The sequence below is a fragment of the Zingiber officinale genome, chromosome 1A (assembly GCF_018446385.1).
Source record: "Zingiber officinale cultivar Zhangliang chromosome 1A, Zo_v1.1, whole genome shotgun sequence".
Lineage (NCBI taxonomy): Eukaryota > Viridiplantae > Streptophyta > Magnoliopsida > Zingiberales > Zingiberaceae > Zingiber > Zingiber officinale.
The window spans coordinates 189,412,533-189,484,621 of NC_055987.1; the positions used below are offsets into that span (position 1 = coordinate 189,412,533).

Sequence of the window (72,089 nt, forward strand, 5' to 3'; positions counted from 1 at the left end):
GATTCTATGCATCATCAATCTAACGGCATTATACCAGTCAACTGGTAAAAGTACCAGTCGATTGGTAGCTAGCGGCTAGGTGAACAGAATGTCTCTGTTTGCTCCTAGTCGACTGATCAATCGACTGAACCAGTTGACTGTCAGAACTATCAGTCGACTGGTCCAATTACACACTCCCACTCATCCTCTCCGGAGTTGCCCTTGAAGCCTTCTTCCTCAGCCTTCGTCCCTCAGATGCACTCAAGCCCGCAGCTCTTCTTCGTGTCATCCTTCACTTTGCCTTGAAGTTCGCTTCTCTCGGCTTCACTCCTTGCTCCTTGTCTGCGATCCCTCGGATGCACCATCCTTCACCAATCTTCAAGGGCCTAAGCCATAAGATGAGACTTTCCAAGCTTGTGTGTTTCACCAAGTCTTGCATGACTTAAGTACATATTAAAACCAATAGGAAACCTAACTTAAACTCTTTAATACACACATCAAAACAATAATCGTACCCTATCAATACTAGGTCGATTGCACTAACAGTTATAAACTGACCAAATTTTTTGCCTTATCATTTATTAAAAGTCTTTCTTTTTCTTCTGTTCCATTTGATCTTATCCATTCTGATGTGTGGGGACTCTCTCTTATTCCTACAAAGGGGGGGGTCAAGGTATTATATTTCATTTATTGATGATTGCACTCGTTACTCTTGGGTCTATCTTATGAAATGCAGGTCAGATTATCTTATCATTTTCTATAACTTTAAAGCTCTTATGAAAATTCCACATTCTAGTATCATAAAGTATTTTCATTGAGGTTTAGAGGATGAATACACTTTGAATTATTTTTCACATTTACTTCCTTCTGATGTTACTATTTATCAAACCTTGTGTACAGATACTCCTAAACAGAATTGTGTGGCTGAACAAAAACATAAGCACCTTGTTAAAACAACTCGTTCATTTTTATTATATATCAGTGTTCCTAATGCATTTTGGAGGAAAGTAATCCTAATCGCTTCTCACATGATTAATAGAATTCCAACCTCACACAATTTAGACTTATCACATTTTAAAAAATTATATGGGCATTCTGCTGTATATATTCCTCTTTGTGTGTATTTAGTTGTACTTGCTTCATCTTTCGTCCACATGTCGAGCGTAATAAGTTAGTCCCTCGGTCTGCTCTTTATGTCTTTTTAGATTATGGTATTGGTTAAAAAGGATATCGTTACTTTGATCTTGTTAGTCAAAACTTGTATGTCTCTCATTATGTTGTATTTCTTGAACATATTACATTCTTTTCTATTCCAACTAGTTCGCATAATATGGCAAAGTCAAATATGTTTTGCATTGATCCTTTCAATACCAACACTGAGAAACTTCACCCACAACTCCTACTAAAAGTAGCTCAATTAAATCTAGTACATTAGTTCCTTAGATATCCACTCCACATGCTCTGCCTTCAACCACTGTCTAATCATCTCCTGAGGTTGCGGATGATTCTTCTCTCCACTGTCGTTAATCCACTTGTGTTCGTAAGTCTACTAAACTACCATATTTTGCTTACTCTTGTTATTCTCGTTCTTTTATTTCATTTGTTGCATATATTCATTGTCTTTCTAAACATGTATCTTATAGAGAAGTTGTTCGTAACCCACTTTAGTATAATGCTATGACTGAGGAACTAACTGCTCTATATCAGACTCATACATGGGATTTGGTATCGTTGCCATTGATGTCGTGTGGAAAGCGACTATCACTCACTCACATCAAATTAATTCATTTTTACTCAACCGAACCCCCTTAACCTACACTAAGTAGTATAGTAGAGGACCGAGTCATCTCTCCAAGGAACTAATGATAGGATGTTTGATTTTAGACGGACCGAAAAATGAGGGTTTTGTTTTGGTGTTTTGTTCTCTAAACCTAATGCAATAAAAGAAACTTTAACTAACCTACAAAAATGAACTCACAGCGCAGTGTCACTCTACGCTATAAGGATCCCTTCTATAAAAGAAACATGTGTAAAGAAATTAACCAACTATCCTAACTAACCATTGAAAATTTTCCTATATCCCATTGTCACGCCACGATACAAGAATATCTATCAATGGGCATAACATGAAAACATAACAAATAGAAGTGCAAGACATAAACTAAATTATGCAAGTGAACTAAACAAACCTAAACATCAATTAACAAAACTTAATTATGCATAAAAGTTAAACTTGTACTACATTGTCACCATATGACACAAGATCAACATTCATACATAAATGAAACTAACCAAGTGCAATAACAAACAAACTATCATGCATAACAAAACTAATCAAAGTGCAATAACAACAATCAAACATGAACAAGAAAATAACAAAATCAACAAATAAGTATATCAACTAAGCTAACCAAACCCTCTTCCGTGATCATACAACAATCGACTACCTCCGCCGTCACACGGAGACCCGGCTCCGGAACCCCCAAAGCCGATGGACAGCAGCGAAGATGCTGGTAGTGCTTGCTTCGACAACAAGAATGACACGAATCTTCCACTGAAGAACGCCTCCAATGGAAGTTGACGGGAAGAGATGGTGATGTTGTCCAATCTTCGTCGATCTATAATTCTGCCCACGCGAACCACGACAAACTGGATTGGCCAGATCGGATGAAGCCAAAGATGTACATAGCACTGTGGAACTCTCTCCGGTGGGTGGAAGTGGCTGTCGAACCTCCTTAAGGACCTCCTCATCCTTGCAACCCGCTCACGTAAGGAATCCTCTGGAGCTCAATGCTGGAATTGGATGGGTGGACTACCGTCGAAGAAAAGGGAAATGAACCTCGCTGCCACCTTCTTCTTCCTCTGCCCGTCCGAACCCCAAAAGGAGAGAGAAGTCGAAGAAGCACCTGGAGGTGAAGAACTCACCGGGGAACCAACTCCGATGAGATGAAGATCGAAGCTCGCCCTGTCGCCGCTCGCTGTGGAACCCTAGCCCTTGCAACCTGCGTCAGTGAGAGTAACACGGTAGCCACGGAAGGGGGAAACGCCAGAGAACCCCTCCAATGAATTAAGCACGATCTGAGATGTCTTTTCCATCACTCGCAGCCGCCAGCACTCGTCTCCGTCCGCCGCCGCTGGAGAAATCGTGGAAGAGAGGGGTGTCGAGAGGAAGAACGTGTACAATGTAAGGAGAAAAGAAAACCGAGCCAACTTCCACTGTGCCATCGCGTGAAGGATAAAGAGAATGTAGGGATTCGATCCTAGCCGTCCATTCTTATGAGGAGATGGATGTGGGATTCAGATTGGCTTGATCTCATTCTTAACAAAGCAAAGGCCCCGATTATTTCAGATCTGGATCAACAACTCATATTAATTCTGCTTGATCTTGTAGGATCGAAAAGAATTTAGATATCTCCACAATAACATGATATTGTCCACTTGGGCCTAAGCCCTCATGGTTTTGCTCTTGGGCTCTACCCAAAAGGCCTCATGCCAATGGAGATATTTTTCTCTTATAAATCCATGACCTTTTCCATGTGTTTCCAATGTGGGACTATGTTTGCAACCTTGCAACCCCAACAATCCCCCTCTCAAACAAAGGACTACAGGCTTCTCACGTTCGATCCTCGACCCACCAGGACTTCCTGCCCCTCAGTCCACCCGACCTACTAGGACTTCCTTGCCTAGCCGCAACTAGGACTTCCTGCCTGGTGTCTGGTCTTCTTGATCCGAACATAGGAGCCTCCATTTTCTTTGTTCGAGGTTAATATTGTACTCACATGGCTCAATCAGACCATAGCTCTTGTGCACAGTCAGCGGTTAAACTTTCTGGCAGTCCGGGCTCTGATACCAATTGTAGGTTCGAAAAGAATTTAGATATCTCCACAATAGCATGATATTGTCTACTTTGGGTCTAAGCCCTCATGGTTTTGCTTTTGGGCTCTACCCAAAAGGCCTCATGCCAATGGAGATATCTTTCTCTTATAAATCCATGATCTTTTCCATGTGTTTCCAATGTGGGACTATGTTTGCAACCTTGCAACCCCAACAGATCTCTCCCAATTTAACATCCAAATCAAGTCAAATTCGATCTGACTCGACCCTAATCGATAGCTCTTTGAATTTCTTATAAAACCAAATTCAAAATATGTGATTAAATTTCATAATTGTAGGAAATGTATATTTAAGTCCAAAATAAATTTCTACTCACAACACATAGTATAAACACCAAATTAAATATGTGAGAAGGTAAAAATACCAATAATAAGAGCCAAAATAATGTACAAAAATGCTAGTTATCAACTCCCCTACACTTATTCTTGCTCATCTCGAGCATGTAAATAAAATAATAAAATAACTAAGATGCAATCCCTTAGCAATTCTCAATCATATATAGAAAATAGTGAAAAAAAAAGTTACTTAGAATTGTCCAATTCAAATGATCCAAGCAATCATGAATTCAATTCATACATTAATTAACAAATATAATAACTTCAATCCATAATAGATAAACTGAAAAGAATAATAAAATGACCTCACAAGGAAAGTAGTGATGACTCTCCTCTCATATAAATGCAATAGTGGAGCTCACTCAAGCTACTCATGATTTATGCACTACCATATGCTTACTTTGCTTCTAATCTCCACCACTATAAACACAAGAGTGCACAATAAAATAATGAAGACATTATTTGAAATGTAAGGGAAATATGAATCAAAGCAAATAATAGGATAAGAAAAGATATGAAGAAGATAAAGCAAGTTATTGGTGGAAGACATGGACATAATGGAACGTTATATAGATGAGTACAAGAAAATAATGCCCAAAAAGTAGTACATCCAAACTCCCAAGCTAGCTTTTCACAACTAAAAAAATGTGACCAACCTCTACTATAGTTTTTCAATAAACATCCACTCATAATATACAATAAAATCTAAATATTGCTAAAGTAAAAATTGTCACTCACAAAAAATTATATCACAAAGGCGTATAAAATGACACAATGTCAAAACGCCAAGCTAACTTTTCACAAATCCAATAAACATGTAGACAACCTCTACTATAGCCTTTCAATAAAAAAATCATTCATGATATATAATAGAATCAAAATATTGCTACAATAAAGATTGTCTCTTCTAAAAATTCTATCACAAAGGAATATAAAATAGCACAACATGTCAAAGTATTTTTCTTTTTTCTAATTTTTTCTTTTTCTTTTTTTTCACATTTCTGTTTCCACCTTTTTTTCTTTTGTTTTTTTTTTTTTCCTTTTTTCCATTTCCTGATTTGCCTTTTTTTTATTCTTTTTTTTTTCAACATGTCGTGCATATTTCCTATGCATCATCATCAATAGCTCAAATAAAAAGATACATAGCATGGTTTACCTATGGTGATCAAGCATGATTCACCTATGCTTTCCCTAAATTCTACTAAGTTATTTCTCTCCCCACACACACACACTTAAATTTTTGTCTGTCTCAAGTAAAATACTCATCATGTAGATCCAAGATATTCACATCCAAAAGAAGAATAGAGGGAAATAAATGGAAGAATGAAAAGAATGAAATGACCAATGATAAGAGAATTATTCAAGCAACATGTGATAACAAAATGAATGAATAAAAAAAAGTGAGATAGCCTTCATAAAAATCATGTAATCCTATGATAATGTAGTCTCGAAAGAATTAAGCAAGTTCTAGAGTAACATTAACCACAAATGCATCACATATAAATGGGAATAATAGGCTTAGAAAATCCTCACTAGGTATACAAAGAATTATCATCTCAATTTACCAACATGAAATTTATCATCAAGTTGTAACCACATGCAATCCAAAAATCCAATCATGATAATAAATCATCAAATTTAACTAACTTTCACAATTCCTAAGATGATAAAAAGAACGCATAGAAAATTTATTATGAATACCAACAAGACAAACTAAAAATGAACTAATAAGCAAAAGCAAATAAAGTAAAGCAATATATACAAGCTGAAAGAAAAAGAAGAAATGAGATGGAAGAGACTCCCCTGAAATTCTAGTGGTCAGAGTCGATTCAATTCTAGAAGTCATTCTGGAAGTGGGATGAATGTAGGTGAAGTGAGGATCACTCTCTCCACTTTCAACTCCCCAAAAATTTTCTTCGATGGCTGAAGACAATTCAATTAGAGTGTGTCCACTCCAGAAGCTTCATTATTGCATACAGAGTTAGAGCTTTCTTCAAGTGATAGAATGCATCCTTATGTGATTGATTGCCAATGAAATATCTGTAGAAATCCTGTGCACTAAAAAGGAAAAGATCCAATTCCTGCATGCATGTAATTTGAGATGGGCTATAAACAATATCAAAATCAACAGAGCATGAATCAAAAGATATGTCACATTCTATACAGTCAAAAGGAATTACCTCCATAGAATTTTCCAAGAATTCAGAAGAAACATTGACCTTATCATCCTGAAAGGTACCCGGAGGTTCTGAAACAGTGAATGCGATATTATCTTGGTCAAGTGAAGGATCTGGCTCTGGATCAGGTACAATCAACGGAAGTGATTCTTGAGTCTCCCCTACACTTCTATCGTCAATATGTACAATAAAAGACTCAATTGGCTCAAATGGTAAAATAGTCATTGGAAATGATTCTTGGATCTCCCTTACATTTCCATCATTATCTCTTATACCTGCAACATCAAGACTATCTGAAACAATAGTATCATCAATAAGAATAATAACAGAATCAACTACAACATCACAATACAAAAAACTAGAAGAGACATGTAGAGTAGCAAAATAAAAGTCAGGAATATCACAAACTCTACAATCCATCTCCTCAGGAATTGATGTAGTAGGTTGATCTAAATGTAACTGTAACTATGTCGATGAATGTGTTCTTGGCTAGAACTGTGTTTCTTGATGTTGCAAATATTGTTGTGACTGCTCCCTACAATGTTGCTCAAGCTAATGGTGCTAAAAGTAAGGCTGGTAATGTTGGGACCACTCAGAATTCCCTTGTTGTGTGTTCTCATACCCGAATCCTGTAATGAAATTATACCTGTGCTGTTGATGGATCTGATAAGACTAAGGATTAGGCTGATAATACTAGATCCTGGTAGGGAGTATACTGGCAAAGGAATGAACATCTTTAGCAATCATTGGTCTAGTCCCATACTGCTGATAATTTGGAGCCATAATCTCAATAAATTCTCTGGCCTAAGTAGATGTCTTGTCAACTAGAGCTCCTCCACTAGCTGCATCAACCATACTCCTATCCATGGGATACAATCCCTCATAGAAGTACATAATTAGTAGTTGATCGCTTATCTAGTGCTAAGGGTAACTAGCAACAAGTCTTTTAAATCTATCCCAATAATCTTAAAACGGTTCTCTTGTGAATTGTTGGATTCCACAAATACTCCTCCGAATAGCTGCAATCCTAGAAGCAGGAAAGAACCTCGCTAGAAATACTTCCTTCATCTCAATCCAGCTAATGATCGAGTTGGGTGAGAGACAATACAACCAATCTTTTGCTGAATCTACTACTGAAAATGGAAATACTCTAAGTCTAACATCATCTCCTAATACGCCATGTGGATTCCATGAAGAGCATACCATATCCAATTCTTGTAAATGTTTGTTGGGATCTTCACCAGATAATCCATGAAACTCTGGTAATAAATGAACAATTTTCCATAACTCGAAGTCTGCCTCTAAATCATAATATCTGATGCAAAATGAATCAACTGATAAATCTGGTGCCCAAAGCTCTCTGAGAGTCTTTTCAGTGTTCTTCTCCATGTTGCTCATCAAGTCTGAGATCCTGATCACATTGAAACTCTGGAACTATTGATAACACACAAGAGATTTCATGGTCTTACCTGAAACATTCATGCAAATACCATCAAAAGATACAAAAAAATATACAAGATATCACACATGCATACAAGAGATAAAATAATTAAACTCAAACAATATTTTTGATTTTTTGCAACCACAAAGGAAATAGAAATAAGAGTGAATAAAATCGAAAAGAATGAAATGCAAAATATTGAAAAACTAAAATGGTGGTCTAAATGATGTAACTGGACTAAAATAGGTCTTTATTGACGATGTAGCTATTAGTATTCTCCCCTCACCCTTTCCCTTCAACCTGTAAGTTCTAGGGCAAAAGAGAGATACTAATAGTGACATCGAATGAAAAATAAAATAACAAAGCAAAAAAACAAGAACAAGATAAAGATAAAACTATATGTAGTCTAAAAACAAACGCACACCACTAGTAGGTCCCCGGTAACGACGCCAAAATTTGATGTCGTGTGGAAAGCGAATGTCACTCACTCACGTCAAATTAATTCATTTTTACTCAACTGAACCTCCTGAACCTACACTAAGTAGTATAGTAGAGGACTAAGTCATCTCTCCAGGGAACTAATGATAGGACGTTTGTTTTTAGACGGATCAAAAAATGGGGGTTTTGTTTTGGTCTTTTGTTCTCTAAACCTAATGCAATAAAAGAAACTCTAACTAACCAACAAAAATGAACTCACAACGCAGTGTCACTCTACGCTATAAGGATCCCTTCTACAAAAGAAACATGTGTAAAGAAATTAACCAACTATCCTAACTAACTATTAAAGATTTTCCTACATCGCATTGTCATGCTACGATACAAGAATATCTATTAATGGGCATAACATGAAAACATAACAAATAGAATTGCAAGACATAAACTAAATTATGCAAGTTGACTAAACAAACCTAAACATCAATTAACAAAACCTAATTATGCATAAAAGTTAAACTTGTACCACATTGTCATCCTATGACACAAGATCAACATTCATACATAAATGAAACTAACCAAGTGCAATAACAAACAAACTATCATGCATAATAAAACTAATCAAAGTGCAATAACAACAATCAAACATGAACAAGAAAATAACACAATCAACAAACAAGTAAATCAACTAAGATAACCAAACCCTCTTCCACGATCATACACCAATTGACTACCTCCGCAGTTACACGGAGACCCAACTCCGGAACCCCCAAAGTCGGTGGGCAGTGCATAGATGCTCACAGTGCTTGCTTCGACAACAAGGATGACACGAATCTTCCACCGAAGAATGCCTCCAATGGAAGTTGACGGGAAGAGATGGTGATGATGTCCAATCTTCGTCAATCTGTAATTCTGCCCACGCGAACCACGACGAGCTGGATTGGTCAGATCGAATGAAGCCAAAGATGTACACAGCACTATGGAACTCTCTCCGGCGGGTGGAAGTGGTTGTCGAACCTCCTTAAGGACCTCATCATCCTTGCAACCCGCTCACATAAGGAATCCTCTGGTGCTCAATGCCGGAATTGGATGGGTGGACTACCGTCAAAGAAAAGGGAAATGAACCTCGTTGCTGCCTTCTTCTTCCTCTGCCCATTCGAACCCCAGAAGGAGAGAGAAGTCGGAGAAGCGCCTGGAGGTGAAGAACTCACCGGGGAACCAACTCTGATGAAATGAAGATCGAAGCTCGCCCTACCGTCTCTCGTTGTGAAACCCTAGCCCTTGCAAACCGCGCCGATGAGAGCAACATGGTAGCCACGGAAGGGGGGAAAATGTCGAAGAACCCCTCTAATGAATTAAGCACGATCTGAGATGTCTTTGTCGTCGCTCGCAGCCACCGACACTCATCTCTGTCTGTCGCCACTGGAGAAATTGCGGAAGAGAGGGGCGTCAGGAGGAAGAGCGCGTATAATGCAAGGAGAAAAGAAACCCCGAGTTAACTTCCACTGTGCCATCGCGTGAAGGATAAAGAGAATGTAGGGATTCAATCCTAGCCGTCCATTCTTGTGAGGAGATGGATGTGGGGTTCAGATTGGCTTGATCTCATTCTTAACAAAGCAAAGGCCCCAATTATTTCAGATATGGATCAACAACTCATATTAATTCTGCTTGATCTCCCCCAATTTGGCCTCCAAATCAAGTCAAATTCGATCTGACTCGACCCTAATCGATGGCTCTTTGAATTTCCTATAAAACCAAATTCAAAATATGTGATTAAATTCCATAATGGTAGGAAATTTATATTTAAGTCCAAGATAAGTTTCTACTCACAATACATAGTATTAACACCAAATTGAGTATGTGAGAAGGTAAAAATACCAATAATAAGAGTCAAAATAATATACAAAAATGCTAGTTATTAGCCATTAAGAAAACACACTATTAATTCTTGTTGGGTATATAAGATCAAAACTAAATCTGATGGATCTATCGAACGATACAAAGTTTGTCTTGTTGCTAAAGGTTATTCTCTGAAGTATGACATGAATTATGATAAAATATTTACTCCTGCTGTAAAAATGATGACTATTCGTACTATGATTGTTGTTGCTTCTGTTTATCGATAAAGAATATCTCATATGATGTCAAGAATGTATTTTTAAATGATGATCTTCATGAAGAAATTTATATGACACCTCCTCCTAGTATTTCACACCAACTTAGTGAAGTTTGTAGGCTTCATAAAGCGTTTTATGGTCTTAAACAATCTTATCATGCTTGGTTTGAGAAGTTCTCTACAATGATTATTTCTCTTGGTTTTCATCCTAGTAATCATGATTCAGCATTGTTTGTCAAATGTACGAGTACAGGTCGTATTCTATTATCATTATATATTGATGACATGATTATTACTGGTAATGATTTTGATGGAATTACTTCTTTGAAGTCTAAGTTGACTCGTTATTTTGCTACGAAAGACTTAGATATACTACGCTACTTTTTGAGCATTGAGGTCGTCTATTCCCCAAAAGATTATCTTTTATCCTAGTCAAAGTAGATATCTAATCTGTTTGAGCGTACACATCTTATTAATAATAGAGTCGTTAATACTCATATTGAGACTAATGCTCGATATTCTCCATCTAATAGCTTACCTTTGTTGGGTCATAGTTTGTACTAAACTATTATTGGAAGTTTGCTTTATCTCACTGTGACTCGTCCAAATATTGTGTATATTATTCATGTGGTTAGTCAATTTGTCGTTGCATCAACTACAATTCATTGGGATGTTATTCTTCGTATTCTCATGTATCTTCAGGGCATTGAATTTCAAGACCTTTTATTTTCTTCTACTTCATCTCTGGAGTTGCGTGTATACTCTATTGTTGATTGAGCTCGTAATCCTACAGATTACAAATCTACCACTAACTTTTATATTTTTCTTAGTGATTCCCTCATTTTTTTTAGAAGAATAAGAAATAAGATGTTATTTTTAGATCTTCCACAGAAGCTGAGTACCATGCTATAACCTCAACTACTTATAAAATAGTTTGGTTGCCTTGGTTGCTTGCGGACTTGAGTATCTCTTTTCATCAACCTACTCCGTTATATTGTGATAATCAGAGTGTAATTCAAATTGCACGCAATTCAATTTTTTATGAGTGAATAAAACATGTTGAAATTAATTGTCACATTACTCGTTGATCCGGTGGTAAGAGCCCGGGACCCCCTAACGAGGGGTCAACACCACGTGGAGGTCAAAAGGCTAGGTGGTCCGTCGAAGAAGGGTGAGCCGACCGGACTCATGAGAAAAGGGCAAGCCGATCGGTCTGCCAGTAAACATCTGATAGTAAAAGGCGCCCTGACAGGGATCGGGGTTCCGACGCTCAATGAAACAGTAAATAATGACCGAGCGGAAGGCCTAAGAGAAGGCAGGACGTAATGGGCGCGCCGCCCGGCCGACGTAGGGAATTAGGGCCGTCCGGACGGCGCTCTTCGTCTAGCCGGCCGGATGGACGTCCTGGCCGGCGATGGGTAAATAGGGACAGGAACATCTGCTGACAGCCGTCAAGTCGTATGGCTAAGCCATACTCCTAGTCTGACAACGGGGTGTCCTGTTGTCCCATCGGAGGCGCGATGGGACTGTTGCAGTATGGCGTCAAGTAAGCTTTCTGACAAACACATACCGAGGTATGGGCTGCGGACACGTACGCGCCTCGGTGGACGTGTAGAGGCCCTTTCACCGCTCTATATAAAGAGCCGCAGACTTCGCCGGAGGTACGTGTTCTACAAGCTTTGGAGCCACTCTTTTCCACCACTTGCTTACCTGACTTGAGCGTCGGAGGGTCGCCGCTGGGAACCCCTTCCCGGCCTGACTTCTGTGCAGGTTCGCCGGAGCTTCGTGAGACTAGCCGGAGATCTACATCGGCGACCCAGAGAGCGCCACGTGCCCAGCGTCCGTTGATTCAGCATTCGGACAGGATCAAATTGGCGCCGTCTGTGGGAATGCTCCTGCATCCGAACGGAAACAATGGACGAGGCTGGACGACAACACACGGTGACGCTTTCCAAGGGGGAACTCGACGCTCTGATCGAGTGGAGGGCCGCCACGCTTGTGGAGCAAAAATAGAAAGCAACAGCCGAGCGACCGGAGAAGCAAGCAACGTCAGCGTCTGGTGGTCGAGCGGAAACACCATCGGCTACCGTTCTATTCCGTTGGGCCCTATTCCGGACGCCTCCTGATGCTGTAGCAGTGAATCGCAATCGAGGATCTTCGTCAGATGAAATATCAATACGAGACAACAGAAAAGGCAAGGCCCTCCGAGCGCCGCTTCTCCCGAGCAGAAGCACCGACTGCCACAGTCCCATTTCCCTCAAAAGCAGATACTTCATCTCCCGAATTCAACTTACAGCAAGCCCCTCCTTCCGGAACCTCAAGAGCGGGAGTTTGATGTCAGGCGATGGATCGACCACATAGGAGGAAGCTGGGTGGATGAGCTGCCGATCGGATAAAGATGGATTGGGACTTGGATCAACCATGAAGCGCAAATTATCTCCAGCCTTTCCGAGGCAGGGTGAAAGGTGCGCCAATGTAATGTATGCTGTGTATTTTTCGTTTGGCTGTATATTCGAAATGCAGGAAGCAAAATGTTAAAAAACGCAATTGACATTATCGGCCGAGCGGCCTAGCTCCATAATATATAAGATCCGAGCCACCGACTCAATGGTGAAGACCCCGTGCCGATCGGCTTGGCGTATAATTGTACGAGCCAAATACTCGAAGGCTCGATAAGACCCCGTACCGTTCGAGCGTGGTGTATATTATTCGAAGCACGATCGAGGTCAAAGATCCAGCGCCGTTCGGTCGGGAGTATGTTATCCGAGCCAAGCGCTCGATGATGAAGGCCCCGAGTCGTTCGGCCGGAGGTATAGTATCCGAGCCAAGCGCTCGACGACGAAGGCCCCAAGCCGTTCGGCCGGAGGTATAATATCCGAGCCAAGCGCTCGACGACGAAGGCCCCAAGCCGTTCGGCCGGAGGTATAATATTCTAGCCAAGCGCTCAACGAAGAAGACCCCGAGCCGTTCGGCCGGGAGTACGTTATCCGAGTTGGGTGAAAGGTGAGCTAAATGTAAATTTATATACATTTCGGTCGCCCGTGTCCTTGTAATGCAGGAAGCGAAATTAATTCAAAGGATGGCCAAGGGTTCCACCGATCGGCAGTATCAAAGTTAGCCGTAAAGGCCGTCGAGCTTCGACGTTAAATATCGACAGACGAGCCGGCGTCTATAAACGTCCGAGCGGAAGACCGTCGATCTCCGACGTTAAATATCGAGAGACGAGCCGGCGTCTATAAACGTCCGAGCGGAAGACCGTCGAGCTCCGACGTTAAATATCGAGAGACGAGCCGGCGTCTATAAACCCTCGAGCGGATAGCCATTCACATGATACAATCAACGATAGCCTGGTCGTTAAGACCAACATACGGCTGAACGGCTCGCTTATCAAAAATATACGGAAAACCCCTTTGGGGGTAAGGCACAAAGCAAAAATTGGTCAATGAGAACTAAAGATAATTACCATACCAACAAAGGGCGTTCTCATGCCGAGCGGCTGCTCAGTCGCATGATGAAAGACGTTATTAAAGACAATCGACTTTAGTCTGACAGAGCGTGGTGCCGAGCAGAGGAGTTTTAAAGAACACTTTAGTTATGACGAGAGAAAAATTTCTTGCCAAAACAAAAGTTGAAGGAAAGGAAAAGATTATCTATTAAGCACAGGGCTAACCAAAAAAGTTACAGCAAAAATAAGTGTGGCCGAACGGCGGGGATACAAAAAAGTTCATAAGAAACACTCCTCATGCGTCGAAATCAAAAAGAGCATCAGGGATGGCGCCCATCACGGTCGCGAGGTCCTCGGGAGGGATGGTCAGCTCGGCGGGCAGGTGGCCTTTGGCCTTTAAGTGATCCACAGCCGCTTTGATCGCCTCTTCAAAGGTGAGGGAGATCTTGTCAGTAAATTTCTCCCCAAAGACATCCGAGCGGACGAATGCCTTCCTCACCTCGTCGGAGCGAGCCGACTCCCCCTCTTGATACTCTTTGAGCTCGGCGTGGGCAGCGTCGCTGGCAGCTTGGAGATCCTTCAAATCTCCATCAAATCTTTGAAGATCGGCCGAGCGGCTCTCCTTCTCGGTGGCTAGAAGAGCATCCAGATCCTTGATGCGTTGCTCCAGCCCTCTGATATCCACCTTCATTCGGTCCATGTCATCGATGGCCTGGCGCTTCCGGGTGGTCGGCGTCTTGATCTCCTTATCTCGTTGTTTGACCATCGCTTCAAGCCGAACGACCTTACTCGCCAGATCGGAAGCCCTTTTCCGTTCGGCTTCCAGTAATTTTTTGGCCTGCTCCAAAGCGGCCGTCAATTGTCGGTTGTCCCCGGCGGCTTTAAGTTTTTTCAATTCATCCTCCAGCTCGGCCAACCGATTGCTAACGACAATTTGCTCCACCCAGTTCTACGAGCAAAAGTGAACAGGTTAAAAACTTAATTCAAATACACGAACAAAGAAAAAGAGCATACCCCGGTGGCCTGTTAAAGGTTGTTGTCGCCGAGCTGCCCGAGAGTCATCGCTTTTATTCGGCGCCGAGCGTCCTCCCAAGCTTTTGCAAGAGGGCCCGTCAAGGTGATCTGCTGCTCGGGGACCACTGGCCGATCAGCAACAGCCATGTATTCCTCTGAGGGGAGGCGCAGGACGGTTTTAATTATGTTCTGGCCACTCGGCTCGCCCTGAGAAGCATCGGCCTTACCGGATGGCCCACCGGTGGACGAGGAAGGAAGCTCGCCCAAACGCCTGATACGGCGCAGAGTTCTTGAAGGGATGGACTGCGGCACCTCAGAGCTTGCCCTCGGAGAGCCATGTGGGGTCGGGGTACTCTCTAGGGAAACCGTCCCGGACAACACCGGAGCATCCGCGCCCCGCTCGGACTGTGGCTCATCAAGTGGAGTTGAGGCAGATGCAGATTCCGGTCGTCGGCGCTTCCGAGTGAGTAGCGGAACATCATTGGCCGAACGACCCTCCACCTCGACTTGGGTAGAAGGTTCTGTGCCGCCCGCTGCCTCGTCGTGAGAGGTAGTAGCTGCTAAGGCTTCAGGGGCATCCTGACTCCCCTCGCCTAATTCGCCGGTCGGATCGGCTGGATCAAGGCCCCGCTCGGCGACTTCCTTGTTCTTCACCGCCTCAATCTGAGCGGCTTTCAATTTGAGCTTCTCGGTCGCCTTAGCACGCCACATAACTTCAGCTGCAGAAACAAAGATTAAATCAATTAGAACAAAAGAAAAAGGAGGGATGAGAATCGCTTACTCATGCTGCAAGGCAGATCGGCTGGGGTGGAAGACAGGCCGAATATATACATTACTCCTGGGAGGAGCAGCTTGTCAATGTGATAGCGCTGACCCACCAACCGCTCGGCCGCATGAAGGTAGGCCGCATCACCTCTAAATTTGCCGAGCTCCGGTTGCGCCGGCATCGCCGTAAAGTTGGCGGCTCGGGAAAACGCACATAGAAAAAGTGCTCCTTCCAATGTTTGTTGGAGCTCGGCATATTATCAAAAAGGACGAAACCTATCCTAGATTGGAAAATAAAGGTACCCCACTCGGCTTGCTTGGGATAAAAAAAGTAGTGAAAAATCTTAGGGTCGAGGGGTATGTTGTTCAGTTTAAAAAGGACTATCACTCCGCTCAACAGCCTAATGGAGTTAGGGACTACCTGGCCGAGCGGAATGCGAAAATAATTGCAAATTTGTAAGAAGAACTTGTGGGGTGGAAAACGTAGCCCGGCCAAAAATTGGTCTCGGAAGAATAGAACGGTGTCGGGCGGCGGTTCATGAGGCCGATCGGCCGGTGTGGCTAACACTATTTGGTGGTCGGTCGGCAGATCATAGGTTAGAGTGAGGCGCAAGGCGTCCTCCTCGTCGAACCGGCTTTCCATGGTCGAATACCAAAGACCCGGAGCACCGCCGGTCGGCTGTGAGGTGTTGGTCATGGTATAAGCCTAGGGATGGACGCGCGATGGAAGGAGGGAGAAATAAAAACAGGGAAAGAATGTGGGATGATAAAAGAAATAGCTAATAGAGAGAAAAAAGGAGAGGCAGCAAGGAAAGGGAATCCTTACGGGCAAAGAAGACGATCGAAGGGGGCTGTAGAGTCGTCGGAGAGCTGAAACGCAAGGTCATCGGAAAAAAGGAACAGAGGGATGGCTGGGGACGATAAGGTCGAAATGCGGCGAAGAGCTGGGGTCAGGGGCTTTATAAGGGCGGCCGCGATCGATTTACACCGTCCGATCCAGGTCGTCGATAACGAGGTCATCATCCAGCCATTCATTTCAAACGACGGTTGTCCCATCGGAGGTGACGCCACCGCCATACGCTGACAAACGCACGATCGCCACGTGTCAGCAGGATACTGGCCGCATTTAATGAGCTCTCCTTACCGTGCGCAGCGCACGTGATGGGTAGTAGGGGAGAGCATCGGACATGGATTCCAAGAGAACGCAAGGCACGGGCAAGATACCGCCGAACGGATGAGTATCCCTATGCCTGGCCGAGCGGCCTAATGCAGTGATCATTGCTCAGTCAGATCGGCAGTCCAGTCAGTCGGACTTTGCCTCCTTCGACTAGACTCGAGGGGAAGGCAAGTGATCCGGTGGTAAGAGCCCGGGACCCCCTAACAAGGGGTCAACGCCACGTGGAGGTCAAAAGGCCAGGTGGTCCGTCGAAGAAGGGTGAGCCGACCGGACTCATGAGAAAAGGGCAAGACGATCGGTCTGCCAGTAAACATCTGATAGTAAAAGGCGCCCTGACAGGGATCGGGGTTCCGACGCTCAATGAAACAGTAAATAATGACCGAGCGGAAGGCCTAAGAGAAGGCAGGACATAATGGGCGCGCCGCCCGGCCGACGCAGGGAATTAGGGCCGTCCGGACGGCGCTCTTCGTCTAGCCGGCCGGATGGACGTCCTGGCCGGCGATGGGTAAATAGGGACAGGAACATCTGCTAACAGCCGTCAAGTTGTATGGCTAAGCCATACTCCTAGTCTGACAACGGGGTATCCTGTTGTCCCATCGGAGGCGCGATGGGACTGTTGCAGTATGGCGTCAGGTAAGCTTTCTGACAAACACATACCAAGGTATGGGCTGCGGACACGTACGCGCCTCGGTGGACGTGTAGAGGCCCTTTCACCGCTCTATATAAAGAGCCGCAGACTTCGCCGGAGGTACGCGTTCTACAAGCTTTGGAGCCACTCTTTTCCACCACTTGCTTACCTGACTTGAGCGTCGGAGGGTCGCCGCCGGGAACCCCTTCCCGGCCCGACTTCTGTGCAAGTTCGCCGGAGCTTCGTGAGACTAGCCGGAGATCTACATCGGCGATCCGGAGAGCGCCACGTGCCCAGCGTCCGTTGATTCAGCATTCGGACAGGATCACTCGTCATTATTTTCAGATTGGCACTATCACATTATCTTTCATTTCTTCAAATCTACAGATTGTTGATATATTTACAAAGGCACATTTCGCTTCACGCTTTCATTTCTTATCTAACAAACTATCAATGTTTCTAACTATAGCATCATAAGTTTAAGGGGATGTCAAATTATATATATTTATTTATTTATAATTTTTAGGGCAATTCAGTTTTTCTTCTTTTTCATTTAGGGTTTAAGATTTTTTAACTTACCAATGTAAGACTTTATACTCTGTATTTCTAATATTCTTTTAGATTCAATAATATTAAAAACATCAATTTTAAATTTTAAATTATTTTAATTTTATTTATTATTGATTTTTTAAATTGTATATCCTATTTTTTAAAAAAAAAAAGTTAATGGATTCTTATTTTCCGCATTAATCTCTCAAAAACATGCATCCTTATAAGTGGCGGATATCGTATCGTATTATTTTCTTCTCTCATCGATATTCTTGTATTTTTTTTTCTCCTTTACTCAGTGATCTCATACCCTTCTCCTCCCTCTTAGATGATACTCTGGATGTCCTTTTCTCTTTCACCTTTACTCGCTCATTTATCCTCGGTATCATGTACGAACATAAAATAAGGGTTTTCCATTCATTCCATTCATTCTATGCACAGTATGTTAGTTGTTTTAAACATCAAAATAATTCGGGATATAGAAAACATATGAAAAAAAAAAAATAGAAGAATTTATTCTATCTTCAAAACGGTGCACTTTATATATTTATTATTATTACTAGTGTGATCGTGTACACGCGTTGCGTGTGTAATATAATAATATATAAATTATTTGGGTCTTTGAAAATCCAAATTGTTTGAATTTTCTAGTGTCAACCTTACGAATCAAGAATTAATTATTTTGGTAAGATTCATCTGACCCATGCAATAGTGATGCTAGAGAATCTACAACAAATTACTATATCAGGCTTCCTTATGAAAAAATTTATTTTAATTTAATATTATACTTGTCTTAGTAAAAAAAAACTAAGAAAAATATATTTTTTAACATCGTTGGCCTAAAATATTTATATAAGCTTCTTTGATCATAGTGTTGTCAATTCTAAGATATGGGACTAAAGAGAACTATATTTTTTTATATAAAATAATCAGAGAAAATTAATGATGAGAAAAATTCATAATAATACGCTATAGTTGAGTCTCGAACTCTAGATCACTGACGCTTGTGGAATTACTAATAAACCTTGGAATTATTTTTAGTGTGAATAAAAAAAAAAGACATTAACGTAAATACATTTTAGGCTTCACCAAAATTAGTTAGTAAAGGGGGGAGATTTTTAATAAAATAGTAAAATTATTAAAAATCAAAACTAGACAAATCAATTGAAAATTTAAATAAACCCCTAATAAATTTGTTAGAATATAATACTTTAATAATAATAATAATAAATCTAGAATTAATATCAGTATACTGGAGATACTTACCTTATAAAAAAATAATTAATTTTTCTAATACATGAATAACTTATAGAGTATTGCTTACAAAATTAGTTAATATAATTTCATTATAAACATAAATTTTAAAATTAAAATCAATAGTTTTATTTAAGTTCAATAATATTTGAAAAATTAAATAATTCAATAATTTAATCAATTTAAAAAATTATTATCAAAGCATCAATATAAAATTTTAATTAATATTTTTACATCTCAAAAAAATAAAAAAAATATTTCCAAAAATTAATATTAATTTTTAAAAAATATTAAATATCTATTTTTTCCCCCTAGGGCCTCGAACGAGTTGAGACGATATTGCGAAAAATCTATATGCTTGGTGGTAATCGTGATCTTATCATTGCATTTTGAAAATAGTCGTCCAACATAATCTCCCGAACACAATGAAGGAGGCAAATCTATTTCAAGACAACACTAGTAGATATTCGACAGTCGCCACTTAACACGACCCACTCAACACTCAACCAGGTCGAGTACTTAGCAACCCTACCCGCTCAACACTTGGCTAGTTCGTGCACTCGGTAGCTTGGCTCACTCAACACTAGGTCGATTCAAGCACTCGACAGTTTGATACTCTACATTTGCAACTCATGTAGTTTCTCTTATATTTAAATTCATTCTGAAAAATATTTAGAATAGGGCAGAGCAGTCAACCTTGGGCTAGGATGGGCTCCAGCCTCACTTAACTTTTACATGCTTTTTCATTATTTTTTAAGTCCCCACAAACTCATTGACTATTCCCATTAGCTCCCTCCCCCTTCCAATTTCCAACCGATTGCCACAAAACAAACTATTGGAAAAAGGCTTGAATCAAAATATTTAGCAAGAAATGGTGAAAAATAAATCCTAATTCGCGTAGGTCATATGCGAGTCATTCTCCTTCGATGTCTATCATTTCGTCAATGATTTTCTAGAGTTTAGGTAATGGCTGTGTGTATTCGAATCCTAGAAAAATTTTTGACCAAACTCGGTTATGACCATCTCCTCCCTTCGAGTTTTCGTCAACAATTTTAGTAAAATCACCGCTTGGCCCAAATCGATTCTGCTTCATTTTTGAGGAATTCTCAACTCAGTCTAGATCCTTGGTTTGAGATTTTTCAGGTTGATTGTTTTATTGTTCTAGTTTGTGAAATTATGCGACTTTGAGGTAAATTTAATAATTCTAAAATTATATTGAATATTTAGTTGCGATTATTTGAGAATAGTAATGAATTTTAAAGTTTAAACTTTTAGTCAAAAATTTTATTGTTGTGAAGTTTTAGAAAATAATGTATTGGTTGGGAAATTTAAGAATTATATATATATATATATATATATATATATATATATATATATATATATAGTTGATAGGTTGATTCCTCTTGTTTTAATTCTTTTCATTTTTATAAAAAAAATTAGTATTTTTAACTATAAAACTTATTAAAATAGTTATTCATAATAAAATGAAGAAGAATGTTTAACCAATTCCATGGTTATCTACGCGAGTTCATTAAAAAAATTATTAAAAATTCTAAGAAAATCAAAGAGAACAACTTTAAAGTATTTTTATTCTATGTTTTTAAATATATTCAATATTATTTATTTTTAAAAAATTGCTATTCACATATTTTTATATATATATTTTAAAAAAAAAAGATTAATTAATTAATTAATAGTATCAATTATAATTCACGATTCGCTCCGATAATTTTGATTCCCGGCTCCGCCGCTGGTTTAGAACACTAGATATCAAAAAATATAATATAAAAGATTTAGGGGGCGTTTGGTTTACGTTTTCCACGCTGTTTTCTATTTTTATTTTCTGAGAAAATGAGAAACGCGTTTGATTTGCGTTTTCCACGTTCATTTTTAAGCAAATTAGAGAGCGTTTTCTAAAAAAACGAAAAACACAGAAAAGTCATTTTCTAAAAAATGAAAAATACACGTTTTTCAGAAAATACAAATAAAAATGGGACAAAACAAACACACCTTTAGTTAACACATAATTTATTTTAGCCGACTCGCTGGAAAAAAAATAGAAGTGACTCTTCATCCGAAATCATCAATTTGATTCTTTTAATTTTCATTATTCACTGATCAATAATTGAGATAAAATGAGACCAAGATCTGACAATACCATCTGCTTAGGCACTTGTCATTTGAACTCCTCCATTTTAAAATAATTATTTAAATTTTACTTGGTTTATTTTTTGATGAGCTTGAGCTTAACTTGAGTTTGATTCATTTAGATGTTATTAAGCTTTCAATTCAAAAAAAATATTGAACTAAGTAACACCGAACCTGAGACGACCGGTCCAGTCCCATGGAAACTTCACACCGATCGTCAGGATAAATCGGGAAACGCTCATGACGGGCAGTTTAGAAGCCCAATATTCCGTGATTGTGCATTCCATTTGAAGGAAAAATATCTACGAATTCATCATAGGTAGGATCGAACAACCCCAAATACCTAGATCTAGGTCTCATTTTATCTCAATTTTGATAAGTGAATAATACCATCGAGCTTCTAACAATACCATCTGCGGGTACCTAGATCCGATAATACCATCGAGCTTTCAATTCGAATTTAGTTTGAACTTAGTTCATTTAGATGTTATCTAACTCTTAATTCAAACTTGTTTGAAACTTTTACTTACTTGATAATTTAAACTTTTTTATTTATTTTAAAAGTTTTTTATTTATCATATTAATAAAAGTTTTGTTAATAAATATGGTTCATGAATATTACTTACGGACGTTTTTTATAAACGTTAACAAGATGAACACATATGTGTTCAAGATTATTTATTTAGTTTAACAAATTGTTCAAGCTTATTTATTTAATCGATCTTGTGTATTGAACGAACATAAATAAACTCTATCGAATATAAAATTTGTTCATAAACATTTAATACATTTATAACCCTACCCAAGATTAGTCGATGTATACTGATATTTGGGGCTAAGTCAGGATAGATGTCAGGATCGAAAGTTGAAACAAAGAAATTGTGTCGAACCCTGAGACTAAGTTAAGGTAGATGTCGGGATTAGAAGTTGAGACTGAGAGATAGTATCAAAATTTATGATTGAATTAGAGTAGATGTCGAGATCGAAAGCTGAAACTGAAAAATAGTGTCGAAACATGGGGCTAAGCCGACACTGAGAGATAGTGTCGAAACATAAGTCTACGTCAAGATACGTGTCGGCATTTGAATCGCTCTGATCGGAGACTTAGTCTCATCGAGGCTACATCTAGTTATTTTTAGGTCATATCCGTCATTTTTACTGACAACTCCACGTGGCCATTGACCTACAGGACAAGTGGGACCTATAAAAAACCAATGCATTACAAGCCTCATAGTGGGACCTATAAAAAACCAATGCATTACAAGCCTCATTTTTAAATCTAGTCGAGGATTAGCATCAGACTATACTTTTCAGAACGTCAAACTGACATATCCGTATTTTAATATAACAATGAAGTTGAGTGTTGTCACTCAATTACAATCAAGGATGACGGAACAAATTCGAATGCGATCCATATCCGTATTTTGGTTGAATAGGAAGAAAGAACGGGGAGGGGATAGATGATCACTTTTCATCGTAAACTTGTTCTTTGAACTCCCCTGTTTTGTTTCCTCATTCCTATGCATCCACCTGAGTAAACAAGCCATTGAATCCATCGAGTACACAATTCACCTTATATCTTACAACATATGAGAATAAGACTAAAGAATTAGCGTCCGAGCATTAGAAAGATAATGTATCCTTAATGCCCAGAAGATCCATCCCATATGATTAAAAAGCCTGATACAGGTAGTAGGGGCAATTGAATAAATCAATGGAATAGGGGATAAATAGATACCTATTCTCATCTTTCTGGAATGAGTTTTATTGACAAATTCGACTCTAGATTCGTGGGAACAGATCGAACATCTTTGCAGACGATGACAAGGAGGCTCAAGACGACCACTGGTCAGGGACTGTAAGGAAGTAATTTGACATGGCTTTCCTGAATCTTTTCTTGTACTGCAATGGTGATATTACAGTCGGAGTCGCATTTTTTGGGCCACCGAGGATGCCTGAGGCTTTTACCCAGGTTTCGAGCTGCTTGTCCCATGTGTATTGTCGCATGTAGTCTATTATTCCTATAACAAGCTCGTTCTTTGTCTCATCGATGCCAGCAAGCAATGAGTAGTCCATGACATAGATAGACTGCAAAGCATGGGGAGAAAGAATTTAGAAAATTTGACTGATGAAAAATAAAATAAAATACTCACAGGAAAATTTAAGTTCGATGAGAAAAAAATGATACCACTACGATCAAGAATTCAAAAACATTGCGTAAGGTAAAGAACACAAAGACAACCTATTATGATTTGAAGTTTTTATATAATGTGAACCGCTACCCAAGATAAAAAGATATGCAATTCATTCTAATTTAAGTTCAATAAAAAGAAGTAAATAGTTAAATAATTGAGCAATTAAAATATACAAAAAATATTGTAATCGATATAAAAGGGAATGGCTGCTTACTGCCAGAAAAGAAGTATCATTCCAAACAGCACGTTCCAATCTTCTCTTGGCCTTGCTTCCTATAAATATTGGTTTCATCTCTAACAGATTTAAATCTAGTAGAACTGTATTGTTTCCCGTGGTATCAGGGTTATAACGAGAGCGGACTGAACCTTTGAGATCATAAATTCTTGAAATACTCCTATTAAAGAACAGATTCTCCATTACCATGACATCAATTTTCATTTCCCTTCCACCTTTGGAGTGCTTAACAGACACCTGATACATGTAATGAGAAGATCATACAACGATGTTACCTGAAGTATAATGGTAGAAGACTAGTAGTTACTAACCTGATAAATACCAAGGACTTTGGCAAGGCTGGTTGGGCTACCAGAAGTAATAGCTTCTGTTGAATATTTGAAATATTCTGAAGCAAAATCTTCAAAAGAATCCAACTCTGTTTTCGTGATTTGCTTTATGATAAATCTCTCATCCAATGACTTGGCAAAATAAACATTGCTTTTACCACCTTGTGCACTCCATCTCTTGCAGCGGCTTAAGGAGCGTATGTAATCCAATTCACTTGGACAGCATAACTTCCTTAGTGCATGAAATTGCTTTGTGAAGTAACAAGTAACAGAAAAGTTTGCTTTATCTGAAGGAATGGAATACTCATCATCAAAAGAAACTCTGAAATGAGTTTCCTTCGAGTCTAATACCCGAGAAACTTTAGGCTCCTCAGATCCAAGAACAGCCTGATGAGGTAGTAAACCTGTTCCATCAGCATGGTTGCTGTGATGGTTACCAAAACTACTAGTTTTGCTCATACTAAAGTTCTCAATTTCATCTAAACAGGATGTTATATAGTCACCATATTGTTGGGAAGTCATAGCATAGGATATGATGCTGGAGGGTTCATCATCATAGACTGCAATAACAATATTGTCAAGAGCACTTTGAGGTAATAGTAACCGTGCCCCTGCAGTCATCTTATCCATTATCGGTGAAATATGCATAGGCGTGCGATTGAGAAAATTATCCAATCTGGGAACTGGAGAACTCTGTGAGTACGCTCTTCTCATGCTTATAAGTGGATTGTTTGCCATGCTTGAAAGACCCCTAGAGGAATCAAAGGATCTCACTGAACTTAAATGCAACGAAGCAGGAAGGAAACCACCAATTACTCTTCTACGGAATTTTAAAGCAGAATCAAACGAATGAACCCTTAATGGGGAATTAACCCTCCTGTAGGATGGAGTGTCCTTTAGAAATCCACTTTTATCAACCTCTGAACAATCTTTTGGTCCATCCATCAGAGGCTGACCAGAACCACTCCATGCTAAATCAATTTTATCTGAAAGGCTAGATGTGGGCAAAGTTGAGTTCTCCAAAACAGTACTTCCATTGTCACCAAACACAGGTGTGTCGTCTTCAAATTGACTAGAGACAAAGTTAAAACCCGCTGAGCCTAAGTACCCCTCTATGGACAAGTCCATTTCAACCATGTTGTTTGTGTTACAGTCAAAAATCTCCAAGCTAAGATCCTCATTCTTCTTCTTCTGAAAACTTGATTTTTCAATTGTACCTGAAAAAGGTGACTTTGCAGCAGTTTCTCCAGGCAAGCTACTAAATGATTCATCCGTCAAAGATATTTCTTCCCTCAAATCGCTCATATTGCTTCTAGAGGGGAAGTTAACAAGAGGCAAGCCAGTCACGGTACAATTTTTCTCCTTGGACAACGAGTCCAGTGAATAAAGTCGACGATCCCACACGTATGAATCAAGTAGAAGTGCACGTCTCAACCGGTTAAGCTCTAAGATGTCAAGCATTTCCTGAGGGGGTTGAGTATTTCCAAATGCAACTTGTTGAAGCAAGACCTATGGACACAAAAGAGAGGTTATTTTCTTATCATACAGTTTTGCCCTTGAGAAATAAATTGTTAAGATCAGCAAAGGAATATTCTGAAGCTGCAGTTGCACTTACATCATAGTCATGCCGTTCTTCAATAAGCAAATCCTTCAGCTTGTTAGCATGTCTCTGAATACTTGCTTTCAAGGGTTCATTCTCAAATGTTGTGACCTTCCTCTCAATTGTATGTAGCACATCAGAAATCTTATCATGCAAAATATTTATTTTATTGGATACCTGAAGGTAGAAAATTGCAACTTGTTGTTATAACACCTACTCTTAATGTAAATAAAACTGACAAGCAAAATAAATAATTTACCAGATCTGCCTCCTCTTTCAACCATTTTTGCTCAACATGGCAGTTGAAATCCAGAACTGATAGCGGTAAGCAAACAGATAAGATATCTACAGGGGAATAATGAAAGAAGGCGACCATGTTGCCAAACCTGCCAGAGAAAGGGAAAAGGGCTTGGATTTCACATATCAAGAGTCAAATTAAACTAGAGGTTGAATCAAACATATTCTCTTTTATCAAATACCCGTAGAAGCGAAGGCAATCTCTTTGAAGTGAGTGGCCACAACTTGCAACACGGTTAGCAGTAGCATGACTTGAGAAGCTAAGTTCCAAGAATTTCCCAAAAGAAAGCCCCCATGCAGCATCAGACATGATGACTCTACGTGCAGCTGGTGGCACTCCATCCTCGTCTCTTTTGCACTTAAGGCATCTGTGCCACATCCATATCCTTCCATCATGTTCACCAGGTAATTTTACAGAAGGAAGTCGTCTGACCATGATAGTAAGGCTGCCATGTTGGTGAGTATAACAACGAACATGGGATTCTGTTGGCTCTTTACAAGACGGACAACAATATGTCTGATCAAAAACAGAGAAGCGGTAAACATCAGAAAATACGAAAAAAGGCAAACATATAACAGGGTTCTACATATTCCTTCAGCTAAATTGCTTACCTCATCAAACAAATCATCACGAAGATATCTACCAAGAGGCTTATCAAAACTACCATAAAACTTGATTCGGAAAAGTTGGGATCGCTCACAAACTTGGCTTTTTCTTATACAAGTGCTTGATAAGGAAACCAATATGCTCTGGTGGTTATCAGCAGTGGAAAAGTAATTTCCAGGAACTTCATTCTCAAGAGCAATATCTGACTTATTATGTCCATCTTCTGGCATAAGAAGCCTGTCATTAGAATCCTTACTTCTTTCTTTAACTGATTGTTCAAGCATTGCACCTTGGTGATTGCTAGGATGGATAGATAAAGGTGAAATGCAAGTTGGTTCCTTGAAAGAGAAACCAGTTTCTGGCCCACAAATGAAAACATATGGAGAGGATTTGAAAGCAGTGCCCCTTTGATTAGAAAATTCATTCATATCAGAAATGCTAGTTAACTCAAACAAAGAGTTAGATTTTTGAGGATCTGAAATATTTTCAAGTAATTCTTCGTGTGAATGGATGATATCCAAGGATAGATTCAACCTCTCTATGTCAAGTTTGATGCCTGACCTATCGTTTTGATGATTATTACCAACAGTTTTGTCAGGAGAAGTCACACTAGAAACTGTAGAGTGAAATTGATCGGCCTCAATAAGCTTCTTAGGCAACTCAATTGAAGGCACTATAGGAAATTTAGGCAGGGAAGCGCCCTCGTCAGCTAGGAATGATGTCTCCAATGATAGATGATAAGCTGCAAAACTTGCATACTGGATAACATGCTTTAGCTTCTTCAATTCTTCAAGACATGCACCCCTCAGAAGAACCTATAAATAAGTATAGAGAGAAAAATGATCACAAAGTAATATTGAATAAGTCAACATACAAGAATGTTTTCACATTATTGATGTAGCATCAAAAATCAAACTTTTTTTAAAAAAAAATCAGATTAAGGCATATAATAAACTCCATTTTTCACGTTATTATTGTACCATAAAAGTAAAACTTATAATATCTCTCCAAGTAAAACAACATTAAGTTCCACTTAAATACTGTATTTCCAGTTTGTAACATTGAGTGCTTTAGATAAACAACAATAAGTTTCATTTCCTTCAGTTCTCAGTACTTTGATGTCAATGCAATTAGCTCATAATCTGAAAATGACTCACAGCAAGATATGCCCTCAACAACGGTTATTATTACTGAATCAATTATATATTCATATCTTAAATATAGTCCTCAACCTAGCAGAAAATTTTATTCCCCTCCTACATCCAAAACTACACGGTGGGCTGGATTGCTACTCAGCTAATGTAGCTTAATTTGCAACACGCATGTTAGACTCTTACAAGAGAACCAATGACAAATGCTGATGAGGCATTGGGGATGTTATATGTGCTCCAAAGTCCAAAGCACAAGAAGTTAAAGAAACATCCTTTGGTAAGTACTTCAAACACGATAAGCAGCAAACCAACTAAAAACAACTAATATCCTAGAAATCAGACAAGTACTATTTTGAATGAGGATTCTATCCCACTTCACGTGCAGCACTAGTGTCAACTACCCAAAATTCAATGGGCTGCAAAATGGCTGCCCATCATTAACACAAGTTGTAGATGGAGTAAGGACTATGGACCATAAAGCAAACACAACATAAAACTTATATACATGTTGGAAGTGCAATCCAAGGTCTAAAATTAGGGTATCGGTGCATTAAGCCGTGAATACACGTTGAATATGTACAATATCATTTTAATTGTATGCAAGCTGTTAATGAATCTAATCTTTTTTCATATACTTGTCTGCGAAGGCATAAAGCTTATATTTAATTGCAATAGTGAAAAACTCTCAAATAAATCATGATTTCCTATAGGTAGATGAAACAAAATGAGTGTGACTTGACAAATTAACAAAATTGCACCATATCATCTTCAATTAATATTGATAATCACATTAAATTTATCATTACCGTGCACCCTAAACGTCGTGGACAGCCTTCAAAAAACATCAAAGTTTTGCATGGCTTCTTTGCCTGTTTGGTAGATGAGAATTCTTCATATACTTTTTCTATCCGAAACATTTCACAGTGCCCTAACGTCGCTGAAGAAAGACCATTGACGGATGGAACAATCTGAGCACCTGTACACTTGGATATCCTCTCTAACAGAGGTTTCTTGACATTTAGCACTAAAGACACCTCTTTTCTTTCCAAAAGATATTCTTGAGCATATGAAGAAGCACTTTTCTCAACAAGAAGTACATTTGGACGAAGTGCCTCTATCTTAGAAAGCATTGTATTCATGTAATTGGTTTCCTGTATATGATGAAACTGGGTTAACAAAAATAATAATAATAATAATAATAATAATAATAATAATAATAAAGAGAAGAAGAATATAGATGAAAGGCCAATCCTACAACCTTCTCAAGAACAGATACGATAGATGCCAATTCATTTGGAGCCTTTTGATACTCCAGTGAGCCTCCTAAAAGAAGCAACCTAGGGTTCTTATGCAGTGCAAGCATACGTTTGTGCTTTACATTCTTTGTACAGACTACTCCCTTGACTAGGATGCTGCAAAATAATGATAAACCATTAATTTCTCAGTTCTAAAAGAGAACTATATTATAAACTACAGTGAAGTAGCAAAATATCATACCTATCACTTGGACGGCCTGATGCTATACACTTGACTTTAACATAGTCACCTGGATCCATGCTACCACCACGGCTGGTGTCCGGTTTAACGAAATTAGCAGCTTGCCATGCTAATGAAGATATTATTTCCAGCCAGTCCAGCCCCTTTTGATCACTTCCCGCACAAACACCTTCTCCCTTCAACAACTGCGATACAAGAGCACTAAAATGAGCATGAACATTCTTTAAAGCCTCCTTGTGAGACTCATTAGACTTCTCTCTATTGTGGAAGGAATCACTACTGAAGCTACTAGTTCTGAAGAACTTGGATGATTCATCAACATCATCATCCTCATCAATATATCCAAAGAAGTTAGTTTCATCATCATCTTGCTCGTCCTCAGGGATAGGAGGGTAAAAGATTTTATCATTCTCAAAATCACAATGTTCTGCAGCTTTTTGACTATCTTGATCATCGTCTATCATGACGTTCTCAGAAATTGAATCATCATTAGCATTCTCCAGTAAATCCTCAGCATCTACTCTGTGTTTGCTGAACTGATGTGGTGAACCTTGACTAAAAAGGACAGTCTGTTCCAGGAGAGAGCTAGCTAGCCCTTGTTCAATGGATCTACACGGACTGTCAAAAGGACTTGAATTTGCTGACTTGAAGCTGCACAACTCATTTCCAGCACTGATACTCATAGAATCTATGTCCGAAAACTCTTGAGAGAATATGCTCATAGGCGTGAAAAACTGCTTCCCCTCATCCTCACCCTGGTGGTCATTATAACTTCTGCAATTATGAGAAAGCAAATCAAAACATCAGTAAAGTAAACGTACTAAAGATGTCAACAGATGGATGAGAAAAGATGGAGGTACTTGTACGTTGAGCAATGAAGCAGGCGCGGAGAAGACAACCGTCGCAGCTCTACCAACTGGCTGAGCCTATCAGTGCTAGATCTGGACAAGGGCGACTTAGGAGATGTAAAAGGACTGGTTTCCGTAATCGGGATGTCATGAGGCTGTGCTGCTTCCCAGGGTCCATTGTCAACTGGAAAGCATAAGTTACAAAGACACATCTGCTGTTCAGCTCGATCTGAAGTCGAGGCAGCACTAAGCATACACTTCCGGCACAGCAACCGGCCACAGCCGCGGCATCGGTAGCTAGACCCGGGCGACAAGTACTCTCTACACTCGCTGCACGCAACGAGAACACCGACCGACGACATCAAGGATTCAGACAACACGTCAGGAACAATGCTCGCCCAAGATCTGACCTTTAGTATCAGATCAAGAATAGGGTAATTAGCAACTCCCATAAACTGAAACTGCTCTCGGTCATAAAAAAACCTAGCAGTTCCCCTTCCCTCCGTAATTCTTTTTTCTTTTTCCCTCTTTTCTCTTGTCAAGATCTTTCGTAAACTTCAAACTGACAAGATAAGCTCCCACCCAAGAAACAAAAAGTAGAAAAACAAAACCCCAAAAACAAAAACAAAAACAAAAAACGAGTCTTCCGACTCCTTTCAATCCCCAAAAACCGATTGCCAAGCACGAAGCACAAAAACCAAAACCCGTAAAACCTACAACCTCCGGAAGAGACCAAAACTTTCTCTAACCGGCGACCGGGAGCTACTATGTACAATCAGGGTGAAGCGGGAAAGAGCAAGCACAAACAGCATCCCTTTTTTTGGCTCTTGCTGCCCCGAAACCAGATCCGGACGCCAAAGAAGGAGCTTCAACCCGTCAACCGATCCCTGATTGCTCTGCAAAGGCCCCACTCGGGTCTCTGACCATCAGAGAAAAAGGCTCGACCTTGGGAGCCGGAGCAAGCCGAGGACGCTAAATGAAAGGCAGGAGGAGGACGCGGCGGAAGTTGAGGGCTCGATATCTCCAGGAGGGGCGGCAGGCATCGAGCGACCAGATCCCGGCGGCGCATCCCATCTTCGGCGACGGCAGAAATCTGTTGTGGTGCCGGAGACGACGAAATAAACAAAAGGGAATGGAAGAAGCGACTTGTGTAATGGCCGATGGATTTATACACCACCGCCACCGAAAGTTTTCCCACGGCATTTAGAAAATAGAAAAAATTCAAAAATAAATATAAATATAAATATAATAATTAAGGTAGAAGTAAAGGCTCTGCACGGAAGGACGACGATAGAATGAATACGAAAACGATTAATATGAGGAGAAAATAAAAGTCCCTTTCGCCTCCCCGAATTTATCTACTTTTCAATATCACCCTTTATTATTATCATATTTCATTAAAAGGATTTCCCTCTATGTAAAATAATATTTCAATATATATTTTTATTCTAAAAATATATTTATTTCGAATAAATCTTTTATAATAGATTTTCGACTGAGAAATCTTTTGGACAAAACCAATGGAAAGATCGCTCATCTCCATATTATATACCACAGTAATTTAGTTTTTTAAAAATAATAATATTGATACTTAAAAAAAGTTTATAAATTTTAATATTTTTATAATTTCCAAGTAGCTCTAGCAAAATGACCATCATCTATCGCGGCACGTGCTTACCTAAAAGGCTAAATTTTTTTCACAATTTGATAGTTGGAAGACAAAAAAAAAACATAATTTACCAAATTCATAGGTCTAAAATGAAAAGAATAATACACTTTAATCTAAGTGTGATTTTTTTTTCCAAATAATAATAATAATAATAAATTTTAAGGGGTCAAAAGAGATAAGCATGGGCAATGGACCGTGCCATCGAATTATAATAATGTTTTGCTAATTAAACACAAATCTCCCATTGATTCTTTAATTGGCCATTGGTCGGGAGGTTAGATCTGGGGTAGGGTCAGCCGCTTCCCTACCCAACGGTCAATTATCGCGGATGGGGAATTACGAAGAGAATCAATGGATATATGTCCTTTCAAACCATCTAATTACAATAATTACAACATTAAAAATATAATTAATTATATTTCTATTTTTCTTCAACAATTTCTCCTCCTCCACAAAAATTCATAAAATAAATACGTAGATTAGATGCACGTGACTGTTCATCGGTGGTTATATTTGACTTGACGAATCGGAAGTCGGAACGGTCCATGATAATTCACAAACTTTCTCGGTTAAAAAAGCGGGAAGTCACATCACAACTTTAGCCAAACGTTCTCCCCTGCGGTGGCTCGCTTTCATAGTCAATCCTCGGGTTATTGTGGTAATGACAACGCATAAAGATGATGATGAGAAGGAAGAGGAGGAAATGAGTAGATCACGGAATCAGTGCTCCCCTGCTATTTTGCGCCTGCAGGGTTGCAAAAGAAGAGTTTAATTTTGGAGAATATTAATTAATAAATATTGTTGCTGGGTGCCTTGGATGGATTTGTGTTGGCTTCTGGACATGCCTTTCCGCCGTGGGTGAGTCAGCTCCACGTGAAGTGGGAGGAGGGGCAGGCGAAATGCATGCACGTATTTGCGTAGACAAGCGGCGAGGACGACGGGTTTATGAGGCCCGTGAGCGACTTTAGGAGGCGAGCGAGAAAGGCAGCGGGCGATGCGTGCGTGGCGCGGAGAAGTCGGTTTGGAAAAAATAGGAATCTGGGACGAGCGGAGGACTCGGTGGGAGGGATGGTGGGTGGCACGTGGGATGGTAGCGTTATTATTTTGATAATTCAAATGTATGTACGGACTTTATCCATAAAAAAACTTTAATTCAGCTCTCTGTTAGAATTGTGTGTTGATGGGGGATGAGGATCGATTTAAACGGACATAATTGAGTGATTTAAATGAACATAATGGCTTGGTTAAGATGAAATCATTATAGTAAAAAAATGAGATACCCCTTTATTTACATGCAAAATGGATGAAATCATAATTAGAATTGTCGAATCGTACAATCCTACTAAAAAAATATTTAAATTTCTAATAATGTAAAGATAAAAATAACTTTAATAAAACTGACTAAAAATATTTAGAATTTTTAATAATCTATAAAAGGGTTGTTACACCCTATGATGAATGTAGATATATGAGCCCAATGCAAACTAAGAATTATTAAAGTTTAACCGAACTTGTTCTGATCTCACAACAAAAATGATTTGGAATGTTCTTGGATCATTTCTGGATTGTAAGATCATGCGATCCTATCTGGATCGTGATTTTACAAATTAGGGGTGAAACGTCTGATTGGACTGAGTAAACTATTTTGATTAGTCAAATCAATCAAACCATTTAAATTAGTTCGCCTAACCGAAGCAGTTAGTCCTAAGGGGAGAAAGGTAATTAAGAGTCGAGCAAAGGGATTTGGATGGGTTAGTCCTTGCAGGTGGGCCAGTCAATCAATATATGACTCAATGTTCTGGGTGGACCAAACATGATACTCACAATCCAATTCAAATTAAATTAATTAGATCAAATTGCGACCGATTTAGCTCCACAAACAAGATTTAGCTTTCGCATTTATATTAATAAAAGGCACTAAACTGGCCTCAACTAACCATTTTTTTATTACACTTAATGTGTTGTTTAAAGTTTCATATTTATCTCATCCCACAGTTGTCCACGCTGGATAGTTTTTTGGTTATTATATTTTGAGAATTTTAATAATCACAAATATATGTCAACCAAACTAATCTATATATAAACTCCAAGCTGTATTAATTCCTATATATGGCATAAAGTGGATGTATATATATATATATAATCACAAATATAAATCTAGATGAATTAACTATTCTTAATTCAAATTTAAATATTTTAAATTAATACGCCAAAAATTGATCATGCCATCATGAGACCAGCCCTAGAAAAAGATCATCAACCCATCAACGAGATAAGCTTCTTTAAGGAATGCAATAACTAAAATTTCATCATCAGTGACAAGAATTTACACTCACAACGCATCATAACATCAGACATCTTGTAAGCATGCATGCTTTCTTCTCTCGAGAGAGTAAAAAATGATAAATTTATACGATAAAGGATGATCTTGGTGGACGGGATCAAACGTCAATGTTTCAAGGGAATAAAATAACATTAAAATAATTAAAAAAAAAAAATCAGAAGGCCAAGCACAGCAAAAGGCGATTTAATAGGGATGGAAATGCTCATTAAAATAAACGAGAGGCAAGAGATGCTTTAGCTACTTCTGCTTAAAAATAACAAAGAGGCAAAGATGGCCGGGACAGATGACAGGAAGAAGGAGAATAAAGAAAAACTTCCTCTTGCCAAGGAACGACAAGACAAGTTACACATTTGGAAAAAATTATATATATAATTAAAAAGAATCGTCAAATGGAGGGACAAAAAACAGCCCTTTTATTCTCAAATTAAATATCAAGCTCGAGACTCGGTGATCGATAGTGAAACAATATCCACATTCAGAACCTTTTCCATAATTCAACTTGCCCAATGTCGTATTGGAAACGTCTGTCCAACAACGACCGTAAGAGTTTTTTATATATATATTTTGATGCGGCTGCCGCCTCATTGGACATTATTGAGGACTTTTTAAGATTGCTGAAGAACTTTTTTAAACTCTATAAAGAATAACACACTTAAAAAGATTTATGGAGAGTTATGTCTAAAATAAATCATCATCTCTCGAACTAGCTCGACAGATCGATAGATCGGTAACTCAGTAAGCCGGACTCAGCTCAATCGGATTAAACTCAGCTAACTTTTATATGTTGGAGCAAAAGATGAAGCTATCATCTTAATTAGCGCCCTCTTCAAGAGAGCTCCATACTCTCTGAAATATAGAGACATTTGTCCTAGTATTCTTTACATGAAAGAGATCAAACATCGAGATTTATTGAAACAATCATCCATAGGATGACATTATATATATAATTCATCCAGTAAAGTGATTTGGTGGTACATAATTGTATCATAATTATTTGCTTCTATGCCTTTCCCTGTGGCGTCGCCATCCATTTCACAGCTATGATGCTCTCGCTTAACATCTTAATTTGTACAGGTCGATGCGATTATGCCACATCCTTACTCATTTCTTTGCCCTTTTATCGCACTCTTACAATTAAGCCGACGAGGATTGAATTGATAGCCTCGATCGCCACCTTCCTACGTCACTGGCCCGTCCCCAATAGAAACTATCTCGATCTCTCAATAACTGAGGCAACGTCCCTTGTACACTAACCTTGTATGTCTTACTGCATGCACTTTAATTAATCTGCACTAGATGTGTGAGAATTAAGACAGAGTAGTTCAGTAGCCCGAGGGGTTTTATTTTATGGTGTACCAAACCATGATAGCTCAGACTACTCCATCATCTAAAGGTTGCTCGTAGAACAGGGTGCGCAGGGCTTGATCATCTTCCACCTAACACTGAAAAGAAAAGCTAGAAGATTAGGCATTCTTTCACCGGTTTCGGTGAGAATCTCTGTAAATTAAAAAAAGATAATTAAACAGGTTAAACACTATGTTGGCTTGGTGCTGAGTATTTAGTTAACTTAATTTGTCTCGGTCTGGTCGTCTAATACTATCATAGAACACCGCCTTGGTAGAACAACTCGATCGTTAGCTATCTATGACCCATCACAAGTTCAGTGCATGGGGAATTATTAGCTACGATCCAAGCGAATGTTTCTAAGGGATTGAGGCGAAATGTTTTCATGTGTAGCTGTGGAGAAATGGATCCAAAGAGAGATATTGGAGGAAGAATATTATACAGTTGCTCCATCACTCATTATTGTTAGCTGTCTCCTAATAAAACATGGCAGGCAATTCATAGCATTCTTGGGCTTCATCCGTACAGAAACAGGAGATTGGATGAGAATTGCGGTTTATATATCTGACTTAGCAATTCGTATTATATCATTTAATCACGTCATAAATAGATGGTGACATAGAACTCCTGCAACGTGCCCTGCTTGTAGAATTGCCATGGATTCTCACAGATTTTGGGCTTGTATAGGATGGCCCAGCATTTTCTTGGACCAGTTGGGCCGATGGCTGATTAATTGGCATTGTTGTTGTACCACTGTAGAAGGTTATTAGGAGGATTTTTCCTCGAGATCAGATCCTTTTATCCATAAAATTCTAGACTAGAAGAGATCTTCTCTATTCATTGAGTAGATGAACGGGACCTCACCTGTTAAATAGGTGGGATCCAGTTTATCCAACCAATGAATGAACAATGGATCAGGGGTAGTCCAGAGATCCTGGACCAGAGGATCTTGTCTTTTTTTTCTCTCTAAGGATGTTTGTGAGCAGGCCAGATCCTCTGGACCGCTTTTGCGATCCAGAAGATGCTCCCTATGTATGTATTGGTGGAGATGTATGATCCCCACTTGTAAAATAGGTGGAGATCATGTATCTCCATCAATACATGAAAAGGGAACATCCTCTAGACCGCAAAATCTTCTCTCGTTTGTGAACATGATAAATTTATCATCCTCTAATCAATTTGGTACAGTAAAGACCGATCAAATAAGAGCCTTACTGTTTGCATTATATTGTTATAACGCTGCATCTATCTAATTTTTATGCTTAATTTGATATGAAAGCAAATCAAATAACTGCGCCTCCTAATCGACTCTCTGGCTCGACGACTAGTTAACATTTTTTTCCTTCAAAAGAAATTAGTTAAAAAGAGATGGGAAAGGAAGAAAGATCTTTAATTTTTTCCTAAAAGGGGGGGAAAACTGATAGATTCTCCTCAAGATTTGACCGCTGCGCCTTGGTCATCGCATGGGATTTCGCCAAACTGATTAGTGGTAGGTGGCTATGCCTCAGGATCTTCACTACCAACCTACACAAATCCCTCGGTTAAAAGGAGCTGGGATGGATAGCGTCGATGGTGAAGAAGACACCCGTAGTTTCAGGGTTTGTGCCGCCCGCAATGGCGATCAACGTGAGTTAAAATAATAGATAAATTCGCCACTCAGACCTTCCTCTGCCGGATTCTTTTGACCACCTCCATCACTCAACATTGCTCACACTGCGGTATCGATTTTTTCGATCCGTCTCAAGTTCTTCGTCGCCGACGCCGTCGAGAAAAAAGATGGGCAACGGCCTCAGCAGAAAGAAGAAGCTCGTGAAAGTGATGAAGCTCGACGGTACCACCATCAAGCTCAAGTCGCCGGCACGAGCAGGCCGAGTGCTCGAGGATTACCCTGGATACAACCTCCTTGACTCCGACGACGTCACGCGGAGCGGTGTCCGCGCTCGGCCTCTGGATCAGGACGCCGACCTGAAGCCCGGCAAGCTCTACTTCCTCGTCCAGCTTCCCCGGCTGCCGCTGACACAGGCGGCGGACCCGCGGTCGCCGGCCGGCAGGGCCTGGTCGGGCGCGCTGCGCGTGAGCGCCAAGGAGCGGCTGGAGAGCCTCAAGCTCTCCCGCCGGACCATGTCGGACGTGTCGTCGGTGGCCCGGCGGACGCCGTCAGCTGTGGCGGTAGATGAGGCCGCGGACGGCGTGGTCCGGCTCAAGATGCGCCTTCCCAAGTCCAAAGTCGAGAAGCTGATGAAGGAGAGCAGGAACCCCACCGAGGCCGCCGAGAAGATCACCGAGCTATGCATCGTCGGGGACGGCGGGGCGGCGGCGGCGGAGCCGGCGATCTCGGCCGTTACCGATGGCCGGAAGGAGGTATTCATAGCCATTAATTCTGATACAGCACACATCATTCCTAGGATTACAACGCAATCCTTTAAAAATGATAAATTGATTAGAAAACTCTGTTTTAAGTTTTATCTTTCAGAACTCCAATCAATCTTTCACCCCTTTCAGTACTAAGAAGCTATTAGATTCCAAAACTTCTTCCTTTGATCATGTTGATTACTTTCTTGGAATGAAGGAGACTGAATAGTTAGTTATAAACACTAACATGAAGTAGCAAGTTAAGATTGCTGAAACATAAACATCAGTAACAGTCGAAGATAGATAGTTAATTTGCAGTCATTGTTGAAACTGACAATAGTCAATAGATATCGTTTACTTGTGGATTCATCGAATTTAACTTTGGCTCTTTGTCTCTTGCAGAAGCGAACGAGATTTGCTGAAATCCCAGATGAGATTATTGCCTGATCAATCATCAAGCATGCCATAGCTCGTATTTAGTTCAGTATGCTCAAGGGAAAAAATAACTTGTATATTCCCAAGGAAACTACTCACTGGTGCAATTTGAGTAGCTGCTAATGGCTTCCAATTCTCCACCAGAAAGTATCATAGTTTGTAAACATTAGCTTTTTGTCCCTCCACATTAGTTGTGTGGAATTTTGTGGAGTCTAATGAATGGAATCTGCAATTATTGGGTAGATGGTGCTCTGAAAGTAACCAACACTTTCTGAATGAGTTTTATGGAGCAAATTCGAAGTAGTATGCATGGATCTTGACAAACTTAGGGCATTTGTTTCAAAAGAACAAAAAAACGGCAATTGGTCCTTGCACAAAGTTGCAGAATTCCCTAAACGCCCTTTAACTTTTATATTTCTAAAAGGGTGCATTTGTTTCCTATTTTATCCGTCCGATTGATACTGCATTAACATTATTGTAATGTTGGAAATAACAATATCAGACTATGTAGTGTTAGATTTTTAAAAAATCAATATCGCTTGTATGGGGCCGTTGGGATGGTGAATTCCACCTTTTGCTATAATAAATCCTAAAATCAACACTAATAATGTATTATATTTTAAAAATCAATACCACTGTGATGCTGCATTCAAAGATAATCACCACTATGGTACTGAATTTCAAAGAACAATTTCACTGTGGTGTTGTATTTTAAAAATCAAACTATTGTGATGTTGATTTTTAAAAATTAACACCATTTTAGAACATCTCCAATAGTTATAGTTCTAAATGAGTTTTTTATACTTCCAATATGCTACATCAACATTATAAAATTTTATTAAAACTTCTCTAATGGTTAGAGCTCTAACCGAACTTTTTTGGGGTCCAATTTATACATGTAGTTGCATAGATTCATACATATTACATTAATTTTAAGACAAAAGCGTAATTTTCACTACTACTCTTAAACTATAACCTCAAACCTCACCTATATAATAGTTCAATTTTTTTATTTAACTTTTTTAATTCTACAAAGCTTTCACAAACATTGCAAACATTGCACTGGAGATGCCTTTATTGCTGCATAAATTCTAAAATCAATTATTTTTTGAAATTTATTATAACAATTATATTATTTTTTGAATGTAACATCACAGTAATTATCGAAAGGAGATAAAATAGAAAATAATTGCGTCCTTTGGAAAATTTGAAAGTTAAGTGTATCGTTTAGAAATTTTGCAACTTTAATTGCCTTCGGGTGTAAAAAACCGGAAAAAAAAACTAGTTTGATTTACACCAACCAAATAAACATTTGTATTTCTAATATTTAATTTTGTGAAGATGACTCGGTAGTTCAGTTAGTCAGCATGCCACGACTAACTTTACCAACCTAACGCAAGTGTCAGACAAACAAAACCTATATAGAAATGAGGCAAAGAAAAGTCATTAACTAACAAAAAATGATAATTAACATTTTATAAGGAGAAAGATAAAGTTTCATGGAATGTGTATATGAAATTATATAAAATGCATAAAGGAATCAAGGATTACAGTGTTGGGAGGCAAGGACAGAGGATTAGGTATTTGATGTCATATCTTGGCCAAAACATAGCCATCAAAGAGATGGACTCTTCTTCCAAAAGGCAACAAAATTGTACAAATCAAAGACAGGAGAGAATTGCATGACTAATCTGCTCTTATTCATATCATGGAACCCACTGAGGTTCTATCAGATAGTGAAGTGTCCATCATCAGTTTTATTTAAGACGCGATTTTGATTGAGATTAGATCTCCAATCCAATCAATTTGGCACAAGTCTTAGCTTTTCAACGAACAAGATAATTATTATCATAAACTAAAACACACCATCAATGCTAATTGTCACTGATCCTCCCAATAGTTTGAACTAACTACATGCAGTAAGTCAACAAATTTTCAAAGTTCTACCAACAAATCAGGAAAAGACTGAAAACAATAGATGAGAGAAGAAAGACACGACGAGAGGGAACAAGTCGTCAAAGTCTTGGAAGTTAGTTATTTTTTTCCTTTTGTTTTTCTACCTTTGAAAATGATCTTATGACTGTGATGAGAACACATCCACAATTTTCAAAAATGTTAAAAAGAACGTAGGGTAAGAATTAGCAATTGCTACATACTTTTAGTCCATCAAGTTCAATCCACAGTAGTATGGATGGCAGTCTCTATGCCTTGCTCAAGAGATTGCTTCATACAATTAAACTACATGTGAAACTAGTGTTGGCTATGAGTATGATGGAAACCAGACCTATGGATTGAGGTTAATGTAGGCAGAGAATTTTAATCACATAAAGTGAGGCTTAATTAGGTTCAACAGAATTGTCTTGAATGCTACTTTAACTTCCAACCCCTAGTTCAATTGGTGTTGGATTGAGATTTAGCACATAAGAAAATTTGGTGGATATCAGCTTGATCTGTTAAAGTTGGAGAAGGTGCTCAATTCCATTCATAGCTTAACTTTGAGAAGGCCAAGGGCAAAACTTCCATAAAGAATTAAAGCCCAACAAATTGTGAGGTGAAAGAGGAACAGGAGGAGGCCTAACCCAACAAAACTTCCTTGGGATGCAAACGGCTAAATTTCTTTTAGAATTTTCATATTTTGTCGGGGTGTGGAAACTTTTACAAGAGGGGGACAGATAGGGGACCTGGTTTCCATCTAATTTGGATAGAGATGAGCCCATGCACGGAGGTGGCATGAACATGGTTTCGTCCAAAATATCAATGTTAGTTAGTGTGGCACCAACGCAGGTCCCTCTCGTCGACACTGACACTGCCCCCAATAGGGACCAAGATCCACCTGATTCATTCATTCGGTGAGTTGTCGACCTCCCAGTGGCCATCCAAATGCCTGCCATCTTCTATTCTTTAGCAAACGTCGACTGAATTCCCAATAATTCACATCGATCATATAAAACATATATAGTATTATTCTCTGTCGAGATGTTTGTGAAATGGCAAGTGGATATTGCAAGTGTCGCAGCTAATTCAGTATTAAACTGTGTTTGTTGCAATAAAAGATTCTTAGTTTACGGCAAGCAATTATTGATTGATCATGGAGATGACGATGCTCATTTAGTGGGGCGCGAATCAATCATTCACAACTAATGGCCATTGGTTCGTGCTTTGCACATTTTAGACACCAAAAACATGGAAGCAAAAGATCAAATTCAGCACAAACGAACAAAGAGTGTGCCTATGTATGAGCTCTGTGAGTCACCGTGGCTCTCCATCCGCCATGCCTACTGTCTACTCTGCAAAAGTACAAACAGTCACACAACTGGACCACATCAAAATCCAATCAAACTTCGGTAATTTACTGAACCATTCGTACTACATAAATAGATCGCGTAGGCAATTTTGAAAATATCAAAATCGTGTATTCGTTATCTGTTTTACCCCTCTGCTTGTTCGCTTTTGCTCGCATCGATTACAAGGGTAATGATATGTTTTTGTGACCCAAACAAAAGCTTTTATCTATTGTTACTGTAGCAATGAATAAAAACCTTTTAAAAAACCTTTGATTAAAAAGTCTTCTATAATAAAAAAAGATTGTGCTCTCAATATGATACGTCGGAATTCATATTGAGAATAGTAATTTTTAAATACAAATTATATTGTTACATCATAAAATTAATTAATATTTTTTAATAGTCATTGTTTTGAAAACGTTGTCAATCTTACCGGTGCACTTGAGTTACATCACAATGCATGGCTCCCCATCAACCTACCACTATTGGTGACGATGTTGACTTCAGTTTCATGCCGCTCTTCTCCAGCATGTTACACGAAGTTTCGTGGGTGCATTAGGCGCAACACATGATCCACTCGTCGACGACCTCGTCCACCTTAAAAACCTCTCTGCTTTCTCGTCCGCACTTTCTGTAATTACAATCACGATGCACTCCAAAGCTTCTTGATGCGAGGTGGCGACGACTGATTCTTGTCCCTATCCATGTAGGTCTAAATACCAACACCACTTTGGTTACCGTCAGCCCCAACAATCCTTTACTATGACCTCATCTCCTTGGCGTAGTCACTTGTCCGTACAATCTCCTACTGTGAGTTAGCGGAGTCGTGGTTCCAGCTCCAGTTAGGAATTCGTTGAGTTTATCTATAAATAGAAGGCTACCACTTTCTTGTTCTTTTTAACCATTGCTTCGATGGAGCGGATTTTCTTCTCGTCGTTGAGTGTCGATGTTCACCTGAGAATTGACATACAGGTTGGTGTTACAATGTTGTCAGTCTTGTCGATGCACTTGAGCATCATCACGATGGCACCTCATCCTCCTACCATTGTAGTCGACAACGCCGACTTCAACTTCATGCCGACTTACAACACGGAGCTTTGTGAGTGCACCAGGTGCAACACATAATCCACCAAGCCACCTGCGACCTCATCCACCCTGAGAACCTCTTCTTTCTCCTTTGTACCTTGTGTGACTACAGTCACGACAGACTCTAAAGCTTCTTGATGCAAGACAGCGGCGATGATAGATTCTTGTCTCTATCCATGTGGGCCAAATCCCCTATGCAAGTACTATTGTTGTGCGCCCCAACAATCCTCTGCCATAACCTCATCTCAATTGTTGGCTCATAAAATCTTCTGTTGCGAGTTGGTAGAGTCATGGTTCCAACTCTAGTTAAGATTTGTGTTGTTTTTATTTATAAATAGAAGCTTATCACTCTCTTGTTCTTTTTACTTGTTGCTACGATGGAGTGGTTTTTGTTCTTGCCGTCAGGTGTCATTATTCGCCTGAGAACTGGCATATAGGTCACCATTATAGTGCTGCCATTTTTGTTGGTGCACTTGAGCTGTATTACAATATCTCTTCGTCCGCCTGCCACTGTCGACTATGACCCTGACTTTAGCTTCATGCCTCCCTTCCCCAGCATGTTGCATGAAACTTCATGGGTGTGCTAGGCGCAACCCATGATCCACCGCGTTGGCAACCTCATCCACCTTGAGGACCTCCACTTTATCATTCGCACCTTATGCGACTACAATCACGGTGCGCTCTAAAGCTTCATGATGTGCGGTGCGGGCAATGGAGATTCTTGTCCCTATTTATGTGGGTCCAAATCCCTGATGCTAGTATTGATGACGTCAACCCCAACAATCCTATGTCGCGACCTCATCAAGCTGACATAATTGCTGGTCCGTAAACTCTTCTGCAGTTAGTTGACAGAGTCATGATTCCAACACTAATTAGGAATTCATTGATTTTAGTTATAAATAGAAGTCTATCATTCTCTTCTTTTTATTCATTATTTCAATGGAGCGGATTTTGTTCTCACAGTTGGGTGTCATTATTCTCTTGAGAACTTGCATGCAAGTCTCCGTGATAGTACTGTCGGTCTTGTCGTTGCACTTGAGTTGCATCATGATGGCTCCCCGTCTGCCTGCCGTTGCCACTGACGATGACACCGACTTCAGCTTCATGATGCCCTTCTCTAGCATATTGCATAGAGTTTCATGGGTGCACTAGGCACAACACATGATCCACCATGTCATCAATAGCCACGTCTATCGTGAGGACCTCAACTTTCTCATCAACATCTTTTGGGACTATAATCATAATGCGCTCCAAAGTTTCTTGATGTGAGGCTACGACGACAATGGTTCTTGTCCTTATTTGTGTGGATCCAAATCCTCAATGCCAGTACTGTTGCCATTGGCCCCAACAATACTCCGTCTTGATCTCATCACCCTAACACAATTGTTAGTCCATACAATCTTCTATCATGAGTTGGCGAAGTTGTGGTTTTAACTCCAGTTAAAAATTCATTGATTTTATTTATAAATAGAAGGCTATCATTTTCTTGTTCTTTTTACTCGTTACTTTGATGGAGTGGATTCTATTCTCGCTATCAGGTGTCATTCTTTGCCTAAGAACGGCCATGCATGTCACCATGATAGCATTGTCGCTCTTGTCGGTGCACTTGAGCTGTATCACGATGGCTCCCAGTCCACCTGCCGTTGCTAACGTCGACTTCAATTTCATGCCACCCTTCTCCAGCATGCTCCACGAAGCTTCGTGGGTGTGCCAGGAGCAAGACATGATCCACCGCGTTGCCAGCAACTTCATCCATCCCGAGAATCACCGCATTCATGTTTGCACATTCTGCGACTATAGTGATGATGCGTTCAAAAGCTTCATGATGCAAGGCAGTGGCGACGACGGATTCTTGTCCCTATCCGTGTGAGTCCAAATACCCGATGCCAGTACCGCTACAGTTAGCCCCAACAATCCTTCGCGGTGACCTCATTTCCCTGACTCAATCATTGGTCTGTACAATCTTCTATTGCGAGTTAGCAGAGTCATGGTTCTTAGTAGAGACAGAGCCAGGAATTTCATATTGAGGGGGTAAAATGTTTGTGTTTATGTTGAGGGGAGACGCTCGTATCGTTGCCTCTCATTCACCTCTCTTTCACTCTATATTCCTATACTCTATACACTTCTTGTACTTAAAGGGGGGAATGCTACCGCCATCGCCCTCCTCTGGCCTCGTCCATGGTTCTCACTTCAGTTAGGAATCTATTAATTTTATCACTCTCTTGTTCTTTTTACTCATTGCTTCGATGGAGTGGATTCTATTTTCGCCGTCGGGTGTCATTGTTTGCTTGAGAACTGGAATGCAGGTTGTCGTGACACCGCTGGCGGTATTGTCGGTACACTTGAGCTACATCACGATGGCTCCTCAGCTGCATGCCGCTGTCAGCGACGACACCGACTTTAGCTTCATGTCGCCCTTCTCAAACATGCTGCACAAAGCTTTGTGAGTGCGTCAAACACAACATATGATGCACTGTGTCATCAATGACCTCATCCACCTTGAGGACCTCTACTTTCTCGTTGACACCTTCTACGACTACAGTAATGACGTACTCAAAAGCTTATTGATGCAAGGCATTGACAAATTCTAATCCCTATCTGTGTGGGTCCAAATCTCCCACGCCAATACCATTGGCATTGGCCCCAAAAATCCTTCGTCACAACCTCATCTTCCTGACTCAATCGCCGGCCCTACAATCTTCTTCCATGAGTTGGCAGAGTTGGGTTCCAACTCGAGTTAGGAATTCGTTGATTTTATCTATAAATAGAAGGCTATCACTCTTATTCTTTTTACTCGTTGCTTCGATAGAATGAATTTCATTATCGTCATTGGATGTCATTGTTTGTTTGAGAATTGGAATGCAGGTTACCGTGGCAGTGCTACTGGTCTTGTAGGTGCACTTGAGCTGCATCATGATGGCTCCTCGTTTGTATGCAGTTGTCGGCGACAACGATGACTTTAGCTTCATACCGCCCTTCTCCAGCATGCTGCACGAAGTTTTGTGGGTGCGCCACGCACAACACATGATGCACCGTGTCAGTGACGACCTCGTCCACCCTGAGGGCCTCTGATTTCTCGTTCTCACCTTTTGCGACTATAGTGATGATGCACTCCAAAACTGCTTGATGCAAATTCGATGGCAGATTCTTATCCCTATTCGTGTGGGTCCAAATCTCCCATGCTAGTACCATTGTCGTCAGCCCCAACAATCCTCTACCGCTTCCTCATCTCCCTGACACAATCGCCGACCCATACAACTTTCTGCGACAAGTTGGCAGAGTCAGTGTTCCAACACTAATTAGGAATTTGTTGATTTTATCTATAAATAAAAGACTATCATTCTCTTATTTTTTTTACTCGTTGCTTTAATGGGTCTCTAGCATGTTACACGAAGTTTCGTGGGTGTGCTAGGCGCAACACATGATTCACCGTGTCATTGACAACCTCGTCCACCCTAAGAACTTCCACTTTCTCGTCTGCACCTTTTGCGACTATAGTCATGACGTGCTCTAAAGCTTCATGATGCAAGGTGGCCGCGACAATCAATTCTTGTCCCAATCCATATGGGTTTAAATCCTCGATGATAGAATCGTTGTCGTAAGCCCCAACAATTTTTTGTCATGACCTCATCTCCTTGACGCAATTGCTGGTCTGTAAAATCTTTTTCCACGGGTTCGTAGAGTTGGATTTCAACTCGAGTTAGGAATTCGTTGATTTTATCTATATATAGAAGGCTATCGCTCTCTTATTCTTTTTACTTGTTGCTTCGATGGAATGGATTCCATTCTCGTCATTAGGTGTCATTGTTCGCCTGAGAATTGGAATGCAGGTTACCGTGACAGTGCTGCTGGTCTTGTAGGTGCACTTGAGCTGCATCATGATGGCTCCTTGTCTATATGCAGTTGTCGGCGACGACGGTGACTTTAGCTTCATACCGCCCTTCTCCAGAATGCTACACGAAGTTTCATGGATGCGCCAGGCACAACACATGATACATCGTGTCACCGGCGATCTCGTCCATCCTGAGGATCTCTGCTTTTTTGTTCTCACCTTCTGTGACTATAGTGACGATATACTCCAAAACTTCTTGATGCAAGGCGATGGCAAATTCTTATCCTTATCAGTGTGGATCAAAATCTCCCACGCTAATACTATTGCTGTCAGCCCCAACAATCCTCCACCGCGACCTCATCTCCCTGACACAATCGTAGGCCATTACAATCTTCTGCGGTGAGTTGGCAGAGTCGGTGTTCCAACTCTAATTAGGAATTTGTTGATTTTATCTATAAATAAAAGACTATTTTCTTTTTTTTTACTCGTTGCTAGGCACAACACATGATTCACCGCGTCATTGATGATCTCGTCCACCCTGAGAATCTGCGCTTTCTTGTCTGCACCTTCTGCGACTATAATCATGACATGTTCTAAGGCTTCATGATGCGAGGTGGTCGTGACAGCAGATTCTTGTCCTTATCCATGTGGGTTCAAATCCTCGATGATAGAACTGTTGTCGTTAGGCCCAACAATCTTTTGTCACGACCTTATCTCCTTGACACAATTGCTGGTCTGTAAAATCTTTTGCCACGAGTTTGTGGAGTTGGGTTTCAACTCGAGTTAGGAATTTTTTTGATTTTATCTATAAATAAAAGGCTATCACTCTCTTTTTCTTTTTTACTCGGTACTTCGATGGAATGCATTCTATTTTCACCGTCGGGTGATGTTGTTTGCCTGAAAACTAATATGTAGGTCATCATGATAGGGTTGTCAGTCTTGTTGATGCACTCGAGCTGTATCATGATAGACGTCCGTTATACTCAGCTAGTGAAAGCAAACGACTGAAGTGGCAAAATGAGTATAGGATATATAATTTATGTATTTTTAAAGTTATCTAAGTAATTTGGATAATATAAAACTTAAACTACGGCCGTTAGTAATTTGCTCAAACTTTAATCCTCAGTATATTGGACCGGTTTAATTGTCTTCAGATCAATCGAGACAATTCCAGTGCTTCTTGCATACTAACACTGACGGAAGCGGCTAGAGCGAGAAGCTTTCGTGGTCCCCGCTGGAAATCTAGGCTCCGACCAATGGGAGAGCAGAAGCGGATGTCCTCCCTCTTCTCGTCTAATGGCGAACGGGATAAGGCCTGGTCGTGGGACCCTGTTGCGCCAGCAAAAGTGCACTGCTCCGGCCCCAAAAGCGCGCGTCCGGTTGCCCCGCCGAGGCCTACGCCCTTTATAATGATATAATCTTCTAACTTCGCTTGCGTCCTAACAGTGTAAGCGAAGGGTGAAAATTTCAATTTTGGATATTCGTCACTTGAGATCTCACTGCTCGATATTATTGTGCCGTTTGTTGTTGCTTGCTCGGGAAGCTGTAGTTAACTAGAGACATGAGCGACCTCGAGAAGCAGCGGTGCGGCGGCGCCTTGGCCGGGAAGACGGCGCGATCCTGCGACGGCTGCGCTCGCTGCCGGGCGCGGTGGTACTGCGCAGCCGACGACGCGTTCCTTTGCCAGACGTGCGACTCGTCCGTCCACTCCGCCAACCCACTCGCCCGCCGTCACCGCCGCCTCCGGCTCAAGTATTCCTGGTGCTCCTCCGGCGCCGCAGCACTCGACGGGAACGAGGAAGAGGATGAGGAGAATTTTGATGGCCCCTCGTGGCTCCGAGGGTTCAAGCGGAAGGCTCGGACCCCTCGGAAAGGGAAGAAGGGGATGGCACCGCGGCCTCCGGAGCTCGCCGAAACGTCGCCGTCTGTCGAGGAGGAGCAGCTGCTCTACTGCGTGCCGGGGTTCGATCCCGCGACGGCAGAGTTCCGTTCCGCTTCGTCTGGGAACGAGGATACGAAGCCGCCGGTGGAGTCGGACGGCAGCACCCCTTCTTCCACCACCACCGTCGACGCCGCCGACCGCATGGCCGAGTACATGCCGTCGGACGTGGAGATAGCGGAGTTCGCGGCCAACATGGAGAGCCTCCTCGGCGAGGCGAGCGGCGACGACGCCGCGTTCTCGATGGAGAGGCTCGGCCTGCTCGACAACGCGAATTACTTCACGAAGGAACTGAAGGCAGAGCCGGCTGACGAAGCAGAGCAGAACTATCCGGTGAGCGACGAGCTGGACAAGGACATGACGAGGGACTCGCTGGAATTGGACTTCAACTGCCCAGGCTCGTCGTCGACCGCGGAAGAAGAGGACGAGCTGGATGTAGAAAAAACAGAGGACCAACACGACGAACCAAAGACAGCGAGGCTGAGGCTTGACTACGAGGCCGTCATCTCTGCATGGTCCGCCAACGGCTCCTCGCCCTGGACCGACGGCGAGCGGCCGCAGATTAATCTAGCAAACTGTTGGAATGACTGCATGGTAATTAAATTTCTAACCCAACAAATCATTCAAAATCTCGTCTCAGTCGATTGTTTCTGACGTGATGAATTAAACCAACGATGGCAGGGAGGCGGATGGGGGGAAGGAAGAGGAGGAGCGGGAGGCGGCGTGGCGCAGGTGGCCGTGGACGTGGGCAGGCAGGCGAGGGTGAGTCGGTACAGGGAGAAGCGGCGGACGCGGCTGTTCGCGAAGAAGATACGGTACGAGGTGAGGAAGCTTAACGCCGAAAGGAGGCCGAGGATGAAGGGGCGTTTCGTAAAGCGAGCTCCAGGCTCGGCAGCAGCTGCCTTCCTGCCTGCACTGGTCTGACGGCTTCTCTTTCTCCTCCTGCTGCATCTCCTTAATCCTGAATCTGATTTTTTGAGAGAAAATAAATTGAAACTATGCGAATTATTTTCCACATAAATTTTAAACAGTTCATTAAAATGTTCCATGCCGTACTAAACCTTGACATTTATAAATTATTAACAAAAATTATAAAATGCGACACATCGATCGATCACACAAAGTATGGCACTTGAAACAATTGAAATATGACACGAGTGATCTTTGCGGATTCGTTAACTTCTCCATACAAAGCCTTCGTCCTAACCGTCAAGGCGATTTAATGTTTTAATTTAGCCACGTCGAATCAAGCAGTTACTAAGTAGGGATGAAGGACGCACTTTCTCCCATTATTATTCAATTGCCTAATCTCCTCCTCCGGCGTCATGCCAGATCCCTACTACCGTCCGAGCGCCCCTCCGCCACCGCCTCCGCAATGGCCGCCACAGGGTACTTTCCACGTCCAAACTCCTCGGCCGAAGAGTCCCTGGTCCACCGGCCTCTGCGACTGCTACGACGATCCCCAAAACTGTACATTTATACTTAATTCGATCCTCCAGTTCCAATCCTCTAGTTATGATGCCTGTGCGTGTTATATATTTCTATGAATTCTTTTCAGGCATCACGACCTGCTTCTGCCCCTGCGTCACGTTCGGCCAAGTCGCCGAGATCGTCGATAAAGGATCCTGTTGTAAGTTCACCACTCACAAGTGTAGTTGATTAACTTTTGGCGATGGGCACGATGGATTAATATAATTGGAATTTGCACGCACAGCGTGCGGGGCGAATGGGGCGCTGTACGCGCTGATAATGTTCGCGACGGGCGGATGCGCCTGCGTGTACTCGTGCTGCTACCGCAGCAAGTTGCGGGCGCAGTACGGGCTGCGCGAGGAGCCCTGCCCAGACTGCCTCATCCACTGCTGCTGCTGCGAGTGCTGCTCTCTCGCCCAAATGTACCGCGAGCTCAACCGCCGTGGCTTCGACATGAGCATAGGTGCGTACGTACGAACAATTAATCGCTGCTAATGTAGTTGTGATTGTTTTGGAGATGCGATGAGATTAACTAGTTTGGGAATTAATTAATTAATTAATTGGCTGATGAGTTTGATTTGTGAATTTAAGGTTGGCACGCGAACATGGAAAGGCAGGGACAAATGGCAACGATATTGCCGCCGCCGCCTCAAGCCATGGCCCGCTGAAGGCTGATAGACATTAGACGACTTGGTGTATTGCTGCTTCTTCTTCCATGTGCCGATTAATTGGTGTTTACTTTGTTACTTCATTACTGCGACTCGAAGTGTTGATGATAATTATATATTCTGTGTGCAATTTGAATTTTTTTTGTTCGGTTTAATGACAGAAAGTAATTATAAAAAATAATCTTTCAATTGAATAAGAATATATTATATTTGACATTAATCAAGATAGGCATTAATCCATAGTCATAATATTTTTAAATTTAATATATTCATTTCTACCGGGGTCATTATTATTATTAATTAGATAATTTATGTAAATAAGCCATTTTACTTCATTAATAAAACAATTCAAAAATTACTATACTATGCTCCACAACCTAATTGACATGATCATCAAAATCAGAATGGACGCGAAGAGTAAAATTGAGGAGAAAAGAAAAGGAACCTTGACTCTTATATAAACCACAACCTAAAACTCAAATAAGGAAAGAAATTATAATAATTACAATTAGCAGATCTTAATTTCAATTTTTGTAAAGAAGGAAATAAATTTTTACCTAAAAAGAAAAGCAATTAACTTAACGATCTTAACTCAAGTCAAGACACGGATAAAGACAAATCATCTCTAAAAAATACCAAAAATATAAAAATTATCCTAAATACTCAAAAATAAAAATTACCAAAAATATTTAAAAAGCCCTAAAAAGAGTTCAAATAGTGGAATTTGAAGCTAAAAATTTGACGATTATGGTTTCATTGATAACGAACATAGGTTTACGAATTCTGCACGCATGACGATAAACAGAGCCTGATTCCAAGTCCTGAGTCAAAAGTTATGCTTGTTTGAAGTTTGAAAGCCCATATTGGGCTTCAACACAGGTTGGGTTTGCATCACATCATCAAACTGACCTCCTTCCTCATCTTGGTAATCTAATACTCAGTCATCTCATTCTGTAGTATTCTCACTCTCTATCCCTCCTAATACAACGATTCTAAAGTGACTCATCGTGTTACACCGGAGTATGATATTCTCACAGAAGCTTTGCCTTATCATGGACCCGACATGATACAAATAGGCAATGACTTAGGTTTGCAAATTGCTTACTTTAAAAACACATCCTTTTATTCATGTGGTCGTACTTTTCGATTGCACAACACTCTTCATGTTCCTTCTATCACTAAGAATTTACTTTCTATGCATCAATTTACTCTTGATAATAATATGTTTTTTGAATTTCATTCTCATCATTGTCTTGTGAAGGATTCTGTGACAGAAACTATTTTACTCCAAGGGGACACTAAAAATGGTCTTCATCATCTTCAACCCACCTCTCTCAAAGCCTTTGTTAGAGAATGCACAGATAAATTCTCTTGACACGCATATCTTAGTCATTTATCTCTACATCTTTTTCAGGATATTATTAATCATTTTAGTTTACCAATTTCTGTAGCCTCACTATCTCATTTATGTGAAGTTTGTATGAAAGTAAAATCTCATAAACTACATTTTGTGTCTTCTACTTGTACTTCTACTTTTCATTTAGAAATTATTCACTTTGATGTGTGGGATCCTGCTCCTATTATATCTAATCAAGGTTTTCTTTATTATACTATTTTTATTAATAATTTTAGCAAGTTCACTTGAATTTTTTCCATGAAAAGAAAGTCTGGTCTATTTCTATTCGATATTTTTTGTTGTTTTAAAAAGTATGTTGAGTGCTACTTTTATCGTAAAATACTTTCATTTCATTCTAATTAAGGAGTAGAGTATCAAGCATTTCATCGTCATTTTACCTCCTCTGACATTCTTCGAGTCACTTGTCCCCATACTGTTGAACAAAATGTAGGTCCCGGGTGGCCTGCAAGAGAGGATGAATTGCCTAGTTAAGAAATTTAAGACTTTCTTTTACTTTCTCATTTTAGCAAAGACAACGCAGTTAGTTGAATAAAAGTTAATCAAAATAAACATAAAATGAATAATAAGAGACAAGACCGATTGACTTGGTTTGCAATAAGAAGATTGCTAGTAGACTTTGAAAGCTCCACTAAAAATTTCCTTTTAGCGAAGTAGTCTCTTACAACAATTAAGTACAAAAAAAGACTATAAAAGCAGCAAGCAGAATTTTGAAGTTCAAATTTAAGTGTTGTATTGGATCTTAAGCCCCAAGCCTCCTTTTATAGTTTCATTAGTCCAAGTGATTGTTTGCTGACATGGCATATTCCGAGCGCCCGAACCGGCCTGGGGGACCAGATCGCTGCTGATGTGGACTTGAAAGTGATATGCAGTAATAGCTCTACTAAGTGGCACATGTTCGACACCAAGGTTGTCTGAGAGCCCCAAGCCTCCTTTTATAGTTTCATTAGTCCAAGTGATCGTTTGCTGACATGGCATATTCCGGGCGCCTGGAGTCCAGTCCAAGCATCCCTAGTTGGTCACCTCAATTCGCTTAGCGACGGCTAAGTGATAAGCCATTTATCCACTCTCAGGCGCCCGTACTGGTCCGGGGGACCAAATCGCTACTGATGTGGACTCGAAAGTGATCCGCAGTAATAGCTCTACTAAGAGGCGCATGTTCGATGCCAAGGTCGTCCAAGATCCCCAAGCCTCCTTTTATAGTTTCATTAATCCAAGTGACCGTTTGCTGACATGGCATATTCCGGGTGCCTGAAGTCCAGTCCAGGCATCCCCAGTTGGTCACCTCAATCCACATAGCAATAGCTAAGTGATAAGCCATTTATCCACTCTCGGGTGCTCGGACCGATCTGGGGCCCAGATCACTGCTGATGTGGACTCGAAAGTGATCTGTAGCAATAACTCTACTAAGAGGTGTTGAAATCCATGGTAGTTTTAATGTGATCAACCAGGTTAAATTAGTGTTGGTACCCCAAGGTAGTTTTGATGTGATCAAACAAGTTAAGTTAGATTTTGTTGTGTTTAATCCTGTGTCTAAGTGTGCAAGAACTTAGGATCACAGGACGTCGAGCAAAAGAGCCAGCTAGCGAGAATGACGACACGGGAGGGAGACAAAGGGTACGGAGCATCTTAGGAATGAGGTGCTGTGGAGAGTACGCGGACGGACGAGAAGGAGAAGCGCGGCGTTTCCGATGGACGAGAAGCTGGAGCGGAAGTTTGCTCGAGAAGGTCGGAAGTTGGGTTCGGGTGAGCCCTATTCCAGATGGACGAAATCACCCAAGCGAGTGGAGCTGGAGCGGAAGACCCGAACCATTGCGAGTAGAACCAAAGCAAGAGACCAGGACCAAAAGTCAGCAAAAGGCTGACTTCTAGGGCTCGGGACACCCGAACCAGTCTGGGGTGCCCGGACTCCGGGAGCCCGGAACCCGATTCTTAGCCATTTCGATGTGGCGTTTGAACGTTGCATCGGGAATATAATTCTATCTCATTCCAGGCGCTTGGAACCCTTCCAGGCACCCCGAGCAGGGCTATATAAGCAGCCCTGCTCCCAGAAGCTAATAACAATAAGAAAAAGAGAAACAACACTTGTACTCATTCGATTTTTTGTTTAACTTTTGTTTCTATGTGTTCATTGTTGTAAAGAGGCTTCTTCGCCTGAAGGAGAAATTAGTGCGACTTCATTTTCCTTGGATTAATAACCTCCCTGGTTGTAATCAAATAAACCTGTTGTACATCTTTCCTTTTAGTCTCTTTTATTATTCTTATGCAATTGTTATTTTAATTAAGTTATCAGTCGAGAAAGGTTCGTTTGCTTAATTTGTGCAGGGGTAATTCACCCCCTCTAGCTCATCGCCAAGGGACCTAACAAGCGGTATCAGAGCCAGGATACTTCAGGAGGACTATGTTGGTGCGGGAAGCATCCGACGATCGAACCTATGTTTTGATTATGTCAAAGAGTTCAAAGTTAAGGTGTTTTGGTTTCTAATATGTTGAACAAGTTTTGCAAAAAAGTCCTAAGTGTACTTAGGCAAAAGTCCTAGCTGCGGTTAGGCAGGTGGAAAACTCTAGGGGTGGTAACTCTAGGTCATAGGGGGTGGTAACCCTATGCGGAAAGTCTTGGCGGGTCGAGAGCTTCAGGCAAAAGTACTAGGGGGACATAACCCTAGGTGGAAAGTCCTGGTATCGCGAACCAGGTGGAAGACTGGACCAGCCGGGAAGCGGAAGTCTAGTAGAAAGTCCGGAAGCTTCGAACGCTGAACAAAAGTCCAGTCGATCTGGATGATCACACTGGCAACAGGTAAATCTCCTGAGTGGAGTAGGTGAGGGCGCGTTCCCCGTAGAGGGAACAGTAGGCGTCGGGTCGACCTAGGGTTTCCGGTCAGAAATCTGAAGTCAGACCCGGATAGTCCGGAGACTGACATCATATTCTATTATCATATCTATATTGTTGTTTTGTGCTAACTTTGTTTTGCAGGGTATGTGTTTGGGACTAACACTTTTTGCAGGACCAAAGGAGCACAACTTAGGCTCGGATGAACAGTGTCCGAGGTGCCTCGGGTGCAAAGCTGGAGCTGGCTGCGAAGCAAGCTTGGAGGCGCCTTGGAGGAAGCTCAAGGCGCCTTGGACTGGTGGCTGAAGGCGCCTTGGAGAGCAATGAAGGCACCTTGAAGCAGATAAGGTGCGACCTGGCTCGATGTGATCCACGCGGCTGACTCGGCTAGTTTAAGGCGCCTTGGATGGGCTTTAAGGCACCTTGAGCACTGTTTAAAAGGGGGTTTCGAGCAGCACCTTTGATCAACAAATTCCAAGCTTCTCTTCTTCAATGTGCTGCCAACAAAACGATCCCGAAGTGCTGCAACGACATCCCGACGACCCGGAGCTTCAGTTTTGACTTTATTGTTGTCGGTATAAAGTTTAATTCAGTTTATAATTGTACTTAATTTGTTATACTTATCGTGAATATAGTTGTTGCCCAACGTAAACACTCAACGAGCGTGGGCCTTGGAGTAGGAGTCGCTCAAGGCTCCGAACCAAGTAAATCACTTGTGTTCGCGTGTGTTGTTTTAAATTCCGCTGCTTTACTCGTTGAGTTTTACGAATCCGAAACGAACGAAATAGTCGCGAGCGCTATTCATCCCCTCCCTCTAGTGCTTTTTGATCCAACAGACTAACTGTCAAACGAAGCACACGAGATGGTCGAACCAAACATCTACCCATCAAAGTTCGAGGGGGAGTTCGCGAGATGGAAAAAGTGAATAGAGGTATTTTTTTTTCAAAACTGATTTTGAATTGCTTTTAATAATGAGGTTTGATTTGTAGCACTTGAAGGTAAGGAAGAATACCAGTGGACGAAGAAGGAGCAAGGCGACTTCGTGGCAAATGAAAAAACAGAGTTCCATCTATTGAGCGTCCTACCACCACAAGAAGTCAACTGGATCGGCATCTACAACTCAGCAAAGGAGCTTTGGGAGAAGTTTCTTAAGTTACACGAAGGGGCATCCGAAGCCAAGCTCGCGAGATGGGATTTGCTAAGGAACCAGTTGAGTAACATAAACTTGGAAACAGAAGAAACCGTTGCACATCTTCACTCAAGAATGAAGGAACTAATCACTGGACTCTCAGAGAAAAGGTAAACAACCGAGATTCGCTAAGGTACGCGCTTAATACATTTCCTAGAATTACCAAGTGAGCATCATTAGTAGATGCTTCCTATATATCTAAAGATTTAGAATCTGTCACCTTAGAAAAAATATTTTCAACATTTGAAGTTCATGAAACGAGATGTGCAGATTTGAAGAAGGAACCGAAGTGTTGGTGCAGCGGGGTCGGCAAGAGGGGAAGAGTGAATCGCCTGCAAAAAAAATATCCTCCTCAAACTTTCAACTCAAAAAATAGCATTAATAATAAAAGAAATAACAGAAATAAACAGTAAGAGAAAAGACCCAGACTTTTGACTTGGTTACAATCAAGAAGGTTGTTAATCCAAGGCGGTTGAAAAAGCGCACTAAAAAAGTCTCCTTTTCTGAAGGCGGAGAAGCCTTTTACACACTAGAAGCTCAAACAGTTGCTAGGAAGTTGTTACAGAGTTGATTGAATAATTTCTTAGTTCCAGGGGCCTTTATATAGCTCCTGAAAAACTTATCTCGAGCCTTGAGGGCACCTCCAACGAGGTTGAGGGTGCCTCCAACCGAGGTGAGCGGATAAAACTTTATTCGCGCTCAAACGGTTAAGTTGACCAGACTGAAGGCGCCTTCAACAATATTGAAGGCGCCTTCAATGTTGGAGGTGCCTTCATCAGTGTTGAAGGCGCCTTCAACGTTTAGGGTGCCTTCAACACTGTAGAGGGTGCCTCCAATGACTTCTTCAACTTTTCTTCATCTTCACGAAGGCTTCCTAAGTTCTGATCGCTTGGGTGATTACGGCCAACTGAAATAGGGCTCATCCGAACCCAATTTCAGGTTTTCTCCTCGAGCAGGCTTCTGTCTCGGCTTCTCGTCTCTCGAACATCGCTCACGTTCTTCTCATCCACCGGTGTACTCTTCCGAAGCTCTCTCGTCCTTCGGACGCACCAAGCAGTCGGCTCCCTTCCTGTGTCGTCCTTCTCGCTAGCTGCATCTTCCGCTCGACTTCCTGCGCACCTAAGCTCCTGCACACTTAGACACAAGGATCAAATAACAAGCAGGACCTAACCCAACTTGGTTGATCACATCAAAACAATCATGGAGTCCAACAATCTCCCCCTTTTTGATGTGCATCAACCTAAGTTCAAGTTAGGGGAAAAAATAGACAAACAGTAAATTTTAGAAATTACTAAACTAACAGTTTTGAGCATAAAGATTGCAATAATAGAATTTGCAACACTTAGAAAAAGAAATTTTTAATTCTTAACTCTCCCTAATTCAAAATTTTAATTCTTTAACTCTCCCTAATTCAAATTTTTAATTCTTAACTCTCCCTAATTCTTAACTCTTCCTAATTCTTAACTCTCCCTTAACTTGTTCCTATCTCTCCCCTTTGATCACAACAAAAATTGGGTCATAATTTCAAGTAGAAGTTTTCTGAGGAAAAGTTCAAGTTTTAAAAGAAATCATTTTCAAAATAATTTCTAAGTAGAAGAAAATTCTAACTTAGCCAATTTTTAAACAATTTTGATAATTTTTCTAAGAAAAAAAATTATGCACGAAATAATTTTCTAAGTATAAAAATATTTTTGAAGAATTTTAAAAAATGTTTGAATTTTTTTTTTAAAGTATTATTTAATTCTAATTTTAACGCTTTACCAGAAAGTTAATTAAACATTTTATTTCAATATTTTAGCTTCCAGGTCGTGGCGAGACACTAGACCTTCTTGGTTATTGGAGCAACAACTAATTCCTTAGGCAAAGCCTCATAAAGAAATTTTAACGTTTAATTTTCTTGCTGAAAGCTTTAACTAAAAAAAATTAGTCTAGAAAAGATTTTGAAACCCAGTAAAAGTTCCTTCCTATTGGATTAATCAAGAACTTAGGGGGTACATAACTTTTGGGAACTTTTCTAAGTTGTCCCTGATGTTTTCTAATGTACCAGCTTAATTTTCCATATAACTTGAGTTTTTATTTTGAAAATTTATTTAAGCATGCATAATCATTTTTCAATTTCTCATTCTCTAATTTTAAATTATCGTATATTTCTAGTGAGCATGCTTTTGCTAAGTTTAATTTCAACTCATTATTCTCCTTTTCTAATTTAACTAAGTCTTTAGTGAGAACTTTTATGAATTGAAAGGACTGCTTGGGAGTCAAATTACGTACCTCACTTACCTCTATTTCTGATGCTCCCCCTTCATCGCAGCTTTCTTCTTCTGATGATCTTCTCCCTTCATCTATGCTCATCTCCGAGCTGGTTTCTTTGAAAAGATGGTTGGTCATCAGTGCTAATCCCGAGAATGCTTCAACTTCTAATTCCGAGGATGACGATTCATCCCATATAGCCTTCAGACTCTTACGCTTCGAGGGTGTCAGCCTTTGAGACTTCTCCTTGTCCCTTTTCTTTAGTTTTGGGCAGTCGTCTTTGATGTGTCTTTCTTCGTTGCAGTTGTAGCATCAGACCGTCCTTTTGTTACGTTGCTGTTTCCTCGACTACGATCTAAATTTATTAGTTTTAATAAATTTATTTAACTTCCTTACCAATAGCGCCGCTTCAGTTTCATCGATCGACGCTTCAGAGTCGAGATCATCCTTTTCGGCTTGTAGGGCAATATTGCGATTTGGCTTCTCTATTTGTTTAGGCTCTGCAATTCTAGACTCGTGAAGTTCAAATGTAGAAAATAAATTTTCTAAAGTACTTACCTCAAAGTCCTTAGAGATGTAGTATGCATCTACTAAGGATGCCCATTCTGGAGATCTTGGGAAGGCGTTGAGCGCATACCGGATCGAGTCTCGGTTTGTTACTGATTCTCCGAGGTTATTTAGCTGAGTTATCAGCTCTTTGATTCTCGCTTGGAGTTGCGCTATTTTCTCGCCGTTGTTCATCCGGAGATTCGTCAGTTGAGTCCGGAGGATGTCCCGCCTTGCTAACTTCGCTTCTGAAGTGCCTTCGTGGAGCTCCAGGAATTTTTCCCAGAGGTCTTTGGCGGAGTCGTAGCTTCCGATCTGACTTACCTCCTGGGGCGGCAGAACCCTGAGCAGGTGAAATTCCGCCTTTTCGTTGGCCACGAAATCGGCTTGCTCCTTCTTCGTCCAGTTGTATTCTTCCTTGTCTTTAGGGGCTAAAAAACCATATTTCATGATCAGAAGTATATCAAATTCAATCTTAAAGAATGCCTCCATTCAGCGTTTCCATGTCGCAAAGTCTCTGTCGAATTTCGGAGGATGAATGCTTGTTCTGGCCATTGTCTTGATCTTTGTGCTTCAGTTGGCGGTCAGTCATTCTGAGGATGTCTTGCTCTGATACCACTTGTTGGTGCAGCGGGGCCGACAAGAGGGGAGGGGGTGAATTGCCTGCAAAAAAAAAAAAATATCCTCCTCAAACTTTCAATTTAAAAAATAGCAATAATAATAAAAGAAATAACATAAATAAACAGTAAGAGAAAAGACCCAGACTTTTGACTTGGTTACAACCAAGAAGGTTGTTAATCCAAGGCGGTTGAAAAAGCGTACTAGAAAAGTCTCATTCTCTGAAGGCGGAGAATCCTTTTACACACTAGAAGCTCAAATAGTTGCTAGGAAGTTGTTACAGAGTTGATTGAATAATTTCCTAGCTCAAGGGGCCTTTATATAGCTCCTGAAAACTTATCTCGAGCTTTAAGGGCGCCTCCAACGAGGTTGAGGGCGCCTCCAGCTGAGGTGAGTGGATAAAACTTTATCCGCGCTCAAACGGTCGAGTTGACCAGACTGAAGGCGCCTTCAATGTTGGAGGGCGCCTTCATCAGTGTTGAAGGCACCTTCAACGTTTAGGGCGCCTTCAACACTGTAGAGGGCGCCTCCAATGGCTTCTTTATCTTTTCTTCATCTTCACGAAGGCTTCCAAAGTTCTGATCGCTTGGGTGATTGCGACCAACTGAAATAGGGCTCACCCGAACCCAATTTCTGGCCTTCTCCTCGAGTAGGCTTTTGTCCCGGCTTCTCGTCCCTCGAACGTCGCACATGTTCTTCTCGTCCACCGGTGTACTCTTTTGTAGCTCTCTCGTCCTTTGGATGCACCGAGCCCGTCGACTCCCTTCCCGTGACGTCCTTCTCACTAGCTGCGTCTTCCGCTTGACTTCCTGTACACCTAAGCTCCTGCACACTTAGACACAGGGATCAAAAACAAGCAGGACCTAACCCAACTTGGTTGATCACATCAAAATAACCATGGGATCCAACACGAAGTACAATATTGTCCTCAAGGCAAAAATGGATGAACTAGATTCAGAATCCTCTCTGGACGACGAAGAAATGACGATGATGGTAAATCAATTTAAAAAAATATTCAAATATAGAAAACTACCATCTGCAGGGTAGAAAGAGAAGAAAAATCATATGCTACCACTGCAATGAAGAAGGGCACGTTAAAGACAACTTCCCTAAATTGAAGAACAAGGATAAAGGCAAGAACAAGAAGCCCGTCCAAACAAACAAGCTCAAAACCTGAAGGCGACGTGGGACGAAACGTCGTCTGAATCAAAAGTTGAGGTCTTCTCCCGACTTGCATTAATGGCTAGAAAACGAACCAGAAGCAAGCTCGTCCGAAATGAGCATCGAGAGCATCGATGAAGGGGGAGCTACATCGGAAGAGAGCAACAGTATAGGGGGAGCTATAGATAACAAGATCGACAAGGTAAGTCAGGTATGATCTCTTTCTCCCGAAAAATTATCAAATTTGTTAAACTATTATCAAAAAATTATTGCACATTGGAGAAATAAAATAAGGAATTAATTTTAGATAAATCCTACTTATTATAAGATTTTGAAAAATTAAAATTGGAAAATGATAAATTGAAGACACAAGTAGAAAACTTGAAAACTCATATATGTTTAACTGTTCAAACTCAAAATTTTAAAAGATTAAGCTGGTATCTTAGATTTCATAGGGGTCAAATTAGAAAAATTCCCAAAAGTTATGTGCCCCTAAAATATTTGATTAATATGATAGGATGGAACCTATATTGGGTTCCAAAAACTTGTATAAATTAAAGTTTAATTGGACTTAGGGCTTTCAGAGAGTAGATTATATGTTTGATTTCCTTAATAGGCTTTGCCTAGAAAGTGATTGTTACTCCAATAACCAAGAAGGTCTAGTGCCTCGCCACAACCTAGAAGCCAATTAATGAAATAAAATATTTAATTGACTAATTGATAAAATATTTAATTGTAATTAATACTTTAAATAGTACTCAAATATTATTTTTTACTTAGAAATTTTTTTACAAAACTTAAAGTTTCTAAAATTACTACAAATTCTTTTTAAGTGATATCAAAGTTATTTTCAAAGTTTTCAAAAATTTGATAAGTTTTTCAAAATGTTGGAAAATCAAAGTTCTTTTTTAACTAATTTTTTTTTTTATTTTTGAAAAGTTACCCTTAGATTTTTTTTTGATATCCTATTTTTTATGTGATCAAAGGGGGAGAATGGAAGATTAAGTTTAGGGGGAGGTAGTTTAAATTAGTCTAGGGGGAGGTAGTTTTTTTTATTTTTTTATTTTTACACTTTATTGTAAAATTTATTTCTTTTACTTTATGTTGGTTTACCCTAACTTAACTTGAGTTGCTCACATCAAAAAAGGGGAGATTGTTGGTACCCCAAGATAGTTTTGATGTGATCAAACAAGTTAAGTTAGGTCATGTTGTGTTTAACCCTATGTCTAAGTGTGTAAGAACTTAGGAGCACAAGACGTTGAGCAAAAGACACAGTTAGCGAGAAGGACGGCACGAGAGAGAGCCGACGAGCTCGGTGTGTCTGAGGGATGAAGTGTTGTTGAAGAGTACGTGGGCAGATGAGAAGGAGGCACGCGATGTTTCTGAGGGACGAGAAGCCGGAGTGGAAGCTTGCTCTAGAAGGTCGAAGGTTGGGTTCAAGTGAGCCTTATTCCGGAAGGCCGAAATCACTCAAGCGAGTGAAGCCGAAGTGGAAGACCTAGATTGTTGTGAGTGGAACCAAAGTAGGAGACTGGGACCAAAAGTCAGCAAAAGGCTGACTTCTAGGGCTCAGGGTGCTCGGACTAGTCCAGGGTGCCCGGACTCCGGGCGCTCGGTGTTGGTTGCTACTCGGAAAGCCTAGAGGTTCCACTGTACAAAAATTTTGTACAAAGGTCTGAACCTTTTCCTAGCTACCATGTGTTCTTTTAAATTAAATTTTGGATCGTCTGCGGAACTTAACACGTTTGATCCAAAACTTAATCTATTTGTTCTTTTAGGTTTTGACTTGGATCTCCTGCGGAACTTAACACGTTCGACCCAAGTCACCTTAAGTTATTAATTCCATTAAATATTAATTTCCATAATCGGTTCCCAGTACTGACGTGGCGAGGCACATGACCTTCTTGGATATGGGAGCAACCACCACCGACTAGACAAAACCTTTTATAGAAAGCTAATATTTAATTTCCTAAAATAACTTTAGGTTAACCGAAAAGAACAATCAAATCACAAGGAAAAAAAAAGAACACTATATCGAAAACAAATTCGAAACTCTAGAATCGTATGCCTCTTGTATTTAGTATTATTTCCAAAAATAACTAGTATGATGCGGAAAGAAAAATTACTAGTTATACCTTTTAGAAAAACCTCTTGATCTTCTATCGTATTCCTCTTCTAACCTCGGACGTTGTGTGGGCAACGATCTTCCGAGATGAGAACCACCAAGCACCTTCTTCTCCTTGCAAATTTCGGCCATCAAAACTTCTTCTAGGATGAAGAGGTTCGGCCACCACCACCATGCTCCAAGGGATGCTAGAAACAAAGCTTTCTTTCTCTCCTTCTTCTTCTTCTTCTCTAAACTTGATCCGGCCACCATATGGGTCTCCACAAGAAGGATGAGGTTCGGCCATCAAAGAGAAGAAAGGAGGAGAGGATGGCCGGCCACACCAAGGAAGAAAAAGAGAGAGGAAAAATAAATAGAGTTGTTAGCCATGAAGGCACCTCTACCCTCTCTTTTATAATCCTTGGCCTTAGCAAATAAGGAGATTTAAATAAAAATTTCCTTAATTCTTTTGCCATTGATAAGGAAAATTTATTTAATTAAAAATAATTTTTTTCTCATCAATAATGTGGCCGGCCACTTTAAACCAAGCAAGGGAAATTTAATTCAATAAAAAATTTCTCTAATAATTTTCCCTTCATGATGGTCAATAAAAAGGAAATTTTATAAATTAAAATATTTCTTTTAAACATGTGGATAAAAAGAAAGTTATCTTTAAAAATTAAAATCTCTTCCAATCTACAAATAAGGAAAGATATCTAATCTTTTCTTAATCCTTGTAGAAGCTTTATAAAAGAGATATTTAATTTTTAAACTCTCTTTTAAATCATGAACATGATTAAAAGGAAAGTTTTTACCAAAATTAAAATCAACCTTTTAATCTACAAATAAGGAAAGAGATTTAACTCTTCTCTTAATCTTTTGTAGAATCTTATAAAAGGAAAGATTTAAATTTTTAAACTCTCTTTTAAATCATGTTATCCACATGAGAAAAATTTAAAAAATAAAATTCCTTTTAATTTTAATAGGGCCGGCCACCTAAGGAAGAGTTCAAGCTAGGGCCGGCCACATGAATTCACCCATGAACCAAAACATGGCCGGCCCTAGCTTGGTCTCCAAGCTAGCTTGGCCGGCCCCCTATAGGATAGGTAAGAAGGTGGGTATAGGTGGGTATAGTACTCTATAATTAAGAGGCTACGATAGGGACCGAGAGGAGGAATTGGTTTTGGTCTCCTGATAAAATTAAGCATCCCGTGTTCGCCCCGAACACACAACTTAATTTTATCAATAATAATTCATTCCACTAGAGGATTATTATTGAACTACCGCACCAATCCCAAATTACATTTTTGGGCTCCTTCTTATTATGAGTGTGTTAGTCTCCCTGTGTTTAAGATAACAAATGTCCACTAATTAAGTAAGTTACTGACAACTCACTTATTTAATATCTAGCTCCAAGAGTAGTACCACTCAACTTCATCGTCATGTCGGACTAAGTCCACCTGCAGGGTTTAACATGACAATCCTTTTGAGCTCCTCTTGGGGACATTCTCAACCTAGTATCTCTAGGACACAGTTTCCTTCTATAATCAACAACACACACTATAAGTGATATCATTTCCCAACTTATCGGGCTTATTGATTCATCGAACTAAATCTCACCCATTGACAAATTAAAGAAATAAATATCAAATATATGTGCTTGTTATTATATTAGGATTAAGAGCACACACTTCCATAATAACTGAGGTCTTTGTTTCTTTATAAAGTCAGTATAAAAGAAACGACCTCTAATGGTCCTACTCAATACACTCTAAGTGTACTAGTGTAATTATATAGTTAAGATAAACTAATACCTAATTACACTACGACCTTCAAATGGTTTGTTCCTTTCCATCTTGGTCGTGAGCTACTGTTTATAATTTATAAGGTACTGATAACATGATCCTCTGTGTGTGACACCACACACCATGTTATCTACAATATAAATTAATTGAACAACTACATTTATCACAAATATAGACATTTGACCAATGTGATTCTTATTTCTAGATAAATGTTTATACCAAAAGCTAGGCTTTTAGTATACACTCTAACAATCTCCCACTTATACTAAAAGACTAAGCTGCCATATCTGCTGCCATACATCTGATTCCCATCCCTTCAACATGCCCATCAAAAGCTCTTGCCTTAAGGACCTTAGTGAAAGGATCTATAGGTCATCACCTGATGCAATCTAGGCGGCAACAACTTCTCCTCATTTATACGATTCCTCGTATTGGGTGGTACTTGCGCTCTATTGTGTTTACTTGCCTTATAGACTTATGGTTTCTTCGAGTTTGCTACTGCACCAACATTATTACAATAAATTGTAATAATTTTTGGACAAACCAGAAATCATATCTAAGTCTATCTTGAGGTTATTGAGTCATTCAGCTTTTATGGCTACCTCAGAGGCTTGCCATATACTAAGCTTCTATGGTGGAGTCTAGAAAAACACCTATGCTTATCACTCTTCCATAGTTATGACTTTACCTCCTAAAGTAAACACAAAACCCCGAGGTTGACTTATTATTGTCCCTATCCGATTGGAAAAATCCATGCAACCCACAAGGACCAAATTAACTGCCTTGTAAGCTAGCATATAATCTCTAGTGCCTCTAAGGTACTTCAATATATGCTTTACTGCAATCCACTGTCCTTGTCCAGGGTTACTTTGATATCTGCTAACTATGCCCTTGGCAAAACAGATTTCTTATCTCGTGCATAGCATACATTATGCTTCCGACAGCCGAAGCATAAAGAACTGTTTTTATTTCTTTTATCTCCTTTGATGTCTACAGAGACATATCTTTAGATAAAGTTACCCTATCCTGAAAAGGTAAGAAACCTTTCTTGGAGTTTTGCATGCTTTAAAACGAGCAAGGATTTTTCTGATATATGAAGCTTGGGATAAGTAAAATATTCTTTTCTTGCGATCACTTATTACTTTGATCTCAAGAATATATACATTCTTCCAAGTCCTTTATATCGAATTGTTTGGACAACCATACCCTTACTTCTGACAACATTTTGATATTGTTTCCAACTACCAAAAATGTTATCTAAGTATAGTACAAGAAATACCACTACGTTTCCATCACATCTTTTGTATACACAAGACTTATCCGGTTACTAAATCCATAGATCTGGATTACTTTGATAAACTGGATGTTCCAAGACCTTGAAGCTTTGCCTCAGTCCATAGACTGATTGAGCTTACACACAAGATGCTCTTAGCCCTTTGCAATGAACCATTCTGGTTGCTTTATATGGATGTTTTCTTCAAGACTTCCATTAAGGAATGCTGTCTTGATATCCACTTGCCAAATAGATAAAAGAATCCGGATAGACTTAAGCATGACTACCAGTGAAAAAGTTTCCTTTTTCATCTAGCCTTGCTTTGAAAGTTTCTACCTTCCTGTCTATCCCTCTTTTCCTAATATAGATCTTTTAACACCCAAAGGCTTTTATACCATTTGGTGGTTCTATAAGCTTCCAGATTTTATTAGAATACATATATTCTAATTCTGTTATTCATTACTCTTTGCCAAGATATTGCATCTTTATCTTGGAGTGCTTCGTCATATGTCCGGAGATCAGGTTCATGTCCTCCAGGGATCGAGTCCAAAAACTCTCCCAAAACATAAATCTTTTTAGGTTGCCTAACCACCCTCCCACTACGATGAGGCACTATCTGTAATTGTGTATCATTTATGATACGTATTGCAGTTTCTTGTGATATTTCATTTTGTACAGTTGGTACTAGATTAGACATATCCTTTATTATTTCCTTAAGAACAAATTTACTTATGGGCATGAGGTTTATTACATAGTCCTTTTCTAAAAATCGGTCATTGATGCTAACAATAACCTTCTGATTTTTAAGACTATAAACCTACTTTCATTTCTCTAGGATAACCCACAAACAAGTGAATTCCTGTCCAACTTATCATTGTCTCTCTTCAGCATATGTGCTGGACTACCTGAATCCGAATATGCTTCAAAATAGGCTTACACCTATTCAGCAATTCTATATGAGTAGAGAGTTTTGACTTTGGAAGGTACTATGTTCACTTCCGTTTCCAGAGTATATCCTTAAAATGAATTTGGTAAATTTCTAAATAACTCATCATCAATCTACTTATTTCCATAAGAGTCCTATACCTTCCTTTTTCTACACCATTCTGTTGGGATATACCTAGGTGTAGTTAGTTGGGATTGAATCCCTACTTCTGATAAGTGACTCCTAAATTCTCCCAAGAGGTATTTGCCACTACGATCTCACCGTAGTGTCTTGATACTTTTACCTTGACATTTCTCCACATCAGCCTCATACTCTTTGAACTAATCAAAGCACTTAGACTTGTGGCACATCAAGTAAATGTATCCGTATATCAAATAGTTGTCTATAAAATAGACGAAATATTTGAAACAACCTCTTGCTTGGATAGTCATAGGATCACACAAATCAGAATGAACCAATTTCAACATATCTTTGACTCCATACCCCTTAGACTTGAAAGCTTCTTGGTTATTTTTCCTTCCAAATAAGACTCCCAGGTTGGAAAGATTTCCACTACTAATGAACCCAAAAGTTCATCAGCTACCAATGAATCATACTCAAGTTAATATAACCTAGCCTTAGATGCCAAAGATATAATTGGTTCATTTCCGAAGGTTACTTTCTCTTAAAGTTAGAAGATGTGTTACTAATTTCCATTTGTTGCATCATGAGAGTTATTGGATTTATAAATTGCCAACCAACGTACCAGAATAGATAACTTCCCTCTTTTTCTTAATAACAACTTTGTTATTAAAAGAGGCAGAATATCATCTTCTTTGAATAGTTTAGAAACTGAAAACTAGTTCTTTATGAACTTGGTGCGTAAAGACAATTACTCAAAAATCCATGTTTTATTTTTATCAAAAGATAAACATCTCCCACTGCAACAGCTGCCACTTTTACAGCAGTGCCCATGTGGACGGTGTTTTTATTTTCATTTAGTTGTCGGGTTTCCTGGAACCCTGCAATGAATTGCGGACATGATTAATGGCATCTGTATCTACACTCCAGGTTCTGGTAGATAACACCACTAAACATGTTTCAACTAATGAATAAAATACACCTATATTGTTCTTAGTTCTAAGAGGACAGTCTACCTTAATGTCCAAATCCTATTTCCAATCAATTATAATTGGGACCACTAAGTCTATCCTAAAGTATATCAGCTAGGGATTGACCATCATCCTAAGAATCACAAAAATATTTGGTTAAGACCAACTCCTTAAAAATCCCCATGAATTTTGTATGCCACGTTAGTGTGGACGTATACAAATTCAAAGAGGAAATTTTATCATTTAATTTTATTATCTCGTCAACCTTACTTTATGACGAATAAAATTAATAGTTGGTCTATCTTTAATCAAATATTTGGTCAAGACTTCTAAATTTAAAATAATATTGATTCCTCTAACAATACTATTTAAATTTACCAACACCTCAAAACACCGTGAATTTTGCATGCCACGTTAGTGTGGACGTATACAAAATCAACATTTTTAAGAGGAGAGTTTTACCCATTAACTATCTTGTCAACGTAACTTTATGACAAATAAAATTATCTCAAACACCGTTAATTTTGTATGCCACATTAGTGTGGACGTATACAAAATCAATCATTTGTAAGAGGAGTTTTAACCCTTTAATTTTATTATCTTGTCAACCTAGTTTTATGACAAATTAATAGTTGGTTTCATTTGGTCACACAAATAATAACAGTGACTCCGATAAGGAGGATACTATTAGATGTATCTAAGTGTATACCATTACTTGCCACTAAGTCCATTAATAAGATTATGCCCCTTCCGTTGGGGAAGATCACACGTTCTTAATTAATTTCCTATAGTCATCCAAAAATGGAAGTCTGTTCTAGTGATCTGCAAACTAGCTCATCCGTTATGGAGGAAGGCACTCAGAGCCAACGCGCAAGCTTGTTTGCATCACTTACAAACCAGTAATGGAGACCATGGGATTTACTTAAAAATCCCTCTCCCACTTAGTTATTTATTAATGAGGAATTTTAACTATGCTAGCCTACTAAACTTGTAAACTAACATGCACACACAATATAAAAGCAATAAATAGAAAATCTAATTTTCAACTATTATGGCTTTTATCTCTAGTTGTCCTCCGTGTGTTGTCATCCCAAGCTGCTGCCATATTTGGCCACCGCCACCGGGTCTAGCTGTCGCATCCATCTTGCTCCTTGTTCCGCTGCGCCTCTGGTCCTTAGAAGGTTCCACGCTTTGCAAGATTCGATCCGCGACATAAATAGAATTTTACAATTTTGATCCTATATTCCATAAAAGGAATGTACATGTATCTAGATCAAAAATAAAATCCTAATAAAACTAAATACAGCTCCTGCTGTATTTTATAATACAATCATGCACACACATATAAATGCCCTTGACATGTCCAAGGGTCCAATCACACACATAAAACTATAAGCCATAATAGTTGGATTCTGCATCCACAAAGTTAGCACATCCTACTATTATCCTGCCTAAATTATGTATGACATGTGCATAATTAAACTAATACCAAATACACAGAGGCAAAACCCTAGCTCTGATACCAATTGTTGGTTGCTACTCGGAAAGCCTAGAGGTTCCACTGTACAAAAATTTTGTACAAAGGTCTGAACCTTTTCCTAGCTACCATGTGTTCTTTTAAATTAATTTTGGATTGCCTGCGGAACTTAACACGTTTGATCCAAAACTTAATCTATTTGTTCTTTTAGGTTTTGACTTGGATCTCCTGCGGAACTTAACACGTTCGACCCAAGTCACCTTAAGTTATTAATTCCATTAAATATTAATTTCCATAATCGGTTCCCAGTACTGACGTGGCGAGGCACATGGCCTTCTTGGATATGGGAGCAACCACCACCGACTAGACAAAACCTTTTATAGAAAGCTAATATTTAATTTCCTAAAATAACTTTAGGTTAACCGAAAAGAACAATCAAATCACAAGGAAAAAAAAAAGAACACTATATCGAAAACAAATTCGAAACTCTAGAATCGTATGCCTCTTGTATTTAGTATTATTTCCAAAAATAACTAATATGATGCGGAAAGAAAAATTACTAGTTATACCTTTTAGAAAAACCTCTTCGTATTCCTCTTCTAACCTCGGACGTTGTGTGGGCAACGATCTTCCGAGATGAGAACCACCAAGCACCTTCTTCTTCCTTGCAAATTTCGGCCATCAAAACTTCTTCTAGGATGAAGAGGTTCGGCCACCACCACCATGCTCCAAGGGATGCTAGAAACAAAGCTTTCTTTCTCTCCTTCTTCTTCTTCTTCTCTAAACTTGATCCGGCCACCATATGGGTCTCCACAAGAAGGATGAGGTTCGGCCATCAAAGAGAAGAAAGGAGGAGAGGATGGCCGACCACACCAAGGAAGAAAAAGAGAGAGGAAAAATAAATAGAGTTGTTAGCCATGAAGGCACCTCTACCCTCTCTTTTATAATCCTTGGCCTTAGCAAATAAGGAAATTTAAATAAAAATTTCCTTAATTCTTTTGCCATTGATAAGGAAAATTTATTTAATTAAAAATAATTTTTTTCTCATCAATAATGTGGCCGGCCACTTTAAACCAAGCAAGGGAAATTTAATTCAATAAAAAATTTCTCTAATAATTTTCCCTTCATGATAGTCAATAAAAAGGAAATTTTATAAATTAAAATATTTCTTTTAAACATGTGGATAAAAAGAAAGTTATCTTTAAAAATTAAAATCTCTTCCAATCTACAAATAAGGAAAGATATCTAATCTTTTCTTAATCCTTGTAGAAGCTTTATAAAAGAGATATTTAATTTTTAAACTCTCTTTTAAATCATGAACATGATTAAAAGGAAAGTTTTTACCAAAATTAAAATCAACCTTTTAATCTACAAATAAGGAAAGAAATTTAACTCTTCTCTTAATCTTTTGTAGAATCTTATAAAAGGAAAGATTTAAATTTTTAAACTCTCTTTTAAATCATGTTATCCACATGAGAAAAATTTAAAAAATAAAATTCCTTTTAATTTTAATAGGGTCGGCCACATGAATTCACCCATGAACCAAAACATGGCCGGCCCTAGCTTGGTCTCCAAGCTAGCTTGGCCGGCCCCCTATAGGATGGGTAAGAAGGTGGGTATAGGTGGGTATAGTACTCTATAATTAAGAGGCTACGATAGGGACCGAGAGGAGGAATTGGTTTTGGTCTCCCGATAAAATTAAGCATCCCGTGTTCGCCCCGAACACACAACTTAATTTTATCAATAATAATTCATTCCACTAGAGAATTATTATTGAACTACCGCACCAATCCCAAATTACATTTTTGGGCTCCTTCTTATTATGAGTGTGTTAGTCTCCCTGTGTTTAAGATAACAAATGTCCACTAATTAAGTAAGTTACTGACAACTCACTTAATTAATATCTAGCTCCAAGAGTAGTACCACTCAACTTCATCGTCATGTCGGACTAAGTCCACCTGCAGGGTTTAACATGACAATCCTTTTGAGCTCCTCTTGAGGACATTCTCAACCTAGTATCTCTAGGACACAGTTTCCTTCTATAATCAACAACACACACTATAAGTGATATCATTTCCCAACTTATCGGGCTTATTGATTCATCGAACTAAATCTCACCAATTGACAAATTAAAGAAATAAATATCAAATATATGTGCTTATTATTATATTAGGATTAAGAGCACACACTTTCATAATAACTGAGGTCTTTGTTTCTTTATAAAGTTAGTATAAAAGAAACGACCTCTAATGGTCCTACTCAATACACTCTAAGTGTACTAGTGTAATTATATAGTTAAGATAAACTAATACCTAATTACACTACGACCTTCAAATGGTTTGTTCCTTTCCATCTTGGTCGTGAGCTACTGTTTATAATTTATAAGGTACTGATAACATGATCCTCTGTGTGTGACACCACACACCATGTTATCTACAATATAAATTAATTGAACAACTACATTTATCACAAATGTAGACATTTGACCAATGTGATTCTTATTTCTAGATAAATGTTTATACCAAAAGCTAGGCTTTTAGTATACACTCTAACACTCGGAACCCGATTCTTAGCCATTTCGAAGTGGTGTTTGAACATTACATTGGAGATAGAATTCTATCCCATTCCAGACGCCTGGAACCCTTCCAGATACCCCGAGCAGGGCTATATAAGCATCCCTGCTCCCAGAAGCTAAAAACAACAAGAAAAAGAGAAACAACACTTGTACTCCTTTTGTTTTCTATTTAACTTATGTTTCTGTGTGTTCATTGCTGTAAAGAGGCTTCTTCTCCTGAAGGAGAAATTAGTGCGACTTCATCTGCCTTGGATTAACAACCTCCCTGGTTGTA

General features: G+C 39.8%; 3 protein-coding genes across 4 annotated transcripts; 2 read left to right on the plus strand and 1 right to left on the minus strand.

Annotated features, from left to right (window-relative positions):
* Positions 1-22,597: 22,597 nt before the first annotated feature.
* LOC122038801 (putative 1-phosphatidylinositol-3-phosphate 5-kinase FAB1C) lies at positions 22,598-31,263 on the minus strand. 2 transcript variants are annotated; one of them, XR_006127941.1, is made up of 12 exons: positions 30,126-31,263; positions 29,266-30,039; positions 29,027-29,180; positions 28,575-28,919; positions 26,623-27,432; positions 26,193-26,527; positions 25,973-26,099; positions 25,729-25,890; positions 24,096-25,622; positions 23,764-24,021; positions 23,093-23,442; positions 22,598-22,884 (listed from the first exon to the last, which is right to left on the minus strand). XR_006127941.1 is itself a non-coding variant. In XM_042598743.1 (11 exons), exons 1-11 carry the CDS (start codon positions 30,563-30,565, stop codon positions 23,188-23,190), a joined length of 5,187 nt encoding a protein of 1,728 aa, XP_042454677.1. In that variant the 5' UTR covers positions 30,566-31,263; the 3' UTR covers positions 22,978-23,187. The 2 variants fall into 2 exon arrangements, 1 of the variants encoding a protein (XP_042454677.1); XM_042598743.1 differs by lacking the exon at positions 22,598-22,884 and having other exon boundaries at positions 22,978-23,442.
* Positions 31,264-36,897: 5,634 nt separating this feature from the next.
* LOC122038802 (uncharacterized protein At1g66480-like) lies at positions 36,898-38,501 on the plus strand. The gene is made up of 2 exons (XM_042598744.1): positions 36,898-37,831; positions 38,225-38,501. Exons 1-2 carry the CDS (start codon positions 37,247-37,249, stop codon positions 38,267-38,269), a joined length of 630 nt encoding a protein of 209 aa, XP_042454678.1. The 5' UTR covers positions 36,898-37,246; the 3' UTR covers positions 38,270-38,501.
* Positions 38,502-47,843: 9,342 nt separating this feature from the next.
* On the plus strand, positions 47,844-50,288 carry LOC122038804 (zinc finger protein CONSTANS-LIKE 16-like). The gene is made up of 5 exons (XM_042598745.1): positions 47,844-48,992; positions 49,080-49,316; positions 49,731-49,868; positions 49,957-50,028; positions 50,113-50,288. Exons 1-5 carry the CDS (start codon positions 48,021-48,023, stop codon positions 50,143-50,145), a joined length of 1,452 nt encoding a protein of 483 aa, XP_042454679.1. The 5' UTR covers positions 47,844-48,020; the 3' UTR covers positions 50,146-50,288.
* The last annotated feature ends 21,801 nt before the right edge of the window (positions 50,289-72,089 follow it).

Excerpts from the sequence above, each read along its gene's own strand:
- LOC122038802 (XM_042598744.1), top strand. The coding sequence starts at position 37,247 with ATGGGCAACGGCCTCAGCAGAAAGAAGAAGCTCGTGAAAGTGATGAAG. Across the intron at positions 37,832-38,224 it reads TTACCGATGGCCGGAAGGAG|AAGCGAACGAGATTTGCTGA; the intron begins GTATTCATAGCC and ends TGTCTCTTGCAG.
- LOC122038801 (XM_042598743.1), bottom strand. The coding sequence starts at position 30,565 with ATGGGAGTTGCTAATTACCCTATTCTTGATCTGATACTAAAGGTCAGA. Across the intron at positions 30,040-30,125 it reads CTTCATTGCTCAACGTACAA|AAGTTATAATGACCACCAGG; the intron begins GTACCTCCATCT and ends TCATAATTGCAG. Across the intron at positions 25,891-25,972 it reads TGAAAGAGGAGGCAGATCTG|GTATCCAATAAAATAAATAT; the intron begins GTAAATTATTTA and ends TTCTACCTTCAG.
- LOC122038804 (XM_042598745.1), top strand. The coding sequence starts at position 48,021 with ATGAGCGACCTCGAGAAGCAGCGGTGCGGCGGCGCCTTGGCCGGGAAG. Across the intron at positions 49,869-49,956 it reads CTACGACGATCCCCAAAACT|GCATCACGACCTGCTTCTGC; the intron begins GTACATTTATAC and ends AATTCTTTTCAG. Across the intron at positions 50,029-50,112 it reads CGTCGATAAAGGATCCTGTT|CGTGCGGGGCGAATGGGGCG; the intron begins GTAAGTTCACCA and ends TTGCACGCACAG.